Raw genomic sequence first — 72,089 nt, 5'->3', positions numbered from 1 at the left:
TATACAGTTCCAGCATAACCTCCCTGCTCTTATATGCATAATAATGTCACTTATTTCTATCCTTCAATGGCTATATTAATTAATAATAGCAAAATTGACATTCAAATAACATTGTGAGGTAAAGTACTGCAATAATTTTAAAAGAATGTCCCCACAAGCTTTTCGGTATAAATAATCATGGATATTAAATACAGTCTTGCAATATTGTCCGCATCCTCAGAATTAAATATATTAATATGATATTAATTCTTCCAACAGCAATTTGTTAAGATCATTTGAAGAATAAATGCTATGAACTTACTTTGAAAATGTTGCTGCACTTCGTATACATTTTCTTCCACATTCCACACAGCACAAGAATAATTGCCTTTGGAAATATTTACTTCCTTGATTTGAAGCATGCTGGTAATCTTGAACAATCCTTGCAGGGTTTTTACACTACTAGTATTAGCCTCGGATGTGAGATTGCGTGCACCGTCGACGAACCAGTGAATCTGAGCCAGTGGGTATCCTATCGTTTCACAAATGAGATTTGTTGTTCCCATTGGTGTGGTTGTTGGGAATGCAGTCACATTTGGTAAACAGTATGGAGCTAAAAAGGATGATTGCATTATTATTATTGTAATAAGAAAGAACTGTAGAGTAATTTAGAGGCAGTTTTTGTGCTTCCTCCTCACCAGTAAATGCAACAACAGTTTTTGGTAAATAATTATTCCCAAATTTATGACAATAAGCTCATTAAATAAATTAGGGGTGTGATAGAGGAAAACATTTATTGGTAGCAATTTGTGATTTTGACTTGATTTCTGAGTACTTCCATTTGGAACTCTTTAGGGGGGATTCAAATTCTGTTTCTTTATATATATTTTGTCTAATTTAGCTGGTACATAAATTTTGCATGTTTTTTCTGGAGTATACCTGTGTCCTCCACCAATCTAGTGATGAATTTACAATGATGATGTTGTTTATTTAGTGTAGACAGACAGGAAGGAAAAACACAACGGTAAGTCCTAGACTGGCATAATTTAACAGTTATGGTCAAATATCCATGTTAACCAATGCATCTGCAGTGTTTACACAATATTAAAAATGGAGAATAAGAAATTTCTTAGATTGCTATGCAGAGTGACAAAAAAAAATAATTAAAATATATAATCTAGTAATCCCTTTCCAGGGCACTGTTTAGCAGCATTGCAAAATCATGTTATTGAAAGGGAGGTTATCGCTTTTTTATGTTGCTGCAGATTGGTAATTAGTTTGAATCGGTTGGGACTATTCCCGCTTAGGAGTCAGAAGGCTGTGGCTCCAAGTCCCACTATGTGCATGGAAACATCATCTTGTCTGGCACTTCAATGCAGCATTGAGGGAACATGCACTGGTCAAAATGTTGCATTTGCAATGAGACATTCAATTGAGACCTCCAGATACCTGCTCAGGCTGATATACAAGATCTCGAGGCTCTATTCAAAGGTGAGCAGTGTATTCTCCAGATATCCCGGATAACATTTGTTATTCAACCAACACCACCAAAAATGGGTGATATTATCATTCGTTCAGTCAATTGCTGTTTGCGAAATTTCCCTCCATGCAAGTTGACTGTTGAAAGTAATTACAGAACAACAGTGACTACAACTCAAAGCTATCACCATCAGCGATATGTTTCACAAGGTTCTGAGGATGTGAAAAGTACTATATAAATGCAGGATCATTTGTTCATTCCTCTCTAACATGACTCTCTTTATAATCTGTTGTTGCCTATCAACACAAATCAAGCTTTTTAAGAATGAGAAGAAATTTGGAATTTGTTGCCAATTAGTGGCAACCAATATTTTACAAGGAAGGATATCAAAGAAATACTGTTACCCACCTTTAACCTTCAGAGTGATGGTTTGACTTGAATAACCAAAATTTAATTCCAAATCATATTGATACTTTCCACCATCTGACAATTTTGTTTTCTGGATTAGCAATGAGACATCCGTTGAATTTCGATGAAGTAATTTAATTCGACCCTGAGCTCCACTGAAATATTCTTCTTTGCTAAAGACAACTGTTCTATTTCCATCTTTATTTATACTCAGTTCACATAATGAAAAATATTTCATCTTTGTATCAAAACTGCATGGCAATTCTGTGTCTTTATCAAATATTCCTGTCACTGAATGGTCACAATTAAAAGTCACCAAACCTGGAAAACAAAAATGTACATTCACTCATATTACCTCAATGACAATCAGTGTTGAATGAGGTACATATTGAGAAATACTACAGTACTTACTTTCTGCAAAGGTTGTTCCTATGTATAAGATGACATAAAGGAAAGTCACTGTATGGTATGGGCCCATTTCCAGAATGCAGTTCATCTGCTTATTTAGGGAAAGTACAGAAACATCATTAAGTCTCAGGAATTTAATCAAACCTGATTTCACTTTTCTTGTGCATCACATTAGTTTTCTTTCAGGAATTTTAAGGAGATATATAACGCTGCACCAAAAATTCCATTAGGGAAATTTGCATTGCTAAAATATTTTGAATATTCATAACTATTTTGTGTTACTGAAAAACTAACAAATGCATTTTGTACTGTTTTCCTCAATTCTGACAGCAAGAATCTTGGAATCTATGAACTGACAACAGTATACAAATGGACACCGCAATGGCTCCAATCTTGACAGGGGCGGGTTATGTATGTCGAAGACAGAGTTTCAGGCACTGATTGCAGATTTCCCACATGTTTTGTGGAATTTTGAATCAACGACGTCTTTTTGCAGGATCAGCTCCCCACCTCCCACTGTTTGACAGGCTTGACACCCAGGCGAATGGGGTACATTCCGGAGCAGGCTGCAGCTGCTACTCGGGGCCAGGGGCTGTCTGATCCTGGACCTGGGATGGTCCGATCCTGGCTGACAGCTCAATCCGAATGGCCATCAATCATTGTGTAATTGTGCAATTCTGGCACAGAATTTCCATGGAGATTTCCCCCAACTCCCAACATCACTCCAGTAGAAGATAACTGAAAAAGTCTGACTGTTGAAGTTATTCCATCACAGGGTACATCACAACTGTTGGGGCAATTCTTGCAAAATCAGGGATTAAACTCCAGACCATCCTGATCTCTCTACTGCTCATCTATTTACAGAATAAACGTAGTGAACAACCAGGTCCCCCTTGTCCCCACTTCTCACCCCACCAGCCTCCACATTCAAAGGATCATCCTCCGCCAGTTCCGCCAACTCCAGCATGACGCCACCACCAAACAAATCTTACCCTCACCTCCCCTGTCGGCATTCCATAGGAACCATTCCTTCCAGTACACCCTAGCCCACTCCTCCATCACCCCAATGCCTCATCCCCTTCCCACAGCACCTTCCCATGCAATCACAGAAGGTGCAACACCTGCCCCTTTACCTCCTCCCTCCTCACCATTCAAGGGCCCAAACACTCCTTTCAGGTGAAGCAGTGCTTCACTTGCACCTCCTTCAATTTAGTCTACAGCATCCGCTACTCCCAATGCAGTCTCCTCTACCTTGGAGAGACCAAACGCAGACTGGGTGACCACTTTGCGGAACACCTTCAGTCTGTCTGCAAGCATGACCCAGACCTTCCTGTCACTTGCCATTTCAACACACCATCCTGTTCTCATGCCCACATGTCCATCCTTGGCCTGCTGCAATGTTCCAGTGAAGCCCAACACAAACTGGAAGAACTGCACCTCATCTTTCGATTAGGCACTTTACAGCCTTCCGGACTTAACATTGAGTTCAATAAATTCAGATCATGAACTCTCTCCTCCAGCCCCACCCCTTTTTTTCTACATTCATTTTTATTTTTTATCCACTCATTTTTATTTTTATTCATTTATCCGTGGTTTTATCCCCTTTTTATCCCATTTTCTATCATTTTTTCCCCATCACTGCCCCCTCTCCCAACCTATCCCTTACAGGGCCAACTATTATTTGTTCCTCTCCACAGATGCTATCAGACCTGCTGAGTTTTTCCAGCTATTTTTGTTTTTGTTTCAGATTTCCAGCTTCTGCAGTATTTTGCGTTTATATTACTTGTTCCATTATGGTCTTTCACACAATGCTACCCTTGTTCTGCTATTATCACATTCTGCTTTCTTACCTTTATGCCACTATCAGCACCTTTTTTTAGCACTAACCACTACCATTAACAATCCCTTTGTCCTTCAGTTCATGACATCTTTGTCAATCTCTCCCTAGCCCCCACCTATCGCTGGCCTTATATCCAGCTCCACCTGTCCCACCCCCCCCCACCTTAAAGAGTATAAATTTCATCACATTTCCACTTCTCTTGGGCTCTGAAGAAAGGTCATACGCACTCTAAATGTTAACTTTGTTTTTCTCTCCACAGATGCTGTCAGACCTGCTGAGTTTTTCCAGCATTTTCTGTTTTTGTTTCAGATTTCCAGCATCCACAGTATTTTGCTTTTATCTTTGTTTAACTATTCTGATGCCTTTCGAGTTTATATTTGCCGTTAACAAGCTTTGAATGTTTGCAAGTAGTTATACTGGCTGCCTGAGTTTAAGGTTTTAAACTGCAGACATTTACTGTCCAGGTGATAGTGCTGAGGGTTATGTTATTTAGACAATAGAAACAATCTGCAGGGTTACGGGGAAAAGACAGGAGATTGGCACTCAGTAAAAATGCTCAAGAGAGCCGGTGCAGACACGATGGGCCGAATGGCCTCCTTCTACCCCGTAACAATCCTGAGATTCTGTGACTGCCTCTAAGAAATGATCCCATTCTGTTAGGCGAAGCCAGTTTCGGGAGATCAGTGCGAAGATCACTATCTCTGCTGCAACAATGCATGATGTGGCTGTTGCCATTTCTGCTAAAAGCGCTGATACAGATTTTGATGTAACTAATCCTTTCTGATGGGGTCTCAGGGAACAATAAACTGAGAACAATAATTTTTGACAGAGTCCAGCAGTCAGGTCCCCGGCTGTTTATATTCCTTTCTAATTCCGGGAATACTGCAACAATTGACTTTTACATTTCAAATGTGTTTACTGTATTTATTTCTGTTAACCCGATCCTTCCTCCATCCTTAACTATTTTCTTCAATTATACACACAACACACACATTTCACACCAGAGTCAACAAAATATTTCTCAAATTTTCTGAAAATCTGGCCGTACTTTTTTTCCCTCCAAGCGAAATGTGGAGATCCAACCAGCGCAACTCCAAACTGACCCAGGAAAAGTCACCTTTCCAAATCCGACACGCTGACAATCGCTGCGAATGATTCCGGGATCTCGACACCGAACATCTCAGCCGAAGCCGGAACCAAGGGCTGGGATCTGCGGGGAGCGAGTCCGGCTGTTGCCTCTCGATCCACTGTCCAGTCTGGGATAGTTAGCAGCGCCTGTTAGCTTGTGCTATAGACAAACAGTGAGCACCCTCCACCCTCCACTATCTCTCCTTCCAGCCTGTGGTGTCGAAATGAACAAAACAAAGAGGCTTTTACTGCCTGTGAAACTTTCTCTTTCGATCCGGCTGGACACAAGACAAGCCTATATAAAAACAAAAAACTACTGCGGATGCTGGAAATCCCAAAAAAAAACAGAATTACCTGGAAAAACTCAGCAGGTCTGGCAGCATCGGTGGAGAAGAAAAGAGTCGCCGTTTCGAGTCCTCACGACCCTTCAACAGAATTGGCAAAAAGCCAATTCCTCGCCCCGCCGCAGAATTTCCCCCACCAGCGCCGCTTAGGATACACATGGAAACATCAGGGAGAAAGTAAAGATTTTATTTTACCTGCAACTATTTAAATAAGAGATTGTTGCGAATTAAATTTGATAAGTTGTTTTAAAAGAGAGTTTTTTTTTCCACATTGAGGAAAGTCTGTTCTTGACATCTTGCAAGCGCAATTCAGCCAAACAATGAGGTGGAATAAAGTCTATCTGTATAAGACAATCTAAACCTGTGACTTAACTGCTGAAAATAATTTATATTGTGCCCTTTCTACTAGTATTATTGCAGAAAAGAAAATTTAAAGTTTGCTACTTCCTATACTCCAGGAAATCTCACCTCAGTTCAAAAATCAGAAATAGGCGATACTAAATTGCATTGCAGCTGTATTTATTTACCAAGGGAGACGCTGCTGCTCAGATCATGGTGAAAGAGAAGCTCGTTCAGACACTTGACAGGTTTAAGACTGAGGCTTTGGATAGGCTCTCTGTACTTAAAAGTAGATAAGACACCAGGACCGGCTGAGATATGTGCAGAGACTGAGGGAAGGGAGAGTGGGGAAGGGAGAGTGTCTGTAATTTTCCAATCCTAGGGTGGTGGCAGAGGACAGGAGGATTGCAAATGTTAAACCCTTGTTCAAAAAAGGGGTGCAAAGATAAGCCCAGCAAATGAAGCCAGTCAGTTTAATTGTGATAAAAACAAAAAGCTAAAAGCTACTGCGGATGCTGGAAATCCAAAACAAAAACAGAATTACCTGGAAAAACTCAGCAGGTCTGGCAGCATCGGTGGAGAAGAAATCAGTCAACGTTTCCAGTCTTCATGACCATTTGGCAGAACGGTTCTGCCGAAGGGTCATGAAGACTGGAAACGTTGACTGATTTCTTCTCCACCGATGCTGCCAGACCTGCTGAGTTTTTCCAGTTTAATTGTGATGTTGGGGAAGCTTTTAGAATGATGATCACGACAAAATTAGTAGTCACTTGGGCAAATCTGGGTTAATTAAAGAAAGCAGAATGGATTTGTTAGGGGCAAATCGTGTTTAATTAACTTGCTTGAGATTGTTGATGAGGTTACTAGAGAGGGTAATTCTGCTGATTTGAGGTACATGGACTTCCAAAGGTTATTTGATAAATTGTTGCACAACAGCCTTGTAAAAAAAATTCCAGCTCATGAAATAAAAGGGGCAGTAGCAACATGGATACAAAATTGGCTGAGCGACAGGAAACAGAGTGATAAATGGTTATTTTACAGACTGGAGGAAAGTTGATAGTGGAATTTCCCAGGGATCGGTGTGGGGACATCTGGTCTCCTCGATACATATTAATGATCTAGACTTGGTCTAGGGCACAATTTCAAAATTTGTGGATGAGACAAAACTTGTAATCTTGTGAACTGTGATGAAGATAGTGCTAATCTTTAAAAGGAGATAGACAGGTTAGTGGAATGGGCAGACAAGTGGCAGATAAAATTTAATGCAGAGAAGTTAACAAAGGATATCTGTAGCTCCCCAAGCCTCCACTATCTCTGTACACCTGTGCTGTTGAAAATGAATGTAACAAAGGACGAATGGCTGTCCTCCTTTCATTACATTTGAGTTAGCAAAAAAAATTGTGTCTGAGCCATCACTGAACTTTCCCCACCAGCACTGCTCAGGATACACATGGGCCTGAATTTTCCCGTCGGCGATTTGGGGGCGGGGCCTGCTCGCCGACTGGAAAATGAAGCGGGATGACGTTGGGAGGAACCCCCAACGTCATCCCGGTCCCGTTAAATTTTTAGGAAGGTGGGCAGACAGCGAAATCAGCTGTCCGCCCGCCGACCTGTCAATGGCCAATTAAGGCCATTGACAGGATAATTAAGATATTTAAAGACCTGCCCGTGCAACCTTAAGGCTGGCGGGCAGGCCAGGAGCCCCAGCGGACTCCAGATAATGCATGAAACCTCATCCACTGGCGGGAGGAGGTTTCATGTCCATTTTTAAAAAGTGTAATAAAGTTTATGTCCTTATGTACAGGGAGCAATGCGCACTTTAGCAGATGGGGAATTCCTCCCCCCCTGCACAGGAAGTGCATACCGCTTCCTGTCGGGCAGGCCGCTGGGCAGGCATTAATTGGCCCGCCTACGCAAAATGACGGCGGGCCCCGTTTCGGTGGCGGGGTTCGGCTGTCCGCCTGCCGCCGAGCCGGTGGGGCCCGCACACCCACCAAGGGAAAAATTCTGCCCATGGAAACACCCAGAAGGTCCAGAATGAGTGGCAAAGTAAAGAATTTTTTCCGGAAAATATTTAAATAAATTTTGTGAAATTGGAACTATTTTCCTTGTAGAAGAGGGGTCTAAAAGGAGATTTGATAGAGGTCTTCAAAATCATGAGAGGTCTGGACAGTGTAAATAGGGAGAAACTGGGTGAGTACATATTACCTCAAGTCACTTAATGCAGGCCCTTTCCCCCCCGGCCCCACCACCACCCCACCCCCTCCCTGGCAACTCTGAGTACAGTAGCGGTATTGAATCCTTCACGGCATGTATCCTTCGCTGGGTGCGCCAACAGATATTGCCCATGCTTAGATAAAAACAAAAAGCTAAAAGCTACTGCGGATGCTGGAAATCCAAAACAAAAACAGAATTACCTGGAAAAACTCAGCAGGTCTGGCAGCATCGGTGGAGAAGAAATCAGTTAACGTTTCAGGTCTTCATGACCCTTCGGCAGAACTGAGTATAGTTAGGAGAAATTTTTCACTTTTCTCCTAACTATACTCAGTTCTGCCGAAGGGTCATGAAGACCCGAAACGTTAACTGATTTCTTCTTCACCGATGCTGCCAGACCTGCTGAGTTTTTCCAGGTAATTCTGTTTTTGTTTTGCCCATGCTTAATTCACCATGACAGGGTTGAGCTAGGACGTGTTCTGCATCCGCAGCATGTGTGACACTGACACCCAGAGTATAGAATGGCGGTGAAAGTCAAGGATCTGCACCTAGGCATAGTGCTGGAACTGGGAAGCATGTCAAAGTCAGGGTGCTAAACATGCTGGGAGGGGAGCTTCCAGTTGGCAGGGCACCAATCCGTCTGCTGGTCTTTGCGCTCCACATGCTTGTGCCTCCTTGCTTAGCAAAGTACCACATGTGAAGCAGGCAGCATTTGGGCAATGGTGGGGGTGTCAGCCCTGGCTTGTTTGGTTGAGTGTGTGGCAGCTGCGGGTGACGAAGAACCTGAGCCCTGTAATGTCCCACTCTGGCTGGGGTGGCAGGGATGCGATGGGAATTCAGGTGCAGGCTGGACTAATCAATGCTCTTCTCTGCTTTTCAGGAGAAGACTGCGCACAATTCCACAGAATGGATGTGGACTGGCGGAAGCCAGGCCCGGTTGGCCATCCTAATGGCTTACGAGCAGCAGGCCATGGATCTGGAGAGGTTCCATGCCCCCAGGTCCACCGGTGGTGGTGAGGCTGGGGTGCCACGGGGAGGTTGAAGAGTCATACGGACTCGAAACGTTAACTGTGTTTCTCTCCGCAGATGCTGTCAGACCTGCTGGGTTTTTCCAGGTATTTTTGTTTTTGATATGGGTTTACCATTGATTATGGAAGAATGAGCGCATAATGATCTGGGGGAGCAGCATGCAAGTTGACATTGTCTGCACTGTAACTAATCAAATGTCCTTTTTCTTCCTTTCAGCATCACTGGGGCAGGGCTGGGAGGAGGAGGCAGAGGGCCCACCTCTCACCCTGAGGCCCCTGAGCAACTCCATTCACCAGCGTCACACCATCTCAGCCAGGGAGGCACCAGCACAGATACGAGCACCTCAGTGGGAATTAGATCTTCAACTAGTGTCCCAGGGCACGGCGGTGAGGGTACTTCACAGTCGCTTGAGTTGTGTTCAGAGACAGAGAGTACCAACAGCACCGGCAGTCGGAGGACTGCGGGGGACCAGGTACATGCTTGGTCGGAGGCTGATGATGTGCCTCTGGAGTCATCCGTGAGGCAGTGAACACTGGAAGTGCAGCAAGGTATGCGGGACGATCTGGTGGAATACATGAGGCTATGCGTGGCATAGTGCCTGTGCTTGAAAGACCACGCAGAGCATCACCAATGCAATGACCCTCATGGCCGAGCACCATGCTTCCTCCATGGTGAGAGTGGCGACTCTCGTGGAGAGGCTCCTCCAGGAGAACAATCAGGGTTTCCTGGGGTTGCGCTCGGACCAGCAAGCCCTCACAACGGAATTGACCTCAGCTGGTCAGTACCAGTGTGGGAGATGGTTTGGGCACCAAGAATCCCAGCTCAGTGCCCATCTATCTAAGGTGAGCAGGGAGGTCCGAAGCAACCTCACGTCGGCGCAGCAGCTGCCTGTCATCTGTGCGGGTCCCTCTCAGGGCATCCGGATGAGGGCAGAAGCTCCTCCATTCCTCTGCCAGTGACTGTGGCATCCGATGAGGCTGCGGTGACTGGGGAGATGCCAAAGGCTCCATGGGCCAGAGGACATCTGCCAAGGTCATTGAGGCCAACAGGACAGCAGAGTGAGCAGGCTGTCTCAGATGCCAGTGCCAGTGAGGGGACAGCACCGAGGCGTAGCACCCATAAGCGTAAATTTAAGGCACCTTAGGCACACCACAGGTTTCTCACTCGTGCTTTTATGTTGGCCCATAATAGTTTCTGGAAGACTTGGTGTGATGTCCAACACCTTTTTTTTTGCTTTATGAAGTTACATTTATTCCCTCAATAAATTTTGTTATGTTGCCATTGCTCAGGGTGATTCCTTACTTCTGCAGGTGGACAGGAACCCATGATGTTATGCGTGAGTTGTTTGACATTGAGCTTTATTGTCAAGGGCCTTAGTTAATGTTAGTATCTGGGCTGATTTAGCACTCAGGTATCGAGTCTGGAGCCTGCAGCCCTGGCGTGTGTTGAAGGTCCATCTGTGGTAGTCTAGCTGAAGGTTTTTTGGATTAAAGCCTCCCAGGTGTCCCTGCCTCCTTGGAGTATGCCCGGGTCAACATCTACCCCCTCAGCATTTCCCTGTGTGTGCTCATCCTCGGACTCACTGCTGGACTCATCATGTGCAGCCACAGCAATTGCGTCTATGTCTTCCTTGTCCACTGCGTCACCCTTTCCAGCACAAGATTGTGCAGAGCGCAGCGTGCTACCACTATCATCGACACATGATCTGGGAGCTATTGGAGTGCACACCCGAGCGGTCCAGGCATCGGAAGTGCATCTTGAGAAGACTGATGTGTCTCTCCACCACAGTTCTTGTGGTGCCCTGGCTCCTATTGTAATGCTTCTCGGCTTCTGTTCTTGGATGGCGGAGAGGTGTCATGAGCCACCTTCTGAGGGGATAGCCCTTGTCACCCAGCAACCATCCATCCAGCCAAGCTGGAGCACTGAAGAGCCTGGGAACCTGGGAGTGTCTGAGGATGGAGGCGTTGTGGGAGCTGCCTGGGTACCTTGCACAAATTTGCAGAATCTGCATCCTGTGATCACACACTATCTGCACGTTCATGGGGTGGAAGCCCTTCCTGTTGACGAAGGGACCGGGCTCACCTGCTGGTGCCCTGATGGACACATGTGTACAGTCTATTGCACCCTGGACGCGGGGGAAGCCAGCAATGGCCGCGAAGCCTCTGGCTCACTCTGTCTGGCTGGCCTCGTTCCAGTGGAAGTGGATGGAGGTCAATCCGCGCCTGTAACCTGCTTTACACAAGTGTGGACAGCTGATTGGGATACTCCGCAGAGATCACCCACCGAGCCCTGGAAGGAGCCAGAGGCATAGAAGTGGAGGGCAACCATGACCTTTAGAGCCACTGGCATGGGATGCCCACCCACACAGTTTGCGGAATCTCAGGGCCAATCATCTGACAGATGGAGGTGACTGTTTCCCTTGAGAGTCAGAGCCTCCTTTGGCACTGGACCTCAGACACATTGAGGTAGCTGCTTCACTGCCTGTAAACCCTGGCAGCAGGATAGTGGCGTTTTTCTGCTGCCCCGTCCGCCTTGGAATTCCTGTTGGCCCTGCGCCCATTGTGCCTGCGCCTCTCCTCCCAAAGGTGGCTCCCCTGGAGACTGAATGTGGACTCCTGGCCTCCTCCCCCTTCTGGCCCTCTCTTCCTCCGCAGGGGAGGTGCCTCCAGTGAAGAGCACAACTCCCATTCCCAGGCTAAGGGAAGGCTTCCTGAAAGCTGCAGTCCCCAAAAATGACCTTTAATGTAGAATCTTGACCAAGGCTTTTACTCCTGTCTGAGCAGCTGGTCTGAGTTTCGAAGTATTCCTGCTCACACAGGCAAGTATAAGTAACTTTCAGGCTTAAATCACATTCACGATCGCACTCATCCCTCTTATCCCGCCCGTGGATGAGGTTTACACAAATGCCTCCTACCCACCTGCCTGTTGCGCCCGTTCGACCTCCTGAAGATCGCACAGGCTGTGAAAAATCGTATTCATATGCTGTTTCAAGGGCCTTAACTAGCCCATTAATTAATGGCGGACGCGCATCCGAACTCATAGCGTATTCACCTTCCGAAATATCTCAATGGCGCGCAGTGACGTCAGGATGCACGCCCGATGTCACTGCACATCATTTTACGCGTCGGCGTGCACGCCAACGGGAAAATTCTGCCCTCTAACTTTATTGTAACATATTTAAGGTTGTAAGAATGCCCTGCACCAGCTTCTGACCATGCTTATTCTCCACAAGTCCAAGAGCACATGAGTATATGTCACTTCCTTCCATGACATCACAGACTGTTTCAGTTAACACTTGATGGGACTTAGTATAACATACAATTGCAAGGGCATCTGTGATGACTGTGGATAGACATTTACTCTTCAAGTCTCAAAGGGAGGTGTCAAGAATTTCAGATTTTTTTGGATGGTTGTGCTTTAAATTGTCTTTTTAATTCTCAGATAGAATGAAGTTGGAGTTCCAAAGGATAGCTTATTTGTATTTCTACGTGGATACAAGGCCCATGTGAGTCACTTGCCATGGAAGTGGGCTTTGAAAAAGGACCAGACCATGGAAAGCCATTGTTGTATTGGCTTACAGGTTTTTTTTTCTTAATATCTTTTTTTAAGATATTCCTGAACCACCCAGTCAAGTCAATCTTCAAGGTGCAGAGAGAAAGAGAGGGATGGCAAACAGGTAGATGCAGCCAGTCTTGATTGTTCATCATGCAGAATGTGGGTGGGAGCTCGTGTTCAGATTGAAGAACACAAGTTCACGAGGATTTAAACGAGACTGGAAGATTCACCTAGCTTTGGCTAGAGTGAAGGTTCTCCAGGGTAACTCTCGCTGTGAAAGTCAGTCCGGGGATTATAAGTTATTTGCTGGTAAAGGAAAAAGGAAGCAAGCCTTTGGGATCTGAGAATAGCTTTGGACTGGTTCCAGGAGCACCATGCTATTCCAGTGTCCATTGGCAGTGGAGATAGTGGCAATATGATCTGTGCCTCCACAGCTATGAAACTGGGTGTCCCAGTGAAAGGTTCATCCTAATCTGTTCACCAGCTGATGGTTTATCGCCTTTACAAGTGTGTTGGTAAAACACACTTCTCTCTGTCCAGAGAAAATCACTACCTTGCTTTTGAAGGCCTGGTCATGGAGATCCTTGATGTTGAGGTATTTGCAGGCGCTCCATTCATTGAAACCAATGATGTGTCAATTCAACCGGCCAAACGCCTAGTGTTAGTTAGTGACTCCACTTTATGGATCTTGTGCTTCCTCCAGCTCATGCAGAGTGAAACGAGTTCATGTAATTTGTGCTCCCTCATGGTCACAATAATCTGGCCAGGGGATTACATCAAGATCACCCTACTGGGCGATTTTGCAGATCTCACGACGTTCGCAGTGAAACTCTCCCCTTTTCCTTCAGGACCAAAATGAATCAAGCCACCAACACTTGGCCCCCATCACATAAGTCGGCTATTGTTGATTCACATTATGAACCTCTCCCTTGAACCACAGGTCCTGCCTCGCAGTGAGCATTTTGCTCAGATATGGCCTGTCTTCACCCCCAGCATCCAAGATTCTCAGCCTTCTCAGGAAGACATGACACAGCGACTTATCAAGCAATGCAAGCATAAGCACCATCAGCTTTATTTCAGAATCTGTTCCAGTGAAGCCCAATTCAAACTGTCCTCCATCTTGACCCCCTTCTTAATCCACTTTTTCCCCAACCCCACCCTCCACAGGGCCATCCGAGACTGTTCTTATGTTTTGCTTTCCCTGAGTGCTGACCCTTGTTCTGCTATAAACACATTATGCTATCTTACCTTACTGCCACTATCAGCCCCTTCTTTAGTCTTTAACATTAGCATTAACCGTTCATCTTGTGTCCGTGACATCTGTGTCAAATCTCTCCTGAGCTTCCACCAAACCCTGACCTTCTATTTTGTTCTACCTGCTCCATCCCCTCTTAGCAGTATAAAATCCATCACATTGCTACCTCTCTTCAGTTCTGAAGAAGAGTCATACGGACTCAAAACGTTAACTCTGTTTATCTCTCCACAGATGCTGCCAGACTTTGAGTTTTTCCAGCATTTTCTGTCTCTATGTCAGACTTCCAGTATTTTGCTTCTATATTAGATCTAACCAACGACCTTGATCATATTCTATTATGAAGTGCTATGGAATGGTTATACCCTGCAAAGGTGTTTGTGCTTACACTCAATGTGCCACGGACAGGTCTGGATCTGAAACTGACCTCGAGAATTGACATGACATGTCCTAGGTGATCTTTTAGAGGAGGGCGCAGTAGTCAAGCTTGCAGATGAGCTCCACTGTTATAGTAACAGTTCAGAAGAACTTCTTCGCAACTGACAACGGGAACGACATTGTGATCTGCGCCTATCTGCCCCTAAATCTGTCATCTGCCCTAAGACTACAACTATTCTGGGATGGGTGTCTCAGGGTATCTTTCAGTTTAGCCCATAACATGTGACCACTATCTCTACCTGCTCTCCACTGGTGAAGATTTTTGTCATGAGATCTTTCATCAGAGCCTTCAGGGTGCTTTTAAGAGTCTTCCCTCAGTGTGCCTCTTACACAGCCCCCTTGAATGCCATTACCATCGGTCGTCAGCCCAATTAAAGGATCGAATGGACAGATGAGCTCTGCACAATCCGCTCTTTCATCCACTAAAGCCATTGTCTTACCTATCCAGATGATATACTCTGGGTTGTCACAGACAGTGCTGTTAAGAAGAATGGCATCACCTCCACCTTGTATGTGACCTGCGGTAACAGACACGAACTTGCTGGTTTTTTTTGTTGTCAAACTGCATGGTCATGGAGTCACATGGTTGCTTTGTGAAATTGGCGCTCTGTTCATCACAGCTTCTATAAAACATTTCAGCCCATATATTGTGCAGTCCAAGCACTGCCCTTGTGTCCACACAGAAAACAAGCCTTGTGTACAAGGCCTTCTGAGAAACTGTGCAGAGGCCAATTTTCTACCAGTCCCCATGTTACTGCCTTCCTTTCCAGACACTACCATGGCTCTTTCAGACACATAGCTGGATCTGTGAACAGCCCTTCAGATTTTGCAAGTCCCAAAGCAACTGACTGAAAGAACCCCACATGCCAAGTCTGTTTCTTCATACATCAGACCTCACATTCCACTGTTTACTGGGTATCCATTGATGACAATACGTCAGGCTCAACAAAACTCCCTTTCATCAGCAGATCACGCATGCCCACCTGCCACAAGGCACCAGCCCTTCAACAAACCTTACCAATATTTGCAATGTCAAATGCTACCCCTGAATTGCTATCATTGCTCGGGGTGGTTTACTCATCATTCAGCACAATGAGTCCCTTGTCCCCTGCAGGGAATGCATTGTCATTACACGTGATGTTCTGGAAGGTCTCATCACTGCTGTCCACCCATCACCTTAGTCACCAATCTTTTCATCAACTCAACTCAGTCACCCACCAATATTTCTATGCATTTGACACAGATTCCTCCGTTGATGGATCACAGCTAGCTGCCACACTTACGCTGCTCTCCAGACCATCCCACACACTGTCATCCCCCAGTCTTCAAGTGACCTCCAGAGGTTGTTGGCACTTCATTTGTTGCTCATGTTATCAAGCATGAATGACAACTCATTTTAGTTGTACAAAAGTGTGTCACTTCTTACACAGCTGTTTACATGATTGCCAATGATGCCTGGCACCTTAAGGAATGCTCTTCTCCAGTTGTGCTTTAGGTTTCATCCACTGGATGGTCCCTAAGCTATCATATGGACTGATCTTCCCACTGGGTTTTCCACTCTGTTAGGAGACAAACCATTTCAGGAATGCCACATTGCCATTGAGCTCAAGGAGTTGAAGAATCCTAACAAGAACCTGGTTGCAGAGAAGCCAGTACAGGAATTGGAGCTTCTATGCTAAGAACTACATGGAGACCCTATCACACCTTTGACTCTGTCTATTGTCGCTACATGACTCAATTTCCGCCTTTGTTCCCAAGGCCTTTCTGCGAGAGAATCAGTTTACCAATATGCAGATTCCCTTGTCTGACAGCAGGGTTACTGAGTCTCAATATCAGCTCCACCAGGCTAATCACCCGTATTGTTAGACATTCAAGGCCCCACTAGTAGTGTAACCAACACTCACCTCAGTTGATGTTGGTGATCTGGTCTAACTTCATGCTGATCTATATCCAGCTATGGGTTTAGCACCCATGGTGAATGCTCCCCAACCATCTAGATCCTGCAAACTCTAATAAACCAGCTGAGGCACCTATGCCTTCCACAGTTCCAGTGCTGCCAGCTATGGGGTCAACCAAGCAAACTCTTACGATGGGTCCCACGATCCTGTCTCAATATCTGACTTTGGGACAGATCCCTGAGCTGTCCAGCCCTGCTGTGGCAACACTGATATCTCATCCAGAGCCAAGAACTTTATCACCTACTCTAGTCTTGTCATCCCTGGCACAGGCCCTGTTCTGATGCATCCATCTGATCCAGTCTTGCAGCCCACTCTCCATGCTCCTGATCCTATACCACTGGATTTTAGCACACACAGCCAGCGTTCTAGGTGTACCATTAGCCCTGTTCCCTCAATGCCCACTTTACGACAATCCATTCATCAGAGATGTCCCCCAAACCATCCAGCAGATTTTATAGCTCACGATTTGAGGGCTGAATTAACACCACTGGATAGAGGTCAGTTCACTCTGTGAAATGTTCAATTGAGAGTGGATTTTGATGCAAGGAAGCTGTTCACATGTATTCATCTCAGTTATTTTTCTTGGCATCATTAATTAGAACAAGGGAATTTGACATACATGGGAGAGAAAAAGAAAGAGGTTATACACTATATATTATGGCCTTCTGTTGGCTGGGGGCCGGTGTAAAACTCCAGTGGCTTGTTGGCAAGAAAGAAACCAAGTCTTTACTTCTTCCACCTAGAGCTTCATTCCAATTCACATAAAACACCAACCCAGATTATCCCTCTTTACACTATCTTGAGTACACCATGTAAACCAATCAAAGGTTAAACAAATTAACAAAACAAACAAGGGGAAAGTCCCTTAAAGGGACACTGTAACTAAAGACAAAATCTCAAAGGAACCTTACAAAATACAGTTGTTGGGGTCAACAATGCACCCCAGACCAAACAATGGCACCTCTGCCAGTCAAGCACTTCTGCTGTACTGCACTGGGAATGCCAGCTTGGATTGCACACTCAAGCCTCAGGCATAGAATTTGAACCCACAACCTTCTAAGTCAGAGACAGCAATACTACCAACTGAGCCACGGCTGAAATGAAACTGTTTCACCATTATATGCACCAAATGATGTGCTTAACCAATTAACCTTTAATTACTAACTTAATCACTTCTTGGCTCTGAACTATTTTGTATGCGAACAACTCGTTCCCTCATGGGTGCGGCAATTTTGTATTATTTTATTGTACTGTTCCAAGGCTGCTTTAAACTCGATGTTTCCACCTTAACACAGGTGGTATTGTGATCCAGTTTATGTGTCAACCTGATGGAAAACACAGCCCATGGCAGAGCACTGCAGGTAATAATGGAAAAATAAGATGCCATGGTTACAGTCAGAGTGTCATTCAAGATTTAGAGTAAAGCTTCAAATTTGATACTGTTGAGGGGGGATGGCCTATCAGGGGAAAACAAGAGGAGTAGCCAGAGCAGTGGCACCACGGCTGGCTCTGTTGTTCAGTAGTGGGGGTCAAAGCACAGAAGAGCAATTGTCATAGGGGACCCTATAGTCAGGGGGTCAGATAGGTGCTTCTGTGGTCATGAAAGAGACACCAGGATGGTATGTTGCCTCCCTGATGCCAGGGTCCAGGATGTCTCTGATCGGGTATGGGACATTTTGAAGGGGGAGGGAGAACAGCCAGAGGTCGTGGTACACATTGGTACTAACGACATAGGCAGGAAGAGTGACGAGGTCCAGCAGCGGGAGTTCAGGGAGTTAGGCAGAAAGTTAAAAAACAGGACATCTAGGGTTGTAATTTCAGGATTACTCCCTGTGCCACGTGCCAGTGAGGCTAGAAATAGCAAGATAGTGCAGCTAAACACGTGGCTGAACAGATGGTGTAGGAGGGAGGGTTTCCGATATCTGGATCATTGGGATCTCTTCCGGGGCAGGTGGGACCAGTACAAGAAGGACGGGTTGCATCTAAACTGGAGGGGCACCAATATCCTGGCTGTGAGGTTTGCTAGTGTCACTCCGGAGGGTTTAAACTAGTATGGCAGGGGGGTGGGAACCAGAGCAATAGGTCAGCAGGTGAAATAAATGACTGGCAATCAGTGAATATGGCCAGTAGGACTGAGAGGAAGGGCAGACAGGGAGAAATTACTGAACACAGTGGGACTGGGGGTCTGAAATGCATTTGTTTCAATGCGAGAAGTATAACAGGCAAGGCAGATGAGCTTAGAGCTTGGATTAGTACTTGGGACTATGATGTTATTGCTATTACAGAGACTTGGTTGAAGGATGGACAGGATTGGCAGGTAAACGTTCCAGCATTTAGATGTTTCAGGCAGAATAGAGAGGGATGTAGAAGAGGTGGGGGAGTTGCACTGCTGCTTAAGGAGAATATCACAGCTGTACGACAGGAGGACACCTCGGTGGGCTCATGCAGCGAGGCAATATGGATAGAGCTCTGGAATAGGAAGGGTGCAGTTACAATGTTGGGGGTTTACTATAGGCCTCCCAATTGCCGGCGGGAGATTGAGGAACAGTTATGTAGGCAGATTTTGGAAAGATGTAAAAGCAATAGGGTTGTTGTGGTGGGTGATTTTAAATTTCCCTATATTGACTGGGCATCACTTCGTGCTAGGGGTTTGGATGGTGCAGAATTTGTAAGGTGCATCCAGGAGGGCTTCCTGAGACAATATGTAGATAGTCCAACTAGGGAAGGGGCAATACTGGACCTGACATGAGGGAATGAACCCAGCCAGGTGGTCGAAGTTTCAGTAGGGCAGCATTTCAGGAAAAGTGACCATAATTCAGTAAGTTTCAAGGTACTGGTGGATAAGCATAACAGGAGTCCTCGGGTTAAGGTGCTTAATTGGAGGAAGGCTAAATATAACAATATTAGGCAGGAACTGAGGAATCTAGACTGGAGGCGGATGTTTGAGGGCAAATCAACAACTGACATGTGGGGGGCTTTCAAACGTCAGTTGATAAGAATTCAGGACTGGCATGTTTCTGCTAGGATGAAGGATAAGCATGGCAAGTTTCAGGAACCTTGGATAATGAAGGATATTGTGAGATTAATCAAAAAGAAAAGGGAAGCATTCATAAGGGCTAGAAGGCTGGGAACAGATGAAGCCCGTGGAGAATATAAAGAAAGTAGGAAGAAGCTTAAGCAAGGAGTCAGGAGGGCTAAAAGGGGTCAAGAAAAGTCATTGGCAACCAGGATTAAGGAAAATCCCAAGGCCTTTTATACATATATAAAAAGCAAGAAGGTAGCCAGGGAAAGGGTAGGCCCACTGAGGGACAGAGGTGGGAATCTGTGTGTGGAGCCAGAAGAAATAGGAGAGATACTAAATGAGGACTCCTCATCAGTATTCACCAAAGAGAAGAACTTAGTGATCGATTTGTCTAGGGAAGAGTGTGTAGATAGCCTGGATCATGTTGAGATCAAAAAAGAGGAGGTGTTAGGCATCTTGAAGAATATTAAGGCGGATAAGTCCCCAGGGCCAGATGGGATCTACCCCAGAGTACTGAGGGAGGCAAGGGAGGAGATTGCTGGGGCCTTGACAGAAATCTCTGTATCCTCACTGGCTACGGATGAGGTGCCAGAGGACTGGAGAATGGCCAATGTTGTTCCATTGTTTAAGAAGGGTAGCAGGGATAATCCAGGAAATTACAGGCCCGGTGAGCCTTACGTCAGTGGTAGGGAAATTATTGGAGAAGATTCTTCGTGACAGAATTTACTACCATTTGGAAGCAAATGGGCATATTAGTGAGAGGCAGCATGGTTTTGTGAAGGGGTGGTCGTGTCTCACTAACTTGATCAAATTTTTCGAGGAAGTGACAAAGATGATTGACGATGGAAGGGCAGTGGATGTTATCTACATGGATTTCAGTAAGGCCTTTGACAAGGTCCCTCATGGCAGACTGGTACAGAAGGTAAAGTCGCACGGGATCAGAGGTGAGCTGACAAGAAGGATACAGAATTGGCTTGGTCATAGAAGACAGAGGGTAGCAGTGGAAGGGTGCTTTTCTGAATGGAGAGCTGTGACTTGTGGTGTTCCGCAGGGATCAGTGCTGGGACCTTTGCTGTTTGTAGTATACATAAATGATTTGGAAGAAAATGTAACTGGGCTAATTAGTAAGTTTGCAGACTACACTAAGGTTGGAGGAGTTGCAGATAGTGAAGAGAAATGTCAAAGGATACAACGGGATATAGATCGGTTGGAGACCTGGGCGGAGAAATGGCAGATGGAGTTTAATCCGGACAAATGCGAGGTAATGAATTTTGGAAGGTCTAATACAGGTTGGAATTATCCAGTAAATGGCAGAACACTTAAGTGCATCGACGGGCAGAGGGATCTGGGTGTACAGGTCCACAGGTCACTGAAAGTGGCAACGCAGGTGGATAAGGTAGTCAGGAAGGCCTTTGGCATGCTTGCCTTCATCGGCAGGGGTATTGAGTATAAAAGCTGGGAAGTCATGCTGCAGCTGTATAGAACCTTGGTTAGGCCACACTTGGAATATTGCGTGCAATTCTGGTCGCCACATTACCAAAAGGATATGAAGGCTTTGGAGAGGATGCAGAGGAAGTTTACCAGGATGCTGTCTGGCCTGGAGGTTATTAGCTATGAGGAGAGGTTGGAGAAACTCGGATTGTTCTCACTAGAGCAACAGAGATTGAGGGGCGACTTGATAGAAGTTTACAAAATGATGAGTGGCATGGACAGAGTAGATAGTCAGAAGCTTTTTCCCAGGGTGGAAGAGTCAATTACTAGGGGGCATAGATCTAAGGTGAGAGGAGAACACTTTAGAGATGTGCGGAGCAAGTTTTTTATGCAGAGGGTAGTGAGTGTCTGGAATTCGCAGCCAGAGGAGGTGACGGAAGCAGGTACAATAGTGGTGTTTAAGAGGCAACTTGACAAATACATGAATAGGATGGGAATAGAAGGATACGGACCCCGGAAGTGCAAAATGTTTTAGTTTGACTGGCAACATGATTGGCGCAGGCTTGGAAGGGCCTGTTCCTGTGCTGTACTTTTCTTTGTTCTTTGTTCTTTGTTCTTTAATTTGAAGCTGTGGGAAGGGTGAAGTGCTTCAAACAGTGAGTTACAAAACTAATGGCCACAGAATTGGGAGATGACAATGTGTGGAAAGACCATGCGAGAATAGGAAGGTTGCAGTTGCGAGACAGTTAGTGAGAACTAAGTGAGTTAACTGTGAGTAATTTAAGCATTGATAGTGGTTTGAGTAGGCATGGGCATTGCCTGAACTGAAACTAGAACACGTGGTTGGTGAATAGAGGCAATTATTTACAATGTTAATCAAAATGGGCCAGGAAGGAAATTGTGTGTCAGGAAATTAGTGAGAATGGAGTTAAGGGAGGGAGTAGCAGCCAGGTCTCAGGTGGAATGAGCCTGAATAGGGCAGTGGGAAGACATGGAAACACAGAAAGTTGATGGTACAGAAAGCGCATGGTCAGGCCAAAAAAGAGCTATCCAGCCTGATCTAAATGCCCAGCTCTTGGTTTGTAGTTTGCAGCACATCAAGTGCATATCCAAGGATGTTTTAAATGTGATGTGCCTCGAGCAGCTTCTTAGGCAGTGAGTTCCAGGCCTCCAGCACCACCTGGGTGGAATTGTTTCTCTTTGACACCAGCCCCACCAATCCTTCTGCCGATTACTTTAAATCTATGCCCAGATTATTGACTACCCTGCTAAGTGAAATAAGTCTTTCCTATCCACTCGATCAAGACACTGCATAATTTTATACAGTTCAGTGAAATCTCAACTCAACATACTCTTCTCCAAAGAAAACAGCACCATCTTACCAAATCTTCTCATTGCTAAAATTTTCTATTCGTGACAACATGAGGACACTTGGGCTCAGTTAGAAGATCTCAGTTGGGTCAGGATTGGGAAGACAATAATTGATCTCATCGCCCCTGCACTACAGTGGTGAGAATTGGTCAGGATTGTTGCTAAAAATATACAGAGGTAGTTTTAAACTAATGCCACTCAGCAGGATATTTGGCAAAATGTTCCAGCAGTGAGAGGGATGGTGCCAATGTGAGGCATGGATCCCCATTGAAATAGGAGCAATGTGAAGAGGCTGCCCCTAGGATCATAGAATGATAGCATGTTTACAGCACAGAAGGAAGTCTTTCAGCCCATTGAGTCTATGCCAGCTCACTGCAACAACAACTTAGTCACAACCCCTTTCCCCTTCCCCGTAGCTCAGGAATTTTTTTTTTCAGATAATTCTATTCAGATTTTGATGAATGCAATATCATGTGGTCAGGTTGGCAACCAAGTTTAATCTTGGAGGGAGTGCAATCATGGACAAGTTGGAAAGAGAGAAGCAGGTATTTCTGCCAAGAGCACTCCTGCTCCTCATTGCTGCACAAAAACTAATTCAAAGCTTATCTTTCTCAGGTCTTTTCAGCTGCACTGGCAATTAAATGTGCACCCGTATGCTCAACCACTTCTGCCCTAAAATGGCAATCAATATCCTTAATCTACCATTAGACCCAATTTGAATATTAATGGAGGTCTATTGCCTGAGACAAGAAGGCACTTGGACCGCTGAGCTGTCGTCCCTTGCAGAAACAGAAGCGTCATAAATAGAAAAGAACACTGACTACTTACCATTCATGATGTTGTTACAGACCCAGTAACAGCAAGGTGAAATCACCAGTGTCAGACTTGGGGTAGAATCTTACCTATGCCGGTCGGGCTGGGCAGCAATGGGCGGGGACGGGCACAGAGCCGATTGCCACCCACGATCGGCTGCGTACTGCCATTTTACGCAGGCGGGCCAATTAAGGCCGCCCAGCATAACGCGCGGCCGGTAGCACTCAGCGCCACCTGTGCGGGTTGGGGGAGGAGGCAGAGTTGGGACCTGTGCTCTTTCGCACACATCACAGCAATCTCCGAGGCATGGAGCTGGCTCAGGGCGATTAAGTTGACAATGAAACTTTTCGATAAATGAACTAGAAAATTATTTAAACATGTCCCCTCATGTGACAGTGTCACATGATCTTGGACATGTTTGAGCATTTTGCAGAATTTATTTATTTTGTACAAACTTCAGGAAACCTTAGCCCGTCCCTGGATGAGGTGTCCTGAAAAACACAAAGGCCACTTGGGCTCTTCGCCTGCCTGCCCACCTTAAGATTGGAAGGGCAGCGTTGTTCACGTCAATTACTTTTTTAATGGCCTTAATAGGAATTTGACAGTTCAGAACAAAATATCGAAATGGCGCGCGGTGATGTCGAGATGCACGCCCGATGTCATGGCGCGTCATTTTATGTGTCGGCCCCGATGGCAATATTCTGTCCTTGGTTATAGAAACTTGCCATGTTAAATACCCTGCTCACATTCACGGTCAAAGTGTGTCTTAGGACTAATAGGGCTTATTGAGAAGTTATTGGAAATGGTTAGACGCCCAAGGAACAATAACACAGCAAGGATTCAGTGTCTTATCAAGAAGCAAGGGTAGAATGTGTTAAAAGGAAAGCTATTAACAGCGTACATTACTTAAAACGCATCTTGGGCTGGAGAACACCATGAGAACAGTGCCAGCATTTAGTCAAGTAACAGCCTGACACAGTCATAATCATGGAATCATATCTTACAGATAATGTCCCAGACACCACCATCACCATCCATGGGTGTGTCTTGTCCCATTGGCAGGACAGACCCAGCAGAGGTGGTGGTACAGTAGTATACAGTCAAGAGGAAGTTGCCCTGAGAGTCCTCAACATTGCCTCCAGCCCCAATGAAGTCTCATGGCATCAGGTTAAACATGGGCAAGGAAATCTCCTGCTGATTAACATGTACTGCACCCCCTCAGCTGATGAATGAGTGCTCCTCCATGTTGACCACTTGGAGGAAGTATGAGGGTCACAAGGGCACAGAATATGTTCTGGGTGAGGGACTTCAATCACCAAGAGTGGCTCAGTAGCACCACCACAGACCAGGCAAGCCAAGTCCCAAAGGACATAGCTGCTAAACTGGGTCTGCAGCAGCTGGCAAGGAAACCAAGAGGGAGAAACATACTTGACCTCATCCTCACCAACCTGCTTGCCACAGGTGCATCTATCCATGACAGTATTGGTAGGAGCGACCATCACACAGTTCTTGTGGAGACAAAGTCCCATCTTCTTAATGAGGATACCCTCCAACATGTTGTGTGGTACTACCACTGTACTAAATGGGATAGATTTCAAACAGATCCAGCAACTCAAGACAACTCAAGTTCATGAGGCGCTGCAGGCCATCAGCAGCAGCAGAATTGTACACAAACACAATCTGTAACCTCATGGTCCGACATATAAAACCATAAGACTGTAAGACGTAGGAGCAGAGGTAGGCCATTTGGACCATCGAGTCTGCTCCATTATTCAATGAGATCATGAATAATCCTCAACTCCACTTTCCTGCCTTTTCTCCATAACCCTTGATTCCCTTACTGATTAAAAATCTGTATATCTCAGCCTTGAATATACTTAACAACTCAGCCACAACAGCCCGCTGCAGTAAAAAAAATTCCACAGATTCACTATCCTCTGAGAGAAGAAATTCCTCCTCATCTCTGTCTTAAATGTCATAATATCCCCTGCTCTGCCATTACCACCAAACCATGGGATCAACCTTGTTTCAATGAAGAGTGCAGGAGGGCATGCCAGGAGCAGCACCAGGCATACCTAAACATGAGGTGTCAACCTGGTGAAGCTACAACACAGGACTACTTGCATGCCAAACAGCATAAGCAGCAAGTGATCAACAGAGCTAAGTGATTCCAAAACCAACGGATCAGATCTAAGCTCTGCAGTCTTGCCACATCCAGTTATGAATGGTGGTGGGCAATTAAACACTCACTGGATGAGGAGGCTCCACAAACATCCCCATCCTCAATGATGGAGGAGCCCAGCACATCTGTGCAAAAGATAAGGCTGAAGCATCGCAATAATCTTCAGCCACAAGTGCCGAGTGGATGATCCATGTCGGCCTCCTCCAGAGGTCCCCAGCACCACAGATGCCAATCAATTCCATTTACTCCAAATGATAAATGGCTGAAGGCACTGGACACTGTAAAAGCTATGAGTCCTGACAACGTTCTGGCAATATTACTCCAGAACCTACCGTGCCCCTAGACAAGTTGTTCCAGTACAGCTACAACACTGGCATTTACCCAGCAATGTGGAAAATTGCCCACTATGTTCCGTGCTCAAAAAGCACAACAAATCCAACCCAGCCAATTACTGGCCCATCAGTCCATCTTCAATCATCAGTAAAGTGATGGAAGGGGACATCAACAGTGTTACCAAGAAGCACTTGCTCAGTAATAACCTGCTCACTGAGGTGCAGTTCAGGTTCTGCCAGGGTCACAGCCTCTGACCTCATTACAGCCTTGGTTCAAACATGGACAAAAGAGCTGAACTCCAGAGGTGAGGTGAGAGCGACTGCCCTTGACATCAAGGCAGCATTGGACCAAGTATGGCATCAAAGAGCCCTAGCAAAACTGGAATCAATTGCAATTAGGGGGCAAAATCCGCTGGTTGGAGTCATACTTAGCACAAATGAAGATGGTTGTGGTTGTTGAAGATCAATCACCTCAGCTTCAGGGCATCATTGCAGGAGTTCCTCAGGGTAATGTCCTAGGCCCAACCATCTTCAGCTGCTTCATCAATGACCTTCCTTCCATCATAAGGTCAGAAATCGGGAGGTTCATTGATGATTGCACAATGTTTAGCATCATTCGTAAGTCCTCAGATACTGAAGCAGTCCATGTTCAAATACAGCAAGACGTAGACAGTGTCCAGGCTTGGGCTGATAAGTGGCAAGTAACATTCACGCCACACAAGTGCCAGGCAATGACTATCTCCAAAAAGACAGAATCTAACCATCACCCCTTGACATTCAATGGCATTACCATTGCTGAATCCCACACTATCAACATCCTGGAGGTTACCATTGACCAGAAACTGAACTGGACTGGCCAGATAAATACTGTGGCTACAAGAGCAGGTCAAAGACTAGGAATCCTGCGGCGAATAACTCACCTCCTGACTCCCTAAAACCTGTCCACCGTCTACAAGACATAAGTCAGGAGTGTGATGGAATACTCCCCACTTGCCTGGATAGTGCAGCTCCAACAACATTTAAGAAGCTTGACACCATCCAGGACAAAACAGCCCACTTGATTGGCACCCCTTCCACAAACATTCACTCCACCACCGATAAACAGTGGCAGCAGTGTGTACCATCTACAAGTTGCACAGCAGGAACTCACCAAGGCTTCTTCGACAGCACCTTCCAAACCCACAACCGCTACCATCTAGCAGGACAAGGATACCAGACAGATGGGAACATCACCAGCTGGAAGTGCCCCTCCAAACCACTCACCATCCTAACTTAGAAATATATCGCCGTTCCTTCACTGTTGCTAGGTCAATATCCTGGAACTCTCTCAGTAACAGCCCTGTGGGTGTATCCCCAACACATGGGTTGCAGCAGTTTAAGAAGGCAGCTCACCACCACCTTCTCAAGGGCAATGAGGGATAGGCAATAAATGCTGGCCTAGCCAGTGATGCCCACATCCAATATCCCGTAAATGAATAAAACAAATTATGTATGAAATTAGCCATCCAACTGTCTATACTAAAAAAATGAACTTCAGAACACATGTTTTCCAAAAGCAAGATGCAAATTGGCATTAACGAGAGCTAAGGTTATAAATCTCTTATATGACAAGATCGGGATAATTAACTTCCTCCCCAGGAGGATCTGGAAAGCACTGATGTTGGGCTTGTTATCTTACCCTGAAATTGTATAAATGCTTCCATCTTATTGATACCCAACACCAGACTGGCCTGTAACATGTACAAGGAGGAGTGCGTTAAACAATTTTACAGCTGAGGATCATTATTTAAAACACAGCTTGGGCTGAAGAACACCACCATGAGAACAGTGCCAGCATCTAATAGTCTGCAATTGAGTCATTTTAGCTCCTTAACAGAGAGTTATGGGAAGATTAAAGTTAGTTTATATTAAAATGAAAACTGGGCCCAGACTCCTCCATGATTTAAGTGGATCTTTAAATTATATCAGAGAACCTGTTATTTTGCAAAATTCTTTGTGATAAGCTTGGCTTGATATTTTTGCACAGCATTTGCTGTAAGGCGACATAGATTTATTGAATGGAAAATAGTCTAGAATTTTAGCAAATAAACAAGCAGATGAAACAAGAAAGCCGTTTATTGACCTCCATAAGGGAAATCATTTTTTACATACCTATTAATATAAAATAATAGTTAAAATATGAATGCTTTTCAAAAGTATATTTACAAGTGCTAAATATGAATCACAGTATCACAGTCAAATCAGATTTTACAATAATATTCACTTTTCAAATTACAGTTGGGCTGAAGACCTTTTTTCTCCTTTTACAGAACGCTGTGATGTCAAAAACTGAACTATTTATTATCCGTCACAGGAGAAATAATATTCACTGCAATCACCATTAAACATCAGCTCCCCGGTCACTTGACATCTGTTAAAAGACAAAAACAAAGTTACAGAATCTGTGACGCATAGCTTTCAAACATGTCCTAATGTTTGAAATCTCACCTACCATTGGGATTTCAGATTCTTTTCTAACTGCTGAAATAAAAGAAAAACAGCAATTAATTAATTACTTCTGGCACATAATATTTCATTTGAATTAACATGCCCAACTGTGAAATTTGCAGTCTATTTTTTTATATAGTTCCAAAACTCCTAATCATTTGAAAGACATACAGTAATCTGTGTACAATTGTGATGTTAACATTTATAAACAAAAAGCTCACATTTTCAAATAAGTTATCCTACTCCCTTTATCTAACTATAAAAATGATTTTATAACTAAAGGGATCCAAAATAAGTGCAATCACCCGTCTTATATATAAGATTTTAGTCCTCTGACTTGACTGGGTGGGCACAGTATTGTAATGGTTATATTACCAAATTTCAAATTCAAAAGTCTGGACTAGTAATTCAGAAGATATGAGTCCAAATCCCACCATCACAGGGTGAGAATTTGAATTTGGATTTTTTTTTAAAAAAGTCTGGTATCAGGACAAGTCACCATGAAGCTTCAGTCACTTTCAGAACATTGTCCTACATAACCAACTTGTTCACTAGTGTCATTTCAGGAAGGGAGTCTACAGTCCTGTATGCAACTCAAGTAGCACACCAATGTGTCTGAATTGCCCACTGAATTACCCTAGAAAACCACTCAGTTGTATTAAACTGCAATGGAGAAGGCCCAACATCTTCTCATGGCTACTCAGGATGAGAAATAAATGCCAGCTTTGCCAGAGGTGCACATGACCAGAAAGTGATTATTTTTTAAAAAGCATTTCCTTCCTTCTCTTCTCCCATTTGCCTTTCCCTGTATCAAACACCATAACTTGGAAACTTGTGGTTGGCAACTTATTCCCACATCTCTTTCAATACTGCTTGATGCATATGCCTCAATAGAAGGGCCTCAGAGTAGTTCACTGTGACTCACCTGGGTTTTTCCTCCTTCTCCTTGTGGGACTACAGGAGGGATGGAAGCATGGCTTGTATTTTGTACATTATCTATCCCCTCTTCACCCAACTAAACCTAAAGATTGTAACTAATTAGACAACATTCATAACTTTAGGTGTCTCTTGTCTCTGGAGCAAACTAACCAGCAAACATGTTCCTGATCAGTGAGGTAAGAGTATTTGATTGCCAATGGTTCAGCCAAAATCTTATGTAAGTCACACAACTCTAGCAAGTGAATTAGAATGCCAGGCAGAATTTCAAACTGTGCAGAATCTTGGGATTCTGTCACTTTTTATTCAGTTTTGGAACTTAGATGGTTGGCATATGATAAGGCTGAACTGAATTGCTTACCAGATTATGGGTGTATTCAAAATAAAGGCTAAGCAATAGTATTTTAAAACATAAGATTAGGTCATGTAATAATCAAAAGTTTTGAAAGGAAAAAGAAGCATTTCCACACCCATCATACCTGGATGTCTTCTTCTGCTGCATTGCAAAACTGCCAAGATTACGAATGCTAAAAAACATACTGGAAAAATCACAAATACAGCTATGAGAATATTTTTCTTCCTTTCCTCTGCTGTTTTCTGATAAGGATTATGTTGTTTATCCAAGACTGAAACAGAAAATTTAGAAGAAACAATTTAATTAATTATTAATTTCAGCATCAACCTTTATATAGAGTCATAGAAGTATACAGCACAGAAAAAGGCCCTTCAGCCCATCGAGTCTGCACCGGTCGAACAAGTACCTAACTATTCTAATCCCATTTTCCAGCACTAGGCCCATAGCCTTGTATGCCATGGCATCGCAAGTGCACATCCAAATACTTCTTAAATATTATGAGGTTTCTGCCTCTACCACCCTTTCAGGCAGTGAGTTCCAGATTCCCACCACCCTCTGAGTGAAAAATTTCTTCCTCACATCCCCTCTAAACCTCCTGCCCCTTAACTTAAATCTATGCTCCCTGGTTATTGATCCCTCCACCAAGTGGAAAAGCTCCTTCCTGCCTACCTTATCTGTGCCCCTCACAATTTTATACACCTCAATCATGTCCTCCCTCAATCTCCTCTGCTCCAGGGAAAATAACCCCAGTATATCTAAGATAAAAACAAAAAACTACTGCGGATGCTGGACTTGCAAAACAAAAACAGAATTACCTGGAAAAACTCAACAGGTCTGGCAGCATCGGCAGAGAAGAAAAGAGTTGACGTTTCGAGTCCTCATGACCCTTCAACAGGGTCATGAGGACTCGAAACGTCAACTTTATTCTTCCCCGCCGATGCTCCCAGACCTGCTGAGTTTTTCCAGGTAATTCTGTTTTTGTTTTGGCCCAGTATATCCAATCTCTCCTCATAACTAAAAGTCTCCAGCCCTGGCAACATCCTGGTAAATCTCCTCTGCACTCTCTTCTACTGCAATCACATCCTTCCTACAATGCAAATTCCAGAACTGCACGCAACACTCTAGCTGTGGCCTAACTAGCATTTTATACAGTTCCAGCATAACCTCCCTGCTCTTATATGCATAATAATGTCACTTATTTCTATCCTTCAATGGCTATATTAATTAATAATAGCAAAATTGACATTCAAATAACATTGTGAGGTAAAGTACTGCAATAATTTTAAAAGAATGTCCCCACAAGCTTTTCGGTATAAATAATCATGGATATTAAATACAGTCTTGCAATATTGTCCGCATCCTCAGAATTAAATATATTAATATGATATTAATTCTTCCAACAGCAATTTGTTAAGATCATTTGAAGAATAAATGCTATGAACTTACTTTGAAAATGTTGCTGCACTTCGTATACATTTTCGTCCACATTCCACACAGCACAAGAATAATTGCCTTTGGAAATATTTACTTCCTTGATTTGAAGCATGCTGGTAATCTTGAACAATCCTTGCAGGGTTTTTACACTACTAGTATTAGCCTCGGATGTGAGATTGCGTGCACCGTCGACGAACCAGTGAATCTGAGCCAATGGGTATCCTATCGTTTCACAAATGAGATTTGTTGTTCCCATTGGTGTGGTTGTTGGGAATGCAGTCACATTTGGTAAACAGTATGGAGCTAAAAAGGATGATTGCATTATTATTATTGTAATAAGAAAGAACTGTAGAGTAATTTAGAGGCAGTTTTTGTGCTTCCTCCTCACCAGCAAATGCAACAACAGTTTTTGGTAAATAATTATTCCCAAATTTATGACAATAAGCTCATTAAATAAATTAGGTGTGTGATAGAGGAAAACATTTATTGGTAGCAATTTGTGATTTTGACTTGATTTCTGAGTACTTCCATTTGGAACTCTTTAGGGGGGATTCAAATTCTGTTTCTTTATATATATTTTGTCTAATTTAGCTGGTACATAAATTTTGCATGTTTTTTCTGGAGTATACCTGTGTCCTCCACCAATCTAGTGATGAATTTACACTGATGATGTTGTTTATTTAGTGTAGACAGACAGGAAGGAAAAACACAACGGTAAGTCCTAGACTGGCATAATTTAACAGTTATGGTCAAATATCCATGTTAACCAATGCATCTGCAGTGTTTACACAATATTAAAAATGGAGAATAAGAAATTTCTTAGATTGCTATGCAGAGTGACAAAAAAAAATAATTAAAATATATAATCTAGTAATCCCTTTCCAGGGCACTGTTTAGCAGCATTGCAAAATCATGTTATTGAAAGGGAGGTTATCGCTTTTTTATGTTGCTGCAGATTGGTAATTAGTTTGACTCAGTTGGGACTATTCCCGCTTAGGAGTCAGAAGGCTGTGGCTCCTAGTCCCACTATGTGCATGGAAACATCATCTTGTCTGGCACTTCAATGCAGCATTGAGGGAACATGCACTGGTCAAAATGTTGCATTTGCAATGAGACATTCAATTGAGACCTCCAGATACCTGCTCAGGCTGATATACAAGATCTCGAGGCACTATTCAAAGGTGAGCAGTGTATTCTCCAGATATCCCGGATAACATTTGTTATTCAACCAACACCACCAAAAATGGGTGATATTATCATTCGTTCAGTCAATTGCTGTTTGCAAAATTTCCCTCCATGCAAGTTGACTGTTGAAAGTAATTACAGAACAACAGTGACTACAACTCAAAGCTATCACCATCAGCGATATGTTTCACAAGGTTCTGAGGATGTGAAAAGTACTATATAAATGCAGGATCATTTGTTCATTCCTCTCTAACATGACTCTCTTTATAATTTGTTGTTGCCTATCAACACAAATCAAGCTTTTTAAGAATGAGAAGAAATTTGGAATTTGTTGCCAATTAGTGGCAACCAATATTTTACAAGGAAGGATATCAAAGAAATACTGTTACCCACCTTTAACCTTCAGAGTGATGGTTTGACTTGAATAACCAGAATTTAATTCCAAATCATATTGATACTTTCCACCATCTGACAATTTTGTTTTCTGGATTAGCAATGAGACATCCATTGAATTTCGATGAAGTAATTTAATTCGACCCTGAGCTCCACTGAAATATTCTTCTTTGCTAAAGACAACTGTTCTATTTCCATCTTTATTTATACTCAGTTCACATAATGAAAAATCTTTCATCTTTGTATCAAAACTGCATGGCAATTCTGTGTCTTTATCAAATATTCCTGTCACTGAATGGTTACAATTGAAAGTCACGAAACCTGGAAAACAAAAATTTACATTCACTCATATTACCTCAATGACAATCAGTGTTGAATGATGTACATATTGAGAAATACTACAGTACTTACTTTCTGCAAAGGTTGTTCTTGTGTATAAGATGACATAAAGGAAAGTCACTGTATGGTATGAGCCCATTTCCAGAATGTAGTTCATCTGCTTATTTATGGAAAGTACAGAAACGTCATTAAGTCTCAGGAATTTAATCAAACCTGATTTCACTTTTCTTGTGCATCACATTCGTTTTCTTTCAGGAATTTTAAGCAGATATATAACGCTGCACTAAAAATTCCATTAGGGAAATTTGCATTGCTAAAATATTTTGAATATTCATAACTATTTTGTGTTACTGAAAAACTAACAAATGCATTTTGTACTGTTTGCCTACAATTCTGACAGCAAGAATCTTGGAATCTATGAACTGACAACAGTATACAAATGGACACCGCAATGGCTCCAATCTTGACATGGGCGGGTTATGTATGTTGAAGACAGAGTTTCAGGCACCGATTACAGATTTCCCACATGTTTTGTGGAATTTTGAATCAACGATGTCTTTTTGCAGGATCAGCTCCCCACCCCCCACTGTTTGACAGGCTTGACACCCAGGCGAATGGGGTACATTCCGGAGCAGGCTGCAGCTGCTACTCGGGGCCAGGGGCTGTCTGATCCTGGACCTGGGATGGTCCGATCCTGGCTGACAGCTCAATCCGAATGGCCATCAATCATTGTGTAATTGTGCAATTCTGGCACAGAATTTCCATGGAGATTTCCCCCAACTCCCAACATCACTCCAGTAGAAGATAACTGAAAAAGTCTGACAGTTGAAGTTATTCCATCACAGGGTACATCACAACTGTTCGGGCAATTCTTGCGAAATCAGGGATTAAACTCCAGACCATCCTGATCTCTCTACTGCTCATCTATTTACAGAATAAACATAGTGATCAACCAGGTCCCCCTTGTCCCCATTTCTCACCCCACCAGCCTCCACATTCAAAGGATCATCCTCCGCCATTTCCGCCAACTCCAGCATGATGCCACCACCAAACAAATCTTACCCTCACCTCCCCTGTCGGCATTCCATAGGGACCGTTCCCTCCAGTACACCCTGGCCCACTCCTCCATCGCCCCAATGCCTCATCCCCTTCCCACAGCACCTTCCCATGCAATCACAGAAGGTGCAACACCTGCCCCCTTTACCTCCTCCCTCCTCACCATCCAAGGGCCCAAACACTCCTTTCAGGTGAAGCAGCGCTTCACTTGCACCTCCTTCAATTTAGTCTACAGCATCCGCTGCTCCCAATGCGGTCTCCTCTACATTGGAGAAACCAAACACAGACTGAGTGACCACTTTGCGGAACACCTTCGGTCTGTCTGCAAGCATGACCCAGTCCTTCCTGTCGCTTACCATTTCAACACACCATCCCGTTCTCATGCCCACATGTCCGTCCTTGGCCTGCTACAATGTTCCAGTGAAGCCCAACACAAACTGGATGAACAACGCCTCATCTTTCGATTAGGCTTTACAGCCTTCCGGACTTAACATTGAGTTCAATAAATTCAGATCATGAACTCTCTCCTCCATCCCCACCCCTTTTTTTCTACATTCATTTTTATTTTTTATCCACTTATTTTTATTTTTATTCATTTATCTGTGGTTTTATCCCCTTTTTATCACATTTTCTATCAATTTTTCCCCATCACTGCCTCCTACCCCAACCTATCCCTTACAGGGCCAACTATTATTTGTTCCTCTCCACAGATGCTATCAGACCTGCTGAGTTTTTCCAGCTATTTTTGTTTTTGTTTCAGATTTCCAGCTTCTGCAGTATTTTGCTTTTATATTACTTGTTCCATTATGGTCTTTCACACAATGCTACCCTTGTTCTGCTATTATCACATTCTGCTTTCTTACCTTTATGCCACTATCAGCACCTTTTTTAGCACTAACCACTATATTTAACAATCCCTTTGTCCTTCAGTTCATGACATCTTTGTCAATCTCTCCTTAGCCCCCACCTATGGCTGGCCTTATATCCAGCTCCACCTGCCCCACCCCCCTTAAAGAGTATAAATTTCATCACATTTCCACTTCTCTTGGGCTCTGAAGAAAGGTCATACGGACTCTAAATGTTAACTTTGTTTCTCTCTCCACAGATGCTGTCAGACCTGCTGAGTTTTTCCTGTATTTTCTGTTTTTGTTTCAGATTTCCAGCATTCACAGTGTTTTGCTTTTATCTTTGTTTAACTATTCTGATGCCTTTCGAGTTTATATTTGCCGTTAACAAGCTTTGAATGTTTGCAAGTAGTTATACTGGCTGCCTGAGTTTAAGGTTTTAAACCGCAGACATTTACTGTCCAGGTGATAGTGCTGAGGGTTATGTTATTTAGACAATAGAAACAATCTGCAGGGTTACGGGGAAAAGACAGGAGATTGGCACTCAGTAAAAATGCTCAAGAGAGCCGGTGCAGACACGATGGGCCGAATGGCCTCCTTCTACCCCGTAACAATCCTGAGATTCTGTGACTGCCTCTAAGAAATGATCCCATTCTGTTAGGCGAAGCCAGTTTCGGGAGATCAGTGCGAAGATCACTATCTCTGCTGCAACAATGCATGATGTGGCTGTTGCCATTTCTGCTAAAAGCGCTGATACAGATGTTGATGTAACTAATCCTTTCTGATGGGGTCTCAGGGAACAATAAACTGAGAACAATAATTTTTGACAGAGTCCAGCAGTCAGGTCCCCGGCTGTTTATATTCCTTTCTAATTCCGGGAATACTGCAACAATTGAATGTTACATTTCAAATGTGTTTACTGTATTTATTTCTGTTTACCCGATCCTTCCTCCATCCTTAACTATTTTCTTCAATTATACACACAACACACACATTTCACACCAGAGTCAACAAAATATTTCTCAAATTTTCTGAAAATCTGGCCGTACTTTTTTTCCCTCCAAGCGAAATGTGGAGATCCAACCAGCGCAACTCCAAACTGACCCAGGAAAAGTCACCTTTCCAAATCCGACACGCTGACAATCGCTGCGAATGATTCCGGGATCTCGACACCGAACATCTCAGCCGAAGCCGGAACCAAGGGCTGGGATCTGCGGGGAGCGAGTCCGGCTGTTGGCTCTCGATCCACTGTCCAGTCTGGGATAGTTAGCAGCGCCTGTTAGCTTGTGCTATTGACAAACAGTGAGCACCCTCCACCCTCCACTATCTCTCCTTCCAGCCTGTGGTGTCGAAATGAACAAAACAAAGAGGCTCTTACTGCCTGTGAAACTTTCTCTTTCGATCCGGCTGGACACAAGACAAGCATGTTGGCAAAAAGCCAATTCCTCGCCCCGCTGCAGAATTTCCCCCACCAGCGCCGCTTAGGATACACATGGAAACACCCTAAAGGTTACCATCAGGGACAAAGTAAAGATTTTTTTTACTTGAAACTATTTAAATAAGAGATTGTTGCGAATTAAATTTGATAAGTTGTTTTAAAAGAGAGTTTTTTTTTCCACATTGAGGAAAGTCTGTTCTTGACTTCTTGCAAGCGCAATTCAGCCAAACAATGAGGTGGAATAAAGTCTATCTGTATAAGACAATCTAAAACTGTGACTTAACTGCTGAAAATAATTTATATTGTGCCCTTTCTACTAGTATTATTGCAGAAAAGAAAATAAAATTTGCTACTTCCTATACTCCAGGAAATCTCACCTCAGTTCAAAAATCAGAAATAGGCGATACTAAATTGCATTGCAGCTGTATTTATTTACCAAGGGAGACGCTGCTGCTCAGATCATGGTGAAAGAGAAGCTCGTTCAGACACTTGACAGGTTTAAGACTGAGGCTTTGGATAGGCTTTCTGTACTTAAAAGTAGATAAGACACCAGGACCGGCTGAGATATGTGCAGAGACTGAGGGAAGGGAGAGTGGGGAAGGGAGAGTGTCTGTAATTTTCCAATCCTAGGGTGGTGGCAGAGGACAGGAGGATTGCAAATGTTAAACCCTTGTTCAAAAAAGGGGTGCAAAGATAAGCCCAGCAAATGTCAGTTTAATTGTGATGTTGGGGAAGCTTTTAGAAATGATGATCTCGACAAAATTAATAGTCACTTGGGCAAATCTGGGTTAATTAAAGAAAGCAGAATGGATTTGTTAGGGGCAAATCGTGTTTAATTAACTTGCTTGAGATTGTTGATGAGGTACTAGAGAGGGTAATTCTGCTAATTTGATGTAACTCTTTTTAGGAGTCAACCAATTAAACTAACAAAATAAGGGATAAAACAAGCACAGCCCCTAAGTCAGGTCAGCTGTAAAACTAAGGACAAAGTTTAAAGGAAACTTACAAACATTAAACCAAAATGTGACTAAAGGGGTCAATAAAACACCCCAGTCCCCATGCTGCCCACCAGGCACGGAAGGCCTCGAGAGTGCCGGCAGACACTGCGTGCTCCCTCTCCAGGGACACCCGGCCGCGAACGTAGCCGCGGAAGAGGGACAAACAATCGGGCGGGACTCCCCCCTCGATCGCCCGCTGCCTGGACCTGTTAATGGCCAACTTGGCCAGGCCCAGGGGCAGGTTGACGAGGAGGTCCTCCTCCTTCCCGCCCCCTTTCCGCACCGGGTGTCCGTAGATCAGGAGCGTGGGACTGAAGTGCAAACAAAACAGTAACAAAAGGTTTTTTAAATAACTAAAAAGGGAGTGCAGCCTACCACACCCTATAGCTGATTTGATGTACATGGACTTCCAAAGGTTATTTGATAAATTGTTGCACAAAAGTCTTGTAAAAAAAAAAGCTCATGAAATAAAAGGGGCAGTAGCAACATCAACCCGACGTCATCCCGGTCCCTTTAAATTTTTAGGAAGGCGGGCGCACAGCGAAATCAGCTGTCCACCTGCCGACCTGTCAATGGCCAACTGAGGCCATTGACAGGCTAATTAAGATATTTAAGGACCTGCCCATCCAACCTTAAGGCTGGTGGGTAGGCCAGGAGCCCCAGCAGGCTCCAGATAGTGCATGAAAAAGGATGTTCCCAATGGTGGGAGGAGGTTTCATGTCCGTTTTTAAGAAGTGCAATAAAGTTTATGTCCTTTTTATTAACATGTCACATCTCGTGTGACATTGTCACCTGAGGGGGACATGTTAATAATTTTTTAATCTTTCTATTTTTAAAGTTTTTTGCACTGTCATCTCCCTGAGACAGCACTTTGTCTCGGGGGCAGTGCGCAGTTTGATAGTTAGGGAATCCTCCCCCGCCCCGCACAGGAAGTGCATAGCGCTTCCCGTCGGGCAGGCCGCTGGGTGGGCCTTAATTGGCCTGCAGACTAAAAATGGCGGCGGGCCCCGTTTCGCTGGCGGGGGTCGGCTGTCCGCCTGCCGCCGAGCCGGTGGGGCCTGCATGCCCACCAAGGGCAAAATTCTGCCCATGGAAACACCCAGAAGGTCCAGAATAAGAGGCAAAGTAAAGATTTTTTCCTGAAAATATTTAAATAAATTTGGTGAAATTGGGACTATTTTCCTTGGAGAAGTGGGGTCTGAAAGGAGATTTCATAGAGGTCTTCAAAATCATGAGAGGTCTGGACAGTGTAAATAGGAAGAAACTGTTTCCACTCATGAAAGTATCGAGAACCAGAGGGCACAGGTTTACATAGAAACATACATAGAAAATAGGAGCAGCAGTAGGCCATTCAGCCCTTCAAGCCTGCTCCTCCATTCATTATGATCATGGCCGATCATCCAACTCAATAGCCTGCTCCCACTTTCTCCCCAAATCCTTTGATCCCTTTCACCCCAAGAGCTATATCCAAATCCTTCTTGAAAACATACATTGTTTTGGTCTCAACTACTTTCTGTGGTAGTGAATTCCACAGGCTCATCACTCTCTGGGTGAAGAAATTTCTCCTCATCTCAGTCCTAAATGGTCTACCCCGTATCCTCAGACTGTGACCCTCTGGTTCTGGACTCCCCCGCCATTGGAAACATCCTTCCTGTGTCTACCCTGTCTAGACCTGTTAGAATTTTATAGGTTTCTATGAGTTCATTCTTCTGAACTCCAGCGAATATAATCCTAACCGACTCAATCTCTCCTCATATGTCAGTCCCGCCATCTCAGGAATCAGTCTGGTAAACCTTCGCTGCACTCCCTCTATAGCAAGAACATTCTTCCTCAGATAAGGAGACCAAAACAGCACACAATATTCCAGGTGTGGTATCACCAAGGCCCTGTACAATTGCAGCAAGACATCCCTGCTCCTGTACTAGAATCCTCTGGCAATAAGGCCAACATACCATTTGTCTTCTTTACCGCCTGTTGCACCTGCATGCTTACCTTCAGCGACTGGTGTACGAGGACACCCAGGTCTCATTGCACATTCTCGTCTCTCAATTTATAACCATTCAGATAATAATCTGCCTTCCTGTTTTTGCTACCAAAGTGGATAACCTCACATTTATCCACATTATACTGCATCTGCCATGCATTTGCCCACTCACTCAGCTTGTTCAAATCACACTGAAGCATCTCTGCATCCTCCTCACAGCTCACCCTCCCACCCTGCTTTGTGTCATATGCAAATTTGGAGATATAATATTTAGTTCCTTCATTTAAATCATTAATATATGTTGTGAATAGCTGGGGTCTCAGCACCGATCCCTGCGGTACCCTACTAGTCACTGCCTGCCATTCAGAAAAAGACCCGTTTATTCCTACTCTTTGTTCCCTGTCTGCCAACCAGTTTTCTATCCATTTCAATACATTACCCCCAATCCCACGCGCTTTAATTTTACACGCCAATCTCTTATGTGGGACTTTGTCGAAAGCCTTCTGAAATTCCAAATAAACCACATCCACTGGCTCCCCCTCATCAACTATACTAGTTACATCCTCGAAAAATTCCAGTAGATTTGTTAAACATGATTTCCCTTTCATAAATCCATGCTGACTTTGTCCGATTCTGCCACTGTTTTCCAAGTGCTCAGCTATTAAATCTTTTATAATTATAGAATTTTCCCCACTACTGACGCCTAATTTCTGCTCCTATGTCTTATGGTCTTATAACAGTCCCTTGCAAACCATAATAGGTTTTAATCTAATGGCCCCTGAGAAACCTTAATTATCCTAAACCTAAGAGTTCCTAATAAACGTTAAGTCTAATAGCCCCTAAGCACATGAATGATATAAAATCCTAACGCTGATTCTATGCCCCGCTCTAATCTTAACCTTTAATGTAGATTTAGATAGACCTAGCCCACACAGCCCAATGTAGCCTAAATAGCCTCAACAAAGCCCAGCATAACTTACCAAGTCTTCACATTATACTTCCAAATCCACTCTAAAATCCTCACCCTAAACTCAATGACTGAAATCTTTCAGTCTCCAGATCATCGGAGATCTGATGTGCAACTGAAGATGTGTATTGGGACCCTGTGGAACCCCAGACATGTGGACCTACCTGGGAATTGCTTGGAAGTTTAAACTTCCAATGGGCAATTCCCCTACTCCCTGGGACCTGCCACAAATGTCTGTGACTGAGCTATAGTTGGAGACATGAGGGGTCTATAGTACTTATGCAGTTAGTCCCAGGAAATGAAATGCTGGTCTAAAATCTGGATCATTAATGTTGCAATCCTGTCACAATGAAGTGCATGCTCTAGTTGTAAGTGAGAGCAGCTGTTACTATTTGGGGGAAAGGGTCAGGCATTATTTTAAATTATATATAAGAACCGGTCTCCACCTGCACTGGGGAGGAAAAGGCAGTCTGTGTTCTCTGGGTTATGTGAATAAACCCATGTTAAGGAAAGACTGGCTCTAGGTTCTTCCTTTGCTCAGTGAATGAACAATGATATATAATAAGGGTACAATCACAACCCAGCCCCAACCAACCGACCGACCAGACCCAACTACCTCACTCATTCACCCGCCCATATTCAAAGAGATGACCTTTACCAGACAGAATATGGCAGCTAGTTCCATAAAAAGGGGGCATGTCTTCTCTTCCCCGAATCCACTCTTCTCCAATGACGTTCTCCACGGGGCACTGTGAATTTCTTTGGCAGTTGGGGTCAGAAGATCCTGGAAGAAATGCTCAACAGCAGCATTGGATCAGGAAAATCTTCCTGTGCAGCAGCAATGCACCCAGTACTGCCACTACTTAGAAGATTCAGACCAATGTTTCCAATCTTGGTCTAAGGCACGACTGCTCTTTCAATTAGCTACATTCTCTTGAAAGTAATTATTGGAGTGGAGTCCCGCAGGGGTCTGTGCTGGGCCTTCAATTTCTTACAATTTATAGGAGGGCTAGTCCTTTTAGTACAGAGATTAGGAGAAATGTTTTCTCTCAGAGGCTTGTGCGACTTTGGACATCTCTGCCTCAGAGGGCGGTGGAGGTGAGGTCATTGAATATTTTTAAGGCAGAGGTAGATAGTTTCTTGTTAGGCAAGGGAATCAAAGATTATCGGTGGTAGATGGGAATGTGGAAATCGAAACACAAACAGATCGGCCATGATCTTAGTGAATGGCGGAGCAGGCTCGAGGGGCTGAATGGCCTACTCCTGCTCCTATTTTGTATGTATGTATGTATGTTTGTATGTCAGGCTGACTGGTCTATAATTCCCTGTTTTCTCTCTACCTCCCTTTTTAAATAGTGGGGCTACATTAACTACCCCCCAATCTGTAGGAACTATTCCAGAGTCTACAGAATCTCGGAAGATGAGCACCAATGCATATAGAATCTCAGAAGATGACCACCAATGCATATAGAATCTCAGAAGATGACAATCAATACATATAGAATCTCAGAAGATGACCACCAATGCATATAGAATCTCAGAAGATGACCACCAATGCATATAGAATCTCAGAAGATGACCACCAATGCATATAGAATCTCAGAAGATGACCACCAATGCATTTAAGGAGATTGACAAAAGAAGCAATGGCAACATGAAGTAAAAAACTTTTTTTCCTCAGCAAATGGTTAGATCTAGAATGCACTGCCCTAGAGTCTGGTATTGGATATAAAGGGTACTGAATATAAAGGGTATGCGATCATTATCTGAAAAGGAAAAAAATGCAGTGCTCTGGGGAAAAGGCAGGGGAGTGAAACTAGGTGAATTGCTCTTGCAGAGAGCCAGCATGGAAATGATGGGCCAAATGGCCTCCTTTTGTGCTGTAACAAGTTTATGATTCTATGGCTGATAGGGGCTGAGTTAAAACAAGTGAAGTTGGTTCACATAGCAGGGCAACAGAGGCAAGGAACAGGAGGAGGGTGTGTTGACTGTGTTGAAGGCTGCAGGTCATAATAGAAGAATAATGCTCCTGTGTCACAGTCATAAAGAATGTCATTCAAGATTTGTAGACTCTTTTAATGCTTTGGGAAGATTGATGTGATTGCAACAGAGAGTTCCAGAAATGTCAACCACAGAGTTAGGTGATGATAATGTATTCAAGAACTTTCAGATAACATGGAGTACTGATTGAGCTAAGGGTGAGTAATTTGAGAAGTTGACTGATGACAGTGGTTCGAGTAGGAGAGTGGAGGCATAGGCAGTGCCTGAACTAGAATATATCATTGCTGAAGAGAGGTAATTATTTATAATGTTAAACAAAATGGGGCAGGGAGGAAGATTGAATGTCAGGGATTTAGTGGAAATAGAGCTAAGGGAGGGAGCAGCAGGTAGATCTCAGCTAGAACAAGCACCAAGATGTAGCTTGGCTGGTGGTGAGAAAGACCCTTCCCGTCAGCTCCTTCCAACACGCCAGGAGTCTCATCCCCTCACCCCCTCTGCACGTTGCCCTCGAGGTGACTGTGGTGGGGAAGAGACTGTTGTTCACCTCTTTGTGGAATGTGCCTTTGCAAAGAAGATCTGGAGAGAGATGCAGTGGTTTTTGTCGAGGTTCGTCCCAAGCAGCTCTGTGACACAGGACTCTGTGCTCTATGGGCTGTTCCCAGGGACACACACCAAGACAAACATCAACTATAGCTGGAGGAAGACACTCTTTGGTCTGCCCGAAACTTGTTGGTCTTCCAGTGCAAAGAGCTGTCCTCGACCAAGTGTTGCAGACAGGCACATTCCAAGGTCCAGGACTTCATGCTGAGGGACGCACTAAAGCTTGGGGCAGCTGCCGCAAAGGCCCAATGGGGAAAGGCCGCTGTCTAAGACCTTACTGCCATAGTGCACTGAGGGGCTGGGAATTGTATAGACCCCTCGGGCTGTACGGCTCACAATAAATGTAAATAAATGTATGCATTGAATACTAATTGTATTATATTTGTATTGAAGCACCTCAGAATGCAACATGATGTATGTTGAGAACTCCAATACCATTACACTGTCTGACTGTCTGTAATGACCATATTGAAATGACTGTAATATTCATTGATTGTATTGACGCACCTCATGATCCATGTGTAAAAGTTAAATCTGATTGTACTTTTTGTGATGGCGATTTAGAAATATTTTGTAATGTTCTTTCAGATATTTTATGAATAAAGTATATTTTTCAAAAAAAAAGCTTGAATCGGGCAGTGGGAGAACATAGAAACATAGAAAATTGATAACACATGTTATGTTTTCTTGTTGTCATAAATTCAAAATAACCACACTTTAGACTCAAAATGCTGGAGCTTCATGTGTGTATTTTTTTGCATCTCTGCATGTGACCGGTGGATGGACACATTGTTACTCGGCACATGAATGCTGTGCAACAGTAAAATGTGGCACCCAGAATGTACATTCTCATAACAATTAGTTCCTATTTCTTTACGAATAATACATCACCATAACAATATAACAGCACAGAAGGAGACCATTTGGCCCACTGGGCCTATCACAGCCAGAAAGGAGCTATTCAGCCTAATCCAATTTATCAACTCTTTGTCCATTGTCCTATTGGTTACAGCACTTCAAGTGCATATACAAGTGTTGTTTAACTGCATTGAGGGTGTCTGGCTCCATCAGCCTTTCAGGCAATAAGTTACAGATCTCTATCATGCTTTGGATGAAAAAATTCTTTTCAACTCTCCTCTAATCCTTCTACCAATTGCCTTAACTCTAAACCCCCTGATTATTGACCCATGAAATAGGTCCATCCTATCCATTCTATCCAGGCCTCATGCAATTTTATACACCTCAATGAAATTTCCCCTCAGCCTCTTCTGTTCCAAGGAATACAACACCATATTATCCGATCTTCCCTCATAGTTAAAATTCTCCATTGCTGGCAACGTGAAAGAGAACATTTTGCAATCAGTTAGTTGATCTCAGTTGGAACAGGAGTGGGCAGGCCACAAATCACCTCATCAACCTTGTACTAATTTAATGAGAATTTTCCAAGGCTGCTGCAAGAAATGTACAGGGATAGATTTAATCAATTGAGCTGTTGATGCAGAACATGATAGACCTGTTCTGGCAGTGAAAAGAATAGAGTCAATGTGAGTTATGGGTCCTCATTAAAACGGAAGCAACATGAAATCACAGAATGATTACAGCTCAAAAGGAGGTCTTTCAGCCCTTCATGTCTGTGCAAGATCAACTTAGACTTGCATTTTTTTTCTCTCAGATAATTCTCTCTGGATTTGGACGGGTGCAATATCATCTAACCAGACTGGCAGCCAAGGTGAGTTGGGGCAGGAGAGCAATCATGGATGGGGCTAAATAAGAGAAAGATGTCCAGGGCAGCACTAGGCCAGATAACCTTTCTCTGCCCTGGAAGAGCACTCTAGTCCCACAAAAATAAGTCAAAATTTATCTTTTTCAGACCTTGTCAGCTGTACTGGCAATCAAATGTACACACATATGATCAACCAGTTCTGTCCTAAAATGGAAATGAATCTCCTATGCCTGTCATTAGACCCCAAATTTAAATATTAAAGAAAGGTCCATTGCCTGAAACAGGAGGTTTGCCTGGGAAATTCAGTGGTAACTGCAAAAATGCTGGAAGCCAAAGCATTGCAAACAGAATAGGTCGCTGACATAGCATGATTAAGATCATTACAGACCCAATAACATCAAGTTAAAATCACTCACCAGTGTCAGGCTTCATTATAAAATCTCTCAATGCTAAATAACCTGCTTACGTTCACAGCCATGGCTGACACAGGAGTATTAGAGCTTGTTGACAAGCTATTGGAGATGGATCAACACCCAAGGAATATCAAGACAGCAAGGATTCAGTGCCTTCTCAAGAGGGAAGCATAGAATATGTTAACAGGAAAGCTGTTAACAATATCCAAGTGATATTACATGCAAAATTAGCAATTTAAGTGTCAAGGACAATTTTTGGATGTTTCCTTTTTTGTGCCCATGATCAAATATATTTATATGTGGATGTGTGTATTTCTTACCCTTGGAGTGATTGAGTCAATGTAAATAACCCAGCAGCAAACTTCTGTATTTTAAAATGAAGGATAATTTATTTCTCACACGCTCGCCCTGAAGATGAACGAAAACGTGACATCTCACTCACATGACTCACCCACACTATCATGCGCACACAAGTATTAGACATGGATGAAGATAAAACAGTAATTATGAAAATGCAATTTAACTCAGTCTCTATTTCAGTGCAGGCCTGATGTTTCTTAGTTGAATTGTAACTTTGGTTAAAGTGAAGGTCTCAAAAATGCAGTGATTTCTCAGTCGCTGTGATCGTTCCTGTAGTTGATCTATCCAGAGGTTGATTTCTCTGGTGATCTGGATGATGGAACAGATTAAAGGAGAAAGGGTCCTTGTTTCTCTTTCAAGGTACTGCAGACAAGCACTTTGGTTGCCTAATTAACTGCAGCAGGCAGATGGCTTTGCTTGCCGGACTCCTTCTCTCAGATGGAATTCCGTCTCAAAGTCTCTGAAGATGTTTCTGAAAGGCAGTTTGAATTTTCTGCTATATCTTTTAGCAGGGAGCACAGATTAAAACCTTATCCATGTGACCTTGCAACAAGTGTCAAGTTATGGTCCAACTAAGGAATTGCGGTAATTCAAACAACAGTCTGCTATCCTTCTCCCACCTGAGGTTTTAGGTGGCTGAAACCTTTTGTTCTGGGTATGGAAAATCTGCATTTATACAAAGAAGGTGTTGAGTGACTTGGTTTATTGCTAACAATGTTAGAAATTCAGGCCCCTTTAAGAGTAAACCAGGGCAAACTTCACCCCCAGTAGGGTTTTTTTGCTTCTGGACAGGGAAAGAATCCAGAAGGGAAGAGTGGAAACTGGTATTTGTACTCAACTATAGTTTAACAATAAAACAGTTGTGATTCACAGAATGCCTTCTGCCGCCTGATTTGGTAGATGGGGATCCACCTATTAAACATGGTAGCAGAGGATTGACCTCGATCTCTTCAGGCTCGAAAACAGAAAGCAATCCCTGTTTCTGACAAAACCAAAGCTCCTAGCGCTTTTAAGGTGAAATGGCTGAGTCACGCTGCAGGGTCAGAAATTATGAACACCCACCAGTCGTTTCGGAACTGGAACCATACAAACTATGGAAGAATGAGGTGGACACGTGGACTCGGGTCACTTCTCTAGCCAAAAGGAAGCAAGGTATGGATTTGGTCTTGTCTTTACCAGGAAGAAGTAAGATACTACTACAATTTATGGACAGGATTTGCAAAAAAGATGACTTATTAGAATCCTATGAGGCATGGACAATATTTGATAAATTTAAGAAGAATGGACAGTCAGTCTATAGAAGAATATGTTATGGATTTTGAGACGTTATATAAAAGACTAAAGAAATTCGATCTGGAAATTCTGGAGCCTGTACTTGTGTTCAAATTATTAGAATGTGCACAAATCTCACACATGAATAGACTTTTGGTTTTGACAGGTGTTCAATTTCATGGCGATGACTCTCTTTTTGAACAAGCTGCTGCTTTCAAAAAATTTAGGGGGAAACAATTGTTTCCGGCTACATTCGCGAGAGATGTTGGAAATTCTGCAGTAGTACAAAGAATGGAGGACTCCATGATTACTGACTCTCAAAATCGACTGGGGGCCTAGTCACAGGCGCTTGTACAAAGAAGGAATTGCTGGAAGGCGTTCTGAGGTGGGTCGTACTTTTAATAGATTTATAGTTCAAGGTGAAGCACAAGGGGTGAGAACCGACAGAGGATGAATTCCAGAAATACATGGGATAGATTTAATAGGTGTTTCCGTTGTAACTCCAAATATTATTATGTAAGGATTTGTCCAAAAATCAGGAATCAACTATTTGAAGCAACTCAGTAAACAGGTGGTTCTGATGATGAAGATGATAAGGATGAACGGCAAGGAACTATTGTATTAGTAACTGAAAACTTAAGTCGGCCCATGAGTATCTTGGTTGCCGACTCATTCAATTGTGCTGTACTAGATAGTGGCTGTACCTCAACAGTGTGTGGGGTCGATTAGCTAAACTGTTATTTGGAAACCCTTGACAAAGCAGATAAAGATAGAGTCAAGGAATATGAAAGCACTACCTGCTTTCGATTCAGGGATGATATACATTAACATCTTTAAAGAGAGTGGTCCTCCCATGTGAAATTGCAAGAATGCGTCAATGCATCAGCACTCATGTGATTCATAGTGACATGCCGTTACTTCTGAGTAAGTCTTCAATGAAAAAAGCAAAGATGCGGTAGGGCATGGAGAATGACAAAGCATTTGTCTGTGGTAAAATGGTGAACTAATAGTATACTGTATTCCATTGAGGAAACTGAGGATTTCCTGTCAAGAAGCTCAAGAAGTATTATTGACCTCTGGAGATAGAAGTTGGCCAACAAGAAGAGAAGTAAACCGCCTGTTGACTGAGTTGCTTCAAACAGTTGGTTCCTGATTTTTGGACAATTCCTTACATAGTAATATTTGGAGTTACAATGGAAACACCTATTAACAATATCCCGTGTATTTCTGGATTGCATAAACAACCATCCTTCATCACAAAAGTTAAAGCTACTACTAAAGGATGCCAAAGTTGTGGATAAAGAATATGAATCCCTTGGAGAACAGATCACATCTCAATGTGATATATATATTAAATATCAGAAGACACCACTGCACCAGGTTATAAGTGTCCCATTAGCCCGGGAATTTAACAAAGTGGTATGGGACAAGGATCAGAGTATTTATCCGTTACATTTTGTAGATATGGCAACCAGATTCAGCATATCTATGGTAATAAATAACAAGGACAGATAGACAATAGTGGATAAAGTCATGGTAAAGTAAGTCGGCACAGGCCTTGGGTCACCAACAAAATTCTTAACAGATAATGGAGATGAACTTGCGAATGACATACAAACTTACAAACAGGGAGCAGGAGTAGGCCATTCAGCCTCTTGAACCTGTCCACTATTTAATAAGATCATGGCTGATCTGACAGTAACCTAAAATCTGCATCCCACCTACCCCCGATAACCTATCACCCCCTTGCTTTCCAAGAATCTATCCATGTCTGCCTTAAAAATATTCAAAGACTCTGCTTCAACTGCCTGTTCAGGAAGAGAGTTCCAAAGACTCATAAAGCTCTGAATGAAAAAAGTTCACCTCATTCCTGTTTTTAATGGGCACTCCCTTATTTTTAAACAGTGATCCCTAGTTCTAGATTCTCCCACAAGAGGAAACATCCCCTCCACATTCACCCTGTCAAGACCCCTCAGGATTTTACCCTCTTACTCTTCTAAACTCCAGCAGATGCCAGCCTAGTCTGTCCAACCTTTCATCATAAAACAACCCACCCATTCCAGGTATTAGTCTGGTAACCCTTCTCTGAACTGCTTCCAATGCATTTACATCCTTCCTTGAATAAGGTGACGAATACTGTACACAGTGCTCCAAATGTGGTCTCATTAGCGCCCAGTACAACTGAAGCATAACCTCCTACTTTGGTATTCAACTCCTTTTGCAATAAATGATAACATTCTATTAGCTTTCCTAATTACCTGCTGTACCTGCATACTAGCCTTTTATGATTCATGCTCACCATTTAGATAATATGCTTCTCTTTTATTCTTCCTGCCAAAATAGACAATTTCACATTTTCCCACATTACAGTCCATTTGCCAGATCTTTGTCCACTCAGTTAACCTATCTATATCTTTTTGTAGTGACTTTATGTCCTTTTCACAAGTTACTTTCTTACCTATCTTTGTGTTATCAGCAAATTTGGCAACCATCCTACCCATCCCTTCGTTGAAGTTATTTATATAAATTATAAACAGGTGGGGCAGAATTTTCTGCCTGTCGGGCGGGCGGGCCAGACCCAATCTCCGGCAGGCAGGGAGCTGATCCCCACTAGCGAAGCAGGCTGCACCGCCATTTTACATGGGCGAGCCAATTAACGCCCACCCAGCATGACATCCGGCGGGAAATGCTATGCGCTTCTTGTGCAGGTGGGGGGGAATCCCTAAACTGAGAGTGCGCTCTTTCACGCATGTGCACGAAAGAGTGCACATCTCCCTGAGGCTAAGTACAGCCTCAGGGAGATTGCTTCCACTTTGAAAAAGATTAAAAATAGAAAAAAAAAATTCCTAACATGTCCCCTTCATGTGGCAATGTCACATGAGATGGGACATGTTCATAATTTACAGATTAACTTCATGAAAATTTTTAACACCCTACATGAAACCTCATCCCGCCTGTGGATGAGGTTTCATGTTTTCTCTATTTGCCGCTGGGGCTCCTAGCCTGCCCGCCAACCTTAAGGTTGGACAGGCAGGTCCTTTAATTGTATAATTGATCCTGTCAATGGTCTCAATTGGCCATTGACAGGTCGGCGGGCGCACAGCTGATTTTGCTGCGGGCCCGCCTTCCTGAAAATTTAAATGGGACGGGATGACGTCGGGGGTTCCGCCCAACATCATCCCGCCTCATTTTACGCGTTGGCGAGCGGGCCACGCCCCCTGCTCGCAGACGGCAAAAATCTGCCCGTGAGGTTTAGGACAAGTTAGGGGCATCTGTGAGAACGTAAATATTATGGTCATGCATACCACTGCAAAAAGACCGCTCAGCATGGCTTGTGCGTTAGAAACCATGCCATAATTGATGAACTGTTACACAAAGAACTGGCAGATCAGCCAAACTGCAAGTTAGAAATGGCACTGGCATGGGCAATACATGTAAAAAATTCCTTACAGATCACTAGCGGGTAAAGCCCAAACCAATTAGTACACGGCCGGAATCCAAGATTGCCTTCAATGCTATATGACGATTCTCCGGCACTAGAGGGAACAATTATTAGCTCTACTTTACCCACTTAACCCACTTAACCCACTTAACCCACTTAAATGTGCTACATGCCAACAGGAAAGTGTTTATCTAAGCTGAAGAAAAAATTAGGAGCACATTAGGACAACGTATACGATCATCTAGGGGAGTTTTCTGTTCTGGTGTCCTGGTTTATTATAAGAGAGAAGGACGCAGGGAATGGAGAGTTCCAAGAAAAATTATTGGACCTGACAGGAAAACTCTAATAATACATGAGTTTTCCTCCAGTAGGGGTTGGGTTTGCTTCTGGCCAGGGAAACGACCCAGCAGGGAAGAGTGGAAATTGGTATTTGCACTGAACTATAGTTTAACAATAAAACGGTTGTGATTCACAGAATGTCTTCTGCTGCCTGATTTGGTAAATGGAGAACCACCTATTAAACAATCCCCTGGCCACAACCCAGTGAGTCATAATCAAACCAGAGGTTAACTTTGTCCTCTCGAGAGATAACTTTATTCGCAAAAGCATTTGGTAGTCCTTGGAGTGACCTTGAGTTCCAGTCTTCTTGAAAATGTAACCTTTAAAATATAGCTTTGAAGATTTATAATACCGTCAAGCAGGACTGGCTTGACACAAGTATCTCTCTGAAGAAAATGAACTTAAAGATACACATTTTTCAAAGGTGTAATGCAAATTTGCCTGAATTAGAATTAAGGTCAGAGAAATTTTATTTGACAAGATCAGGATAATTAATCTCATCCTCAGGAACATCTGGAAAGTGCCAATGATACCTCAATGGTAGCCATCTTTGTACATTGTCAATTTATACAAAATTAAGATAAAGTAAAAAATTATCAATAATTTTTAAAATGTATTTATATATGTTATTCAGCAAAAATGAAGCCAGGATCTCAGTCAAAGAAGATATCACAATAAAGTTATATAATTTTTCACTTGTATCATATGGCTCCAACTGTTGTTCAGAACAATGTAGTAAATCAACATGTTCTAGAGAAAAATAGATCAATTTGTTTTACAGCAAAGTGATTTACAGGCATACCTAATGTGTAAATATAACTGTCCATTTGTACAGTTTTGAAAATGTGAGAAATCCTTTCTTTACCTCACATTTCCAATGTAGTTGCCTGCAACCACATTTCCTCTTTTACTGAGTGAGAAATACTGTCCAGCACACAAACCAAACAGTATTCCTGTCATCAGTTAACAGGAAGGATATTTTTAAAGTACAAATGAGTCTAAGATTTTCTTCCCTTTTAAAGTGTTGTGTTGTTGCACACTGATCCATTTACTATTCCCACTGTAAAATAGTGATACTCCTTGAAAGACACCAGGCAGGATTGAGGGTCAAGCTCTCATGTGTCTGTTTGTTTGGGAGCCCAGTGTCTTATCAATGGTGCGAGTGGACCATTAACTTATATGTGGCCTTGTTTCCTCATAGAAAAACAGGAAGTGAAGGCTTCAGCACAATGCCATAGTGCAAATCAGAGGTATTATTCTGAACAGGAACTGCAGTTGCTGAAATAAAAGCAGCAAAATAATTAATTCATGATTTCTGGCACTTAGAGCAGAATTTCACCCATGTCGGGCAGGCTCGGTGGGGCAGTCAGGAAGCCGACATGGGTGAAATGCGATTGGGGTCGGAAGACGATTTCGCGCTGGAGGACCAATTAAGGCCAGCTCAATGTGAAACGCGAGCGGCAGCGCTCAGTGCTGCCTATGCGGGGAGGGGGGGATGCGAGTGGGGTGAGTGCGACCTTCGCACTTGCGCGCGTGTCCGCGCTTCATTGCCTCAGGGAGATGAAGAGTTCTTAAATAAAATGAAGAAAATAAAAATGTCATGAACATGTCCTCTAATGTGACACTGTCACAGGAGCAGGGACATGTTATTAATTAGGTTTTAAAATTTTTATTTTATTTTTATTTGCTTTAGGAAGCCTCATCCCGCCCGTGGATGAGGTTTCCTAAAAAGTGCAAAGGCCTCTTGGCCTTTTCGCCTGCCCGCCAACTGTAATGTTGGATAGGCAGCAAAAAATTCAACTTAATTGATAATTTCATGGCCTTAACGAAATATTGCGCAACTGCACGTTGACATCAGAACACTTGCCCGACGTCAACGCACGTCATTGTACACTCGAGGGGGTTGGGCATGTGCCCACCGAGCTAAAAATTTTACCCATAAAATTTGATTTGAATTAACATATTCAGCTGTAACAATTTGTAGTTCATAATTTCTTATAGTTCCAAAACTCCTAAAGACAATAATCTCTGTACAATTGGGATAATGTTGTCAGTTATAAGCAATGCTCACATTTTCCCTAATTGACATTCAAATAACTTTTCCTACTCCTTTGTCCAACTATAAAAATTATTTTATAACAAAAGGGATCCAAAATAAGTGCAGTCGTCCATCGTATACACAGTGAAATTGCAATGAGTCAAACTCAGATGACACAAAATTCCAGTTATATCAAAGTCATCAACCATTCCAAATGGGTTTCTTTGTAAACAGACTGGGGCTTGGGTCAGGTTGATTCTGTTGGCTTCTGGTAAAGGCTGCTGCTCTGTTTCTGACTCTTCCTTGGAGGTGATTCTGGAGGCTGTGTGAGCCTGTAGAATAACGGTGTTCCCTGCAGGCAGCAGGAAGAGGCCAGCCCTGCAGTAAGCAGCAGGAGTGTGGTCCCTGTAACCTGGACTCAGTACCGCAGGAGGTTCAATGACCTCATTAGGACAGGAAAGGTGTGTGGTGTCCCACTTTTAGGTGTCATCTTCCACACTCCGTCTTCCTCAGCATTCTCCTGCACTGCACTCCGCAGGTCTATACTGTATGCAAATCCATTCATTCCTCTTGAGAGGGGTTCCTCCTCACACCAGCCACCACTCACACTCAGCCTTACCTCAGGGCCATCTCACATCTATCCCTCATAGTCACCCTTCAAAAATGTTGTCCTTCCATCCCCTCCAGCATTCCATTTCTTATAGTCATAACACTCTGCTTTCTCCTCACACAGGAGAAAAGTATGAACAACTCTAGGAAAAGGCGGGGAACGGGGGGCTGCCTTGACAGAGGAGGAGCATTTGAGTTCAGCAGTGTGGCAGAGCCGATTGACATTGACAATGGCGAGCTAGGGGTCTCCCAGATACCTGGTGACAGAGTTAGATAGTCAAACTGTCACTTGGCTTATGACAATCACTTGTGTTGAATTGCAGTCACCAATAACTGAAATGTGAAAGTCTGCACAATGTTGATTTTGAATTAGAAGGACAGGAGGGATTTGAAATCATTCAGACTGTTTCAGATTCTGTTTCATCATTTTTTTTTATCAAGCCTGGAACTCATTTGGTTGGAAAATGATATGGTTAAACTGAATTACCAGGTTTGCAGATTATGGGCAGTATTCAAAGTAAAAGCTCATTTCAGGGTCAAATGTGACACCAAGGGTTCCTCCGACATGGACTCAACCCTGTAGATATTTTAAAACTATATCCTTATTACTATTTCTTATTTTTAAACTCAGCTCTTTTGCTGAACAATGACAATTAAGATGGTTGACCCTCTGTCTGGAAATTATGCCCCAGTGGTCTCCAGAACAAATGAATTCTCTTAGTTTCAGGAACTTCACATCTCGTTATGCCTAAGGAGCTTCGAAGAGACCACCTGGGGCTATACAGACCAATTTCAAAAGGAGCTACAGGAACACAATTTGCATTTGATAAGCCAACCTTGCTAGCAAAGTCCGTGAGTCTGAGACAATAGCTTCCCAACACCAAACTCCCAACATCATGGTAGCCCTTTCAACCCATAATGGCTGAGTCATTATCAGTCCTGAAAACAAAGCCAAATTCCAGAACAAAAACAGAATTACCTGGAAAAACTCAGCAGGTCTGGCAGCATTGGTGGAAAAGAAAAGAGTCGACGTTTCGAGTCCTCACGACCCTTCAACAGAACTGAGTATAGTTAGGAGAGGGGTGAAATATAAGCTGGTTTAAGGTGGGCGGGGGGAGAGAGAAGTTGAGGGGGTGGTTGAGGGTGGTTGAATTCCAGACACTGGATAAACATCCTTTGTTGAAGTCACTGTGGTGAGGAAAGGCCACATGACCCAAGACTCCGGCTTATTGAGCAGATTAATATTACCTTTCTGAGCTGTGCAGCCAGTCTGCTGTTTAACATCCAACTGGCAGGCCACATAGAAGCGAGCTCTGTCCGGGTTGGACCACCGGTCATCTAACCTGACTCTACTGGAAGATTTTGTATCATCATCAACAGAATTGACGCCATTGCTGCGTGCCTACTTCACCTTGCAACATCAACCCCACCTGAGAAAGTGAATCTTACAACACCAGTCTCCAGCCAGCTGACCATCGAATGCCTACAAGAAAGACTTCCTCATTGGACCCTGATTTTTGGACTCTGGAGCTCATGTGAACCAATAATCAGTTTTCCTGTGGCCCTTGTACAATAAACCCCCTTTTCTCTATCCCTCCCTTTACTATGTGAATGTGAAGTGGGAAGTTGCGAACACTCCTTTGCATGGGTTTTTAAATGCGTGAAATAAACTAACCTTCTGAGTTAATTCTAACTTGAGTTTGCTGTGGGGTTATTAGTAAAATTGGACCACACAAAAAACCGAAATATGCCACCGCTCATTCTTTAAAGCAAAATAATTCAAAATACCTCCTGTTTACAGACAGGTGATAAGAGGAAAACAGTGCTATTGAACTGACCCCTCCAGTCTGTAACAACAAGTTTAATTTTAGACTCTTGCAAGGGAGATGGAGGAAGTCAGTATTTAGGAAGTAGAGTTTCGAGTGCTGAATGAAAACAATGGCTTCAGTCTTCCCAATATTTAATTGGAGGAAATTTCTGTTCATCTGGTAGTGGATATTGGATAAACAGGCTGATAGTTGGTGTCAAGTGAGGAAGTGGTGAATAGAGCTGGGTGTTGTCAGATTGCATGTGAAAACCAACAGCATGCCTTTGTATGATGTGCCGAGAGGCAGCCTGTAGATGAGAAATAGGAGGGGGCCAAGGATTGATCTTTGGGGGCACCAGAGGTAACAGTGGGGGAGCAGGGAGAGAAGCCATTGCAAGTGATTCTCTGCCTATAGTTATATAGATAAGAATGGAACTACATGACAGCAGTCCCATCCAGCTGGACAGCTGTGGAGTGATGTAATTAAATAATTTACATAATAACCAAAAGTTTTAAAAGGAGTCAGAAACATTTGCACAAACATCATATCTGGAATGTTTGGGATTCTGATACCTCTTTTGAAACGTGTGTGTTGCAAATGATAAGATTAAACTGAATTGGTTACCGGATTATGGGCATATTCAAAATAAAGGCTAAACTAAAGGCCTGAATTTTTCAGGCGGCGGGCGGGCTCGGCAGTAGTGGGTGGGGTGGGTGCAGAGCCGGTCACTGCCTGCGATTGGCTCTGCTCTGTCATTTTACGTGGGCGGGCCTAAGACACGAGCAGTAGTGCTCAGTGCTACCTGTGTGGGCGGGGGGGAGGAGAGAGAGTCAGGGCCAGCGCTCTTTCATGCATGCGTGTGAATGGGCACTTCAATCTATCTAAGGCACGGAGCTGCCTCAGGGAGATTGGATCGCTATTGAAAATATTAAATACATGGATTAAAATTTATTCAAACATGTCCCCTCATGTGATTGTGTCACATGAGATGGGACATGTTTTTATACATAGGAAACGTTTTTTTTATTTATTTAATAAAAGCTTTAGGAAACCTCATCCCACTCGTGGACGAGGTTTCCTAAAAAACGCAAAGGCCACTTGGCCTTTTCGCCTGCCCATCCAACCTTAAGGTTGACGGGCAGCGTTAACAATTACCTTAATCATTTCCTTAATGGCCTTAGTAGGCCGTTTAAATATCGGCGGGCGCATAGCCGACTGTGGCGCGCGCCGATATTTAAACGAAACAATGCGAGACAGTGCGATGATGTCAGGACGCATGCCCGACGTCATCACCCGTCATTTTACGTGCCGGCGTGATCGGCCCACCCCCGCCCGTCGACTGAGAGACCCTGGCCAAAGTAGCTTATAATGTAAGATTATGTCCTAATTCATGTTATAATCAAAAGTTTTAAAAGAAAGCAGAAACATTTCCAACACCATCATACCTGGATGCCTTGTACTCATGAATAGCCAAACCGCCATGATTGCTACAAAAAAATGACACCAATCATTGCAAAGACAGCTGAGAGAACATTGTTCTTTTTCCTTATCTTTTCTTCTTCTGTTTGCTGATCACAATTACGTAGATGGCCTAAGACTGAAACAGAAAATTTGAGGGAAAGCAATTTAATTGATTGTTAATTCAAGCATCAACCTTCATATGCATAATAATGTCACATATTTCTATCCTTCTATGAATATATTAATTAACAATATCAGAGTTGGCATTCAAACAACACTCTGAGGAAAAGGACTGCAATAGTTTTTAAAAAGGCCCACACTCATCTCAGTGTAAATAGTCAATAGTGTAAAATGAACCAGTGAATCTGAGCTAGTGGGTATCCAGTCATTCACAAGTGAGGCTCACTGTTCTCATTGGTGTGGTTCTTGAGAATACAGTCACTATTGGCAAACTGTATGGAGTAGAAGAAAATGATTGCACTGTTACTAATGTAATGAGAGCTTTATAGCAGTAATTTTAACAGGCCCCATCCCTCACCAGCTAGAAATAGCAACATTACTTGATAAACAAAAATTCCCATATTTAATCAGTTCAAGGAAAATAACTTTGCTCACTCCTGTTGATTTGAATGTGCATTGTAGTTTAGTATTTTCATTAAATATTCCTGTCACTGAATGCTCAAATTCTAAAGCTATGAACCCTGAAAACCAATAATTTCATTAACTTGCACTACCTCAGTGTCAATTGGTGTTGAATGTGCTATAAATTGTGAAGCACCTCAGTGCTTATCTTGTGCAGAAAGCGTTATTGTATATAAAAGAACTAAAGTAGACTTATTACATGGTATGAACCCATTCCCAGAATTTAAGTGACCTGCGGATTTCAGAATAACACAGGAAAACCATAAAATCTCAGCAATCTAATCAAACCTGATTTCACATTTCTTTTGCACCTTTGGTTTTGTCAGGAAACTTGAAGCTATTTATCACTGAACTAAAAAACAATCAAATCAGATTTTGGAGACAGATGACATCAGATGACAGGTCAGAGCAAGTGGCAGTGAGAATGGACAGTAACTGTCCAGGCAGTGCAAGGGCCATCAACCTCCTGGCATATGGGGCATAAGAGCAGGGGGCTTCTCTGCCAAGCACAATTAGGAGGCCGCCAGAGTATAAGGAAGGCTGAAGCTGGCAATGGGGCATAACTGTTAGATATTGATCCCAGGGACAATGAGGAACAGCATCCCCTGCAGGAAGGCTGGAGGCCCAGGCATCAGGAAGGCAGAGGATAGGGATAAGGGGCAGGAAGGGCTCAAAGGCCATACTTTGTACTGGATCCACATGCAAAGACAGAGCTACCTGGAGATGACTCAGGCAGATGGTCACAGACATCTGATCACTCATTGCCAAACAGCTCGCACTTTGTAGCACTGGTCACCATGCCCTGCCAGTAGCTGTCAAGGTAGTCGTCACTTTGAATTTCTTTGCTTCTGGCAAGTCCATGGATAGATTCTAGGGGACAATGGATACCCCTTAAGGAGATCACAGAACATCCCTCTATAAGAGGCCCAGACAAAGGTACTGCAACTGCAGCCATCAGCTCATGAGCGCAATCACTGAGCAGGTCATGGGGCTACTGAAGATCTGTCCTGGTGCCTGCCCCAGTTGGATGGTATCCTGTAACACACACCTGCATTGTGCTGGTCTGTTGTGCTCTCTATAACATGACCTCCCACCCCCCCACAAAGATCTGTGGATCTTGAACGCAGTGAGACCCTGGAAGGTGACAACTTATAGGAGGAAGAGGAGGGGCAGGAGCTGGAGGAGGAAGAGGTGGCAGAGGGGAGGATGCAGAACACAGAGGTGCCCCAATTGCACAGGGAGGTGGCTGGGCCCTGTGTGGAGCATAAAGGATGCATATCTGAATGGGGGGTTCATTGTCGCCAGTGCGAAACCCTTCCTCGCTTTAAACACTTCATACCTCTTTGGATGTTGCACCATCAATAAAAGAAGGCTCATACATCTGGCATCAAGTGTCATTATTTACATGGTGTTCACAAAGGAAAGCTGCAGAGTTCAGGAAGATGACATCTCAGTGATCCACTCAGTGCTTGGCCTGACACAGTGGCCTCTACTCTCAGCCACTTCTATGTGGTGTTTCCCTTGCGGCGTCCGAGGGTACGGAGGCAGCCTGCTCACTTGTCTTACCTTGCAGCTGAGGTGCATGTAGTAGCTGCTCTAATCTTTTGAGGTACCCTTGGGACATCTCCAGATGCTGCTGAGGGTAAGACTTTGTACGGGCAGCCTCTGTCACTGGGCCCTGCAGCACAGATGGTCCCTGAGTCAGAGGGGCCAAGGAGGCTGAAGATGAAGATGGCACCCCATGAGGGATGCCATCCTCCCCGTGCCTGGTGACTGCCTCAGCCTTTGGCTGGTGCTCTAGATGGCTGAATAGGATCACCAGCTGGTCTGCAACTGGCATCATCTCCAACCATTTCTGCACCACCAGATTCACTGACCAGTCCAGGCTGCATAGTGTAACATTGAAGGTCAGTCCGCACTTCCTGCATCCAATCCAAGTGCTGCTGCAGATGTCTCTCCATTATGTTGGCCACTCTCTCAATGGAGGAGCTCATGTGCTTAAAGCCCTGAGCCAAGGTGGTGCACATGAGCTGGATGGATTCCTGAGCTGGATTTTATGCTGAGGGTGGGCTCCCCACACCCCAGCTAAATTTTGAGAGCTCACTCCACTTCAATTTTTTGGGCGCCGGCCCTTCAATTAGTAGGAGGTGGGACTTCCATCCATCTTCAGGAGGACGTCCCACCTCACAGATTTGCCTTGGGTTAATGTCTGTGGCTGTACGAGACACAAGAAGACAGCATGACAACTAGCCTTTGAGAGCAGATGCCTCTGGAGTGCTAAGGCTTCCCAAAGCGACTCAGTCTTCAGCATGCAGAGCATTGCCCTCTATAATAACCGTCCCCACTAGAAGCACCCATCTTGTTAACATTGACTTCCTTGTGGTCTGTAATCCTAGCTTTATCTTTTGCTTCCTCCACCGTGGGTGTAATGAGTTGAAGGTAAGGGGCTATTCCACCCATCTGGTTTCTCCCTCGGACAATATGTGCCCGTTTCTCCTCCAAGGACAAAAGGGAGAGAGAGAGAGAAGGCCCCTATGACCAATGTCAGCTGTGTTAATTGTTCATTGATTGTGTTTAATAATATGTGCATGGAGGGCATTAATTGGAATTTCATGAACAGATATAAAGAGAGACTTCCTGAAACTGGTTATTTGAGTTAGGAGGTGTATGCTTATAATGTTACACTCTGTAAATAAATTGTAAGACAGGGCAAAGACTGGCTCCAGAATCATATTTCATCAACTGGCTTTCAGATTAGAACAAGCTGCTCAAATTGATTGGAAGCTGCATCTGTATCAATGGTGTCAGATCCTCAGCAGCACTTTGGCTCTGAGTCATCCTGAAGGGTTGCTAAGTGCCCTCGGCATTCACTCCTCCCATGTTCAGGAGCAGCAGGCACCCTGAGGTTCCTCAGATGACGTGTCTGCTAGAGGGTGAATAGGTGTGTCCACAGGATTGGGGCTTCACTCACCCTGCCACAGAGTAAGGTGTCAGTGAACATCTTCCTACACTGGATCCAAGTTCAACAGACAACACTTCTCCTGCTGACCACATCAGCATCAGCAGCGAAGTTGTTTAGGTGGGTGGCCTTCAGCCATCCCTCTGGGAAGTGGACCAGCCTCCTCTCCCTTACAGCCTTCACCATCAATTCCAGATGCACACCTGAAAATCGAGAGGCCACTCCCTTGAAAACTGAGACTCATTTCTGTTCCTGTGCTGGGCGCAGGTTTGCGACCTAGAAATGGGCTTGAATTCTGTTTCCTGTCCCCGACCAGAAAACTCAGCCCCAGCAGAGAGATACATACAAACAAGGAGCAGGAGTAGGCCATTCAGCCCCTCGATCCTGCTCCGCCATTTAAGATCATGACTGATCTGACAGTAACCTCAAATCTGCATCCCGCCTTCCCCTGGTAACCCATCACCCCCTTGCTTACCAAGAATCTATCCGCCTCTGCATTAAAAATATTCCAAGACTCTGCTTCCATCGTCTTTCAGGAAGAGAGTTCCAAAGACTCATGACCCTCTGAGAGAGAAAAAAATCACCTCATTTCTGTTTTAAATGGGCAACCCTTTATTTAACTAGTTCTAGATTCTTCTGCAAGAGGAAATATCCTCTCCATATCCACCCTGTCAAGACCCCTCAGGATCTTATATGTTTCAATCAAGGCACCTTTTACTCTTCTAAACTCCAGTGGATACAAGCCTAGCCTGTCCAACTTCCCTCATAAGACAATCCATCCATTCCAGGTATTAGTCTGGTAAAGCTTCTCTGAACTGTTTCCAATGCATTTACATCCTTTCTTAAATAAGGTGACCAAAAATGTACACAGTATTCCAGATGTGGTCTACTGGTGCCCTGTATAGCTGAAGCATAACCTCCCTACTTTTGTATTCAATTCCCCTCTGAATAAATGATAACATTATATTAGCTTTCCTAATTACTTGCTGTACTTGCATACTAGCCTTTTGTGATTCATGCGCTAAGGCACCCAGATCCCTCTGCATCCTAGAGCTCTGCAATTTCTCACCATTTAGACAATATGCTTCTCTTTTATTCCTCCTGCCAAAATGGACAATTTCACCTTTTCCTACATTAAAGTCCATTTGCCAGATTTTTGCCCACTCACTTAACCTATCTACATCTTTTTGTAGCCTCCTTATGTCCTCTCCACAACTTACTTTCCTACCTATCTTTGTGTCATCAGCAAATTCGGCAACCATCCAATCTATCCCTTCATACAAGCCATTTATATCAATTGTAAACAGCTGAGGTTCCCGCACTGATCCCTGTGGCACACCACTCATTATGTCTTACCAACCTGAAAAAGACCCTTTTATGCCTACTCTGCTTCCTGTTAGCTAGCCAATCTTCTACCCATGCCAATATGTTACCCCCTATACCATGAGCTTTTATTTTATGCAATAAGCTTTGATGTGGCACTTTATCAAATGCCTTCTGGAAATATAAGGAAAGTACTGGACTGGTTCCTCTTTATCCACAGCACATATTGCTTCCTCAACTAAGCCCAATAAGTTGGTTAAACATGATTTCCCTTTCACAAAACCATGTTGACTCTGTCTGATTACTTTGAACTTATCCAAGTGCCCTGCTATAGCTTATTTAATAATAGCTTCTAACATTTTCCCTATGATAGATGTCAAGCTAACTGGCCTGTAATTTTTTACTTTCTGTCTCCCTCCCTTTTGAATAATGGAGTTGCATTTGCTATCTTCCAATCTAATGGGACCTTCCCCAAATCTAGGGAGTTTCGGAAAATTAAAGCCAATTCATCAACTATCTCACTATCCACTTTTTTTAAGACCCTAGGATGAAGTCCATCAGGACCCAGGCAGTTGTCAGCCGACAGCTCCAACAATTTACTCAGTACCACTTCTCTGGTAATTGTAATTTTTCTGAGTTCCTCCCTCCCTTCCATTTCCTGATTTATAACTGCTTCTGGGATGTTACTTGTATCCTTTATAGTGAAGCCTGATGCAAAATACCTGTTCAGTTCATCTGCCATTCCCTTGTTTTCCATTATCAATTCTCCAGACTCACTTTCTATAGGACCAACACTCACTTTAACACACTTCTTTTTAAAATATTTATAAAAACTCTTATTATCTGTTTTTATATTTCTGGATAGCTTTCTCTCGTACTCCCATTTTTCTCTCCTTACTAATCTTTTAGTCATCCTTTGTTGTTCCTTATATTCTGTCCAATCTTCTGACCTTCCAGCTATCTTTGCACAATTATGTGCTTTTACTGTAAGTTTGATACTATCTTTAGCCTTTCTGGTTAACCATGGATGGTGTGTCCGTCACTTGGACTTTTTCTTACTCATTGGAATGTATCTGTTCTGTGTATTCTGAAATATCCTCTTAAATATTAGTCACTGCATCTCTATTGACCAATCCCTTAACCTAATTTGCCAGTTCACTTTAGCCAGCTCTGCTTTCATGCCCTCACAATTACCCTTATTTAAGTTTAAAAACATAGTTTTGGACCCACTTCTCTCTCTCCCTCAAACTGTATGTAAAACTCAATCACATTATGGTCACTGCTATCTATGGGTGCCTTCACTGTGAAATCATTATTTAATCCCATCTCGTTGCACAATATCAGGTCTAGTACAGCCTGCTCTCTGGTTGGCTCCAGAACGTGCTGCTCGGATAAGCTATCTCAGAAACATTCACTGAACTCATCCAGGCTACCTTTGCTCATCTGACTTTTCAGTCTATATGTTGATTAAAATGTCTCATGATTATCACCGTACCTTTCTGACAAGCTCCCATTATTTCTTCCTTTATGCTCCATTCTGCCATGTGGTTACTGTTAGGGGGCTGGTACACGACTCCCACTAGTGACTTCTTGCCTTTACCGTTTCTCATCTCTACCCAAACCGTTTCCATATCCTGGTTTCCTGAACTTAGGTCACCCCTCTCTATTATGCTAATACCACCATTAACTAACAGAGCCCTAACTAGCTATCTAACACCCCACCTTTTCCTCACTTCCTGTCCTTCCTAATTATCCTGTACCCTTTAACATTCAGGTCCCAGTCCATGTCCTCCTGTAGCCATGTCTCTGTGATGGCTATTTTAAACTGTAATTATTTATTTCTATGTGCGCTCTCAGTTCATCATGTTTGAGATCCCTGATGATATAAAACAATTTAAAGTCATTTATTGCATTTATTTCTGTTCAACCAATCCTTGCCCGAACCCTCCCTTCCTTCCCTCTATTATACAATGCACAGACGTTTTATAAAAATGTCAACAAAATATTTCTCAAATTTTCTGAATATCTGGTTGTACTTGTTTTATGGAGATCCAACCAGCTCAACATGAAACAGGGCTTCAGACTGACGTAAGAAAAGTCACCATTCAAATTCCGGCGACCTGGCAATCGCTGCGAATGATCCAGGGATCTCAACACCGAACACCTCAGCTGAAACCGGAATCAAGGGCTGGGATCTGCATAAACAGTGAACAAAGGTTAACTTAGTTTTTACCTTAGCTTTTATCTGAGTGAACAAAGGTTGTCAGTAGCTCCTCCGATATGTCACTGCCTTTCTAATTAGTCCCAATTCTTCAAACTTTCTGTTTCGATATGACAGCAGGAGAAATGGTTAAGGATTTTCGATCGGAAAAGAAACTCAAATTCAATGTGTCTAAACCGTCATCCCACTTTCTTGACCAACACTGATGTTAAACTGAAGTTAACCCTAAATATAAAAGCAAAAAACTGCGGATGCTGGAAATCCAAAACAAAAATAAAAATACCTGGAAAAACTCAGGAGGTCTGACAGCATCTGCGGAGAGGAATACAGTTAACGTTTCGAGTCGGTATGACTCTTCAACAGAACTAAGGAAAAATAGAAAAGAAGTGAAATATAAGCTGTTTTAAGGGGGGGAGTGGGGGGGTGGGACAAGTAAATCTGGATTGAGGGCCAATGATAGGTGGAGATAGCCAAAAGATGTCACAGACAAAAGGACAAAGAGATGTTGAAGGTGGTGATATTATCTAAGAAATGTGCTAATAGGTGACGTTAAGGGTAGAAAGCAGGACGAGCAAGGTACAGATAGCCCTAGTCGGGGTGGGGTGGGGTGGAAGGGATCGAAATAGGCTAAAAGGTAGAGGTAAAACAATGGATGGAAATACATTTAAAAATAATGGAAATAGGTGGGAAAAGAAAAATCTATATAAATTATTGGAAAAAAAGGGGGATCAGAAAGGGAGTGGGGATGGAGGAGAGAGCTCATGATCTAAAATTGTTGAACTCAATATTCAGTCCGGAAGGCTGTAAAGTGCCTAGTCAGAAGATGAGGTGCTGTTCCTCCAGTTTGTGTTGAGCTTCACTGGAACATTGCAGCAGGCCAAGGACAGACATGTGGGCATGAGAGCAGGGTGGAGTGTTGAAATGGCAAGCGACAGGGAGGTCTGGGTCATGCTTGCGGACAGACCGAAGGTGTTCCGCAAAGCGGTCACCCAGTCTGCGTTTGGTCTCTCCAATGTAGAGGAAACCGCATTGGGAGCAGCGAATGCAATTGACTAAATTGAAGGAAGTGCAAGTGAAATGCTGCTTCACTTGAAAGAAGTGTTTGGGCCCTTGGACAGTGAGGAGAGGGGAAGTAAAGGGGCAGGTGTTGCACCTTCTGCGGTTGCATGGGAAGGTGCCGTGTGAGGGGGTTGAGGTGTAGGGGGTGATGGAGGAGTGGACCAGGGTGTCCTGGAGGGAACGATCCCTGCGGAATGCCGCCGGGGGGGGTGAAGGGAAGATGTGTTTGGTGCCATGATGCCAAACACGGCACCATTCCATGCAACCGCAGAAGGTGCAACATCTGCCCCTTTACATCCCCTCTCCTCACCATCCAAGGGCCCAAACACTCCTTTCAATTGAAGCAGCACTTCGCTTGCACTTCCCTCAATTTAATCTATTGCATTCGCTGCTCTCAATGCGGTTTCCTCTACATTGGAGAGACCAAACGCAGACTGGGTGACCACTTTGCGGAACACCTTCGGTCTGTCCGCAAGCATGACCCAGACCTCCTTGTCACTTGCCATTTCAACACTCCACCCTGCTCTCATGCCCACATGTCTGTCCTTGGCCTGCTGCAATGTTCCAGTGAAGCTCAACACAAACTGGAGGAACAGCATCTCATCTTCCGACTAGGCACTTTACAGCCTTCTGGACTGAATATTGAGTTCAACAATTTTAAATAATGAACTCTCTCCTCCATCCCCACTCCCTTTCCGATCCCCCTTTTTTTCCAATAATTTATATAGATTTTTCTTTTCCCACCTATTTCCATTATTTTTAAATGTATTTCCATCCATTGTTTTATATCTACCTTTTAGCCTATTTCAATCCCTTCCCCCCCACCCCACCCCACCCCCACTAGGGCTATCTGTACCTTGCTCGTCCTGCTTTCTACCCTTAATGTCACCTATTAGCACATTACTTAGATAATATCACCTCCTTCAACACCTCTTTGTTCCTTTGTCTATGACATCTTTTGGCTATCTCCACCTATCACTGGCCCTCAATCCATCTCTACCTGTCCCACCCCCCCTTAAACCAGCTTATATTTCACTTCTTTTCTATTTTTCCTTAGTTCCGTTGAAGAGTCATACGGACTCGAAACGTTAACTGTGCTCCTCTCCGCAGATGCTGTCAGACCTGCTGAGTTTTTCCAGGTATTTTTATTTTTGTTTTAACCATAAATATCCTTTCCAGCCGAATGTTCCAGGGAGTAACAAATGTCGGATGTCGGACTGATTCAACAGTGATAGTCATAACACAGGAACTGAAAGCATTTAATGCCCGAAATTTGTGATCATCGTTCATGATCTAACTCAAATAGATACTTTCAAATACATGATTAGCGTCCTTTTGTGAAATACAACTGAACTTCAATTAACTTTCTACATTGACTTTGAGTACAACAGTGGTGAATACTGCTTTGTAGTGTAATTAAAGGTGATCAGTATGCTCAAACGCTTTTAACTGGAAATATGTGCAAAATACGGTGGGCTGCAATACAGAACATACGTTGCAGTACAATTCAGAGCCCTTCCTGAACTGTCTGGACAATAAGCTTTCCTGTTGTTAGGAGCACTCTAACGGAAGCCTGCGCCTCACTCCAGTGTTCCTCTCTATTTTCGTGTAGCTTAGTCATTCAGGTGAACAGGAAGTGCTCAGGCCCCTTTACCGTGAACCATCCATTGCCAAGTTCCTTGAAGAGTTCAGGAAGGGTAGCATTCCCAATGAATTCCAATTGCATTTCAATCGAGACAGTTTACAGAAAATCTGGCTTTGATACGCAGGATCCTCCAAATGTCGTCGCACTGAATCTCTATACTAAGAGATTGGAAACTCTGGCTGTTGAAGTTTGTGAAGCAAAATGAGCAACCCAATAAAATTGAATGGTCTTGCTGTGGGCAACTTCGCTTAAAGACACAATTACTGCATTTTTTTCTATTTGACCGTGGGATGTGGGCATCATTGCTCACCCATAATTGCCAACATCCTTGTTCAGAGGGCATTTTTTAAGAGTCAACCACATTGCTGTGGGCCCAGAGTCATCTGTAGGCTAACAGATTTCCTTCCCTAAAGGACATTAGTGAACCAAATAGGTTTTTACAACAATCACCAGCATTAGACTATTAATTCTAGTGTTTGTTGAATTCAAATTCCCCCATCTACCATGTCAGGATTCAATCCCACATCCCCAGAGAATTACCCTGGGTCTCTGGATTACTAGTCCAGCAACAATACCACTATGCCTTCGCCTCCCCATTGATAGAAAGGAGAGATTTCAGTCATGATGAGAAAATAATGGAAACAGTTTTGGAAGAATTAAGGAACTGCATGGAATGTAAGATTCGAATTCAAGTTGTCCACAGATCTTCTAATAGTCGTGACATAGTGAGGACTATATATAAATACAGAGATCAGGGATTCATGTAGCAAAGATAAATTGCTTAATGAGAAATTATAATTTTCAAACGGACTGAGAGCAGAGCAGTTTAATTAGCAAAGGGAATTTGTTTCTAGAATGCATTTAGGACAGTTTTCTAGAAAAATGAACTAAAATTTGCTAGGATGGGGCACCGTACAGCCTGCCCATTTGCCAAGACTTTTCTTGCACCCCTCAGCTCAAAGTTATTTTGCTCACAAAGTTTCCTGGAAAAATGAGCTGATTTGCGCTCCAAGGACAGGGCAATCCAACTTCACTCAAAGCAGCTCTTCCATATCCCAGTATTAAAAGCTGACTTTGGCAACAAGACCTAATCTGAGAGTATTTCATTCATTAAAGCTCAGTGAATTCTGAATCTCTTCTAGTTATCGGAGATGTTCATGTCAGACTGCTTCAGGGCAGCTTCAAGGAATTCTATCACAGCCAGCAATCTATAGCCTTGCCTTGGGCCTGGGAGCCACACTTTACACCAAGAAAACAGCAACTCCATTTGTGAGCCCAGAATTACTTCCTCATGACCAAGTCGCTTACCTGTCCAATCAGCCAGGGAAAGCTAAATGTGGAGAGGTGGTGGGTGGAGGTGACATCTTTAGTTGAAAAGTGAAAATGTGCTTGCAGTGCACAAGAGTATATTATTCTACTTTGAAGGTTTACATTTACATTGGTTTGGACAGCAGACTAGAATAACACATTTGGTAGTTCAGCAAGCCGGAAATGTCAATATAATCACAAGCCTTTTTCGGTTAACCTTTCATTTTTGTTCTCTCGTAGACAGATATGAAATTCCATCTTTCCCTTTCTTTTTATTTCTTCCTCACTCATAGTTAGGCAGGCAATTCAATATTAAAAGAAAAACCTGCATTTAAAAAGCCCTTTCCGTGGCCCCTGGATTATCCAGAATGCTTTTTGGCCAATAAAATCCTTTTTGAAGTGTGATCATTGTTCTCATGCAGGAAACCCAGCAGCCAATCTTGCACGCAGAAAACTCCCACAAACAGCAATGTGATAATGACCAGGTAATTTACTTCAGTGATTTTGATTGAGGGATACATATTGGCCAGGACCCTGGGGATAATTCCCCTGGTCTTCTTTGAAATACTATCATGGGATCTTTTACATCTACCAGAGCAGGCTGATAGGGCCTTAATTTAAGAAATAGGAATGTTGAGCAAATTGGGCCGATGCTCTTGGAGTTTAGAAGAATGAGAGGTGATCTTATTGAAGCATATAAGATTCTGAAGGAGTATGATAGCATAGGTGCTGAGTGAATGGGCCAGATCTTCTAGTAAACAACCATGCTGTTGTGATTGCTGCTGGCTATGAAGATAATTGCGGTGCTACCTTTTTCCGTCCTTGCAACCAAGTCATCTTGCCCTGACTGTAGCAGCGATACCTTGGTGCAGCTATCCACAGACAGCAATGGTGAAGAGTAGCAGTGAAGAGGACACAGCCCCTTTTTCAAACACCAGCTGCCATGTTCACTTAAGTTTTTAAAGGTCTTAGTTGGGGTGGGGGTGGTGCAAGGTCGATGATGGGGGCAGGGTGGTGGGTAGCCAGGGGAATGGGTAGTTGGGTGCATCAGTAATGGGAGGTGTGGGTATTCAGGTCATGTAGTTGGGTAGTTGGGGCTGTGTGGTTTGGTAGTCGAGGGGGCACAGTGTTCGGTAGTTGGGTCAGGGGACTGCACAATTGCGGGGTAGTCGGGGGTGGGTAATCAGGGGGAATTGGGGGCAGTTGGGATGGGTGGGGGTGCATTTGGGGAGTATGGACTCCTGTGTGGGGGAGCTGGGGGACAGTGGGATGGGCTCTGCTGTTAATTGCTGACCTACACCAGAAACAGTGAAACAATACTTGGGTAAATATCCAGGTAAGTATTGCACAACAGGCCCAACTCTCCATCATTGAGATCAGTGTCTGAGACATTTTCAGAAGGCCCAGGGAGGAAAATTTGCCCAACAGAAGTGTAAACTTCCTGGGCAATTACCACGTATGTGCGCAGGTCAGGACTTAAGAAGGCTCCCAATGCACAACAGAGGCAAATGGCTCAACATTCGCTGCTATTGTCTTCAGAAGGTCCAGGCCGATGTTTCTGCTTGTGTGGGAATCTAGAACCAGGGGGTACAATTTCAAAATAAGTTGTCCCCCATTTTAGATGTAGATACCGGGGGTCGGGGGAGCTGTGGTATTTCTTTTCTCAGAAGGTCATTAGTATTTACAATTCTCTAACCCAAAGAGCAGTGGAGGCTGGGTCATTGAATTTATTCAAGGTAAAGTTGGGCAGATTTTTGATCTACAAGGGAGTCAAGGGGTAGGTAGGGAAGTGGCATTGAAGCCACAGTCAGATCAACCATTATCTTACTGAACAGCAGGGCAGGTTTAAGGGGCTGAATGGTTCTGAACATCCCATCCAAAAGTTGGCACCTCCCAGTGCAACATATGGTCAATTCCTCTGAGAGTACCTATCTTTCATTTCTCTGAACACCAGTACAATTGACAGCAGCAAAAGATTTGGTGCTTTATACTTTACTATTCCTTTAAGTGATGACAACCATTTTATAATTTAGTTGTTGATGGTGATTCTTCTCAAAATATAAATCTTATAAAGACTTTTGCTATTCACAGATTCACTATCAATTCTTATTTATGTAACTTTTCCCCAAACAAGAGATGTAAAATTGAAACCTAGTCTTTCTTGGTGGATGTAGAAGACCTTATGGCTCTGTTGAAAGAAGGGTTGGGAGATCTCCCAGTGTTCTGGAGATCGCATCACTACCAATTCCCACTAAAAGCAAATCAATTGTCTGATTTACTGTTTCTGGAATCTTACCATGCAAATTTGGCTACACAATAATGACAATGAATAATATTGTATGAAAGTAATTAACTGGTTGTGATGCACTTTGAAACACCAAAAGGATGCTATGAGGTGTATCAATAAAACCTATTTCTAACCATATTAAAATATCAGAATTTTGTGAATTGAACATGATAATTAGTTTTAATTCCAGCAAGTGAAGCAATTTTCTCATGTGGAAGGAACTATTCCTTTACTGAAGACACTAGAGTGCAAGCCCAAATCAACCATAGCATTAGGTGGCAGGAAGTCTGTCAATATAAAAGAAAACACACATTCCATAACTTTAACTTTCCGATTGAAAATAATCTCCATTGTATTCTTCTACTATTATTTTTTTTCTTAAAATCGTCCAAAATCAGAATTTGGAGCTGAATTGAAACAAATCAGGACAGTGTCACATGAGCTGGGACATGTCAATGAATTTTAATAAAAAATTTTATTTAATTTTTAAAGCCTTCATGAAACATCATCCTGCCCATGGATGAGGTTTCATGAGAAATGCGAAGGCCACCTGGGCTCTTCGCCTGCCCGCCAACCTTAAGGTTGGACGGGCAGCCCAGACAACCAGCTTAATTAGATTATTAACGGTGGGCGCGCAGCCGACTCCAGTGCACGCCCGCCGAACTGAAGATCGGAATGGCGTGCAGTGATGTCGGGACGCACGCTGACCAGAAGATTCAGGCCTATGAATCTGTAGGAATTTAGTGACATTGGAGTTAAAAGGTAAGTGTCAGCTGGAACTAGCTTGGGTATGGCAGGGCATGCAAATGAAGGAGAAAGTTGGTGTTCAGTTAGCTGACGTCAACTGGTGTAAGCATGGACATACCGTACAACTGTGGTGGAAATTGTCCGGGACTGCTGCACGAGGGGTAGACTGAACCACTCAGCAGTCAACCAGGAGAGCATGACAGCTGGCCATCTGTTTTGGCAGCGTGGAGAATGAAGCCAACTTGAGCCACAAGCCCTCATTTAAATAGAAGCAATGTGAACAGGTTGCACCTCGCTGGATTTGGACAAGTGCAAGGTCATGTGCCAGGAACCAAGGTAAGCCTGGGTGGGATAGCCATAATGGGAAGGGGAATGGTGCTGAGGTGAGTAGTCCAGGGTGGCAGCAATCCAGATTACATCTGTCTGGAAGAGCACTATTTTTCTTCATTGTCCCACAGATATTGCCCCACTAAATGTATCTTTTTCAGTCCTTTTCTTCTGTACTGGTAATAAAAAATGCAAAAGTACACTCAATCTGCTCCATCAAAAATGTCAATGTCCTATGTATATCGTTGCACCCCAATTTATATGTTAAAAGTCTATTGCCTGAAACAGGAAGGCACTTCAACAACCCAGGGGTATCTTTGTAGAGATGGATGGACACCCATGAGGCAATAACGTAACAAGGACTTAAAACCTTCTAGATAGAGAAGAATAGAATATTTAAAGTGAATGAAATTATCAGCATTATTTGAGATTATTTAAGAAATTAGCCAAGGAAGTATCTGTAGTAAGATAACGAGCTTCGAAAGACACATTTTTCAAAGGTAGGATGCAACACTTGCATGAACAAGAACTGAGTTTATGGCATTTGTATTTGACAAGCTGTGAATAATGAATCTTCTCTTCATGAACATCTGGAAAGCACCAATTAGTGCAGATTTTGAATTTCTTTAACCTCTTTTTACCCTCTAATTGTATAAAAGCAAATGAAAAAAACAGAATCATGTTTATTAAACTTTATAAGGTACACCATCTTTGCAAATAATCTATATATACAAAATGGTGATAAAGGAAAAATAAATGATTAATGGCATTTGAAATTAATGGTATTTAGCCCAAAAATAAAAGAGCATATCAGTCATACCAGATTTTATAAAAAATATATTTCCGTTTCATTAAATTATTCCATAAAATGGTTAGAATGAAATGGTAAATCAACAACAAAAACAAAAATACCTGGAAAAACTCAGCAGGTCTGACAGCATCTGCGGAGAGGAACAGTTAACGTTTCGAGTCCGTATGACTCTTCAACAGAACATACGGACATAAGAGTCATACAGACTCGAAACGTTAACTGTGTTCCTCTGCGCAGATGCTGTCAAACCTGCTGAGTTTTTCCAGGTATTTTTGTTTTTGTTTTGGATTTCCAGCATCCGCAGTTTTTTGCTTTTATCTTCGTGGTAAATCAACATGTTGGAGGATTAAATGTTCAATTTTGTTTACATTAAAGTGATTTACTGTAATTAATATGTAAATATAATTTTCCATTTGCACAATCTTGAGAATATAGGGAATTATCTCTCTACTTCAGTTTTCCAAATTAGTTTCCAGCAACAGCATTTACTCTGTTATGGGCTGAATGGCCTTCTTCTGCTTCTACACCTTATGGTCTTATAAGTATATTCAAGGCTGAGATAGACAGATTTTTAATCAGTAAGGGAATCAAGGGTTGTGGGGAAAAGGCAGGGAAGTGGAGTTGAGGATTATTAGATCAGCTATGATCTCACTGAATGGCAGAGCAGACTCGATGGGCCAAATGGCCTGCTCCTGCATCTTATGGTCTTATGGCCACTTACAGAGTGAAAAATATAGTCCAGCACACAAGCTCT

The 72,089-nt window shown here is 43.3% G+C and overlaps 3 protein-coding genes across 10 annotated transcripts in view; all 3 read right to left on the bottom strand.

The window, feature by feature from the left end:
* Positions 1-6,053, bottom strand: part of LOC144699735 (butyrophilin subfamily 1 member A1-like) — an 8,888-nt gene extending 2,835 nt beyond the window's left edge. Inside the window, exons 1-4 of one of the 4 annotated variants that reach the window (XM_078570911.1) lie at positions 5,783-6,053; positions 2,279-2,363; positions 1,868-2,188; positions 302-592 (exon numbers count right to left, since the gene is read on the bottom strand). In XM_078570911.1, the coding sequence (XP_078427037.1) occupies positions 302-592; positions 1,868-2,188; positions 2,279-2,363 (697 nt within the window). In that variant the 5' untranslated portion in view covers positions 5,783-6,053. Of the gene's footprint in view, positions 1-301; positions 593-1,867; positions 2,189-2,278; positions 2,367-5,163; positions 5,661-5,782 lie in introns of those variants that run through there. The other 3 variants (XM_078570909.1, XM_078570908.1, XM_078570910.1) reach the window with 3 other exon arrangements.
* A 21,515-nt stretch (positions 6,054-27,568) lies between these two features.
* Positions 27,569-36,250, bottom strand: LOC144699733 (programmed cell death 1 ligand 2-like). 3 transcript variants are annotated; one of them, XM_078570905.1, is made up of 7 exons: positions 35,603-36,250; positions 32,725-32,812; positions 32,314-32,634; positions 30,748-31,038; positions 29,426-29,572; positions 28,015-28,043; positions 27,569-27,933 (listed from the first exon to the last, which is right to left on the bottom strand). In XM_078570905.1, exons 2-7 carry the CDS (start codon positions 32,807-32,809, stop codon positions 27,904-27,906), a joined length of 903 nt encoding a protein of 300 aa, XP_078427031.1. In that variant the 5' UTR covers positions 32,810-32,812; positions 35,603-36,250; the 3' UTR covers positions 27,569-27,903. The 3 variants fall into 3 exon arrangements, with proteins under 3 accessions (XP_078427031.1, XP_078427033.1, XP_078427032.1); XM_078570907.1 differs by having other exon boundaries at positions 35,672-36,249; XM_078570906.1 differs by having other exon boundaries at positions 32,725-32,809; positions 35,672-36,249.
* Positions 36,251-71,201: 34,951 nt separating this feature from the next.
* Positions 71,202-72,089, bottom strand: part of LOC144699732 (programmed cell death 1 ligand 1-like) — an 8,021-nt gene continuing 7,133 nt past the window's right edge. For all 3 annotated transcript variants that reach the window (XM_078570901.1, XM_078570903.1, XM_078570904.1), the window contains exon 7: positions 71,202-72,089. This exon is cut by the window's right edge and continues 1,591 nt beyond it. The gene's annotated coding sequence lies outside the window, so the exon portion shown is untranslated.

The sequence above is a fragment of the Cetorhinus maximus genome, chromosome 24 (genome assembly GCF_964194155.1).
Source record: "Cetorhinus maximus chromosome 24, sCetMax3.hap1.1, whole genome shotgun sequence".
Classification (NCBI taxonomy): Eukaryota; Metazoa; Chordata; class Chondrichthyes; order Lamniformes; family Cetorhinidae; genus Cetorhinus; species Cetorhinus maximus.
This window is presented reverse-complemented; position numbering and strand designations above follow the sequence as displayed.

Excerpts from the sequence above, each read along its gene's own strand:
- LOC144699733 (XM_078570905.1), bottom strand. The coding sequence starts at position 32,809 with ATGAACTACATTCTGGAAATGGGCTCATACCATACAGTGACTTTCCTT. Across the intron at positions 31,039-32,313 it reads CATCACTCTGAAGGTTAAAG|CTCCATACTGTTTACCAAAT; the intron begins GTGGGTAACAGT and ends CATCCTTTTTAG. Across the intron at positions 28,044-29,425 it reads CAGCAGAAGAAGACATCCAG|CAGTTAGAAAAGAATCTGAA; the intron begins GTATGATGGGTG and ends CTTTTATTTCAG.